We start from the raw sequence: 72,089 nt of genomic DNA, 5'->3' as shown, positions 1-72,089 counted from the left end.
TTTTGAGGAGAAGAACAGAATGTCAATATTCTGCCGCTGCCACTTTAAGTTAATATATATAGGTTATGCTAGTTACATGAAAGGACATATCTGCCCTTGGTGTTTACATCATAACTACTAACAAATAACAAACAATATAAAACTGAAACTAGAAATAACAGAATAGAAAAATAACCACAGCTGTGACTAAATACATTCTACCCCACGGACAGAGTGGGACCACAGCTGTGGGGCTCACATCATTGTTCTCTACAGGACCCACTGACAATGATGCCTACAGCCAGTGAAGAAGTGTGGGATGAATTATGCAAAGTACGTAGTATTTGAGTTGATTCATTTCACATGAGTGTAGTGGTGAATGTTGACTTTGTGTGTATATTTGCAAAATAGTAGATGGGCTAAGAAGTACTGAATGAAAGTTTATCGTCACTGGGATGAATTGCATTATATTTTTTAGGGGACACATGCAACTAGTGAGCACAGGTATAGTAATGATGAAGACTCAGACATTGTGGTTGAGCAATCACAACGTGTGCACTCTTCACCCACATTTAGCAACGAAGAGCATGGACCACCATATACAAGTGAATCTCAAGCTAGTTCGAACATTGTAGATGTTGGCGGCAATGTCACATCTACACAAGGGGGAGACAGGCACAAAAGAGTTGGCAACCCCCCTTCATCCATGGGGAAAGGAAAGAAGATTTGTTTGCCGCCAAGCATTGAAAAAGCCCTTGGTAATTGGGTGGAAGCTAGTAAGCTAAATTATGAGATGCAAAATGAACGTATGGAGGTAGTAACTGACACTGGAAACTTGGAGACATGCATACAGATGCTTAATGACGTGTTCTGAGTTCACGTCTTACCCGCTACTTGCTACGTCAAGGCAACAAAGTTGTTTCAAGAGGACCACTGAAGGCGGTCCTTCATTACAATGGATCCAAATTTGAGGGCTACATGGCTTAATGCCTTGGCTGAGGATGAGAACTGGGAAAAGAGCTTCTTTGATTAGCCTTAGTTGTTCACATGTCTTTGTTTGTTTTTTGAGACATAAAAGTTCGTTAACTTAACATTACTTGAGTTGTCATGCACTCTGTGTTTTTATGGAGTTTTTTATGAACTTTTGTTAAATGGAATGCTTTTTGGTAGCAATATATTGCTTTGATTCATAGCTTGCTTCATGCTTTATAGATTTGTGGATCTTATGATGCAGCAATGCCTCTTCGAAATGGTCATGAAACTAGTTCATCATCGGATGGGGATGAACTGATAGTTAACACAATTGTTATCCCATTGTCATTGGAGACATATGCACTGTGCTTAACTAGGCAGCCTTGTCACACCTCTTCAATGACTGAACACAATTATATGTGACAAGAAATATTAAATTACCTTGAAAACCTAGATAAGTGCTATGAATCATTTAGGATGGAATGCCACTTATTCAAAAACTTTGTTGACCTGCTTAGGGGGAGGGTTCTTCTAAAAAACACAAGACGGATCATAGTTGAGGAGTCTCTTGCAATGTTCCTACTCATCACAAGCCAAAACAATAGAAACCGTGCAATGGCCGAGCGATTTCAACATGGACCATTAACACCCACATAAAGAAGGTTGTTAGAGCAATATGCAAGCTGGGGAAGGAGCTCATTACTCCACCATCCTTCACAGAGACACCAACACACATCAAAAGATCAGAGAGATACTTTCCTATGTTTAAGGTACTTGAATTAGCATATACTTGCTTATACTAAATCTTATTATACCAGTGGAGTAAGGTAATGGTGCTTTTGTATCTAGGATTGTGTGGGGGCTATAAATGGCACCCATATCTCAACATGTGTACCACGTGACAAGCAAATCCCCTTTAGAGGTAGGAAGAAGATCTGCACATCAAATGTCTTGGCCTTGTGTGACTTTGACATGATGTTTAGATTCGTATACACTGGATGGGAGGGTTCAACTCATGATTCTAGGATACTTGAAGAAGCTATTGTTAGGCCAAACATCCACTTCCCAGAACGTCCCCTAGGTGACACTATCTCATCATCATCTTTACTACATTAATTAGTAGACTTCATTGTAATGGTATATTCTCTTCATTATATACATGCAGGGAAATACTACCTCTGGCTTTGCTAGTGCACCCTGCTATCTCACACCATACTCTGGTCAACCCTATTACCTAAGTGAATCCCATGGGCAATGTGGTAGGTTTAGAACCAAGGAAGACCTATTCAACTATACACACTCATCTCTACAGAACATAATAGAGCGATGTTTTGGTGTACTGAAGGGTAAATTCCCAATCTTGAAGAACATGCCATGCTATGATTTGTTATTGCAACGGTTCAAGTTATGGCATGCTTTATTACTTATAACTTCATCAGGAGAGAGGCACATAAGGATGTACATCTTAACATATGGGCCAAGGAACAAATGGTGGACAATGAAGATGATGAAGTAAATGGTGGTGATGGTGGGCATGATGGTGAACATGCTTCTAGTAGCAACTCACAGATCAACTTAGTGCGGGATCAGATTGCCAATGAGCTATGGGGAGAGATATCAGATGACACACTAGCATATTTGTAGTCTAGTGTGAATTGTGTTCAATTTATTTTTATTTTGTACATTTATTATGCACTGGTCTAGTTTGATAACATGACATTAGCTTACACTGCAGGACATGTATACATTGCAATTGTTCATTCCATTTTTATGTTACCATTTAGTTTATTCATGATACTTGTTTTTACAATTGTCATATAAAACTATATGCAAATACTAATGATGAAGGGAGTTTTTTTTGCCAATGTGCTTATGTGGAAAGGGGGAAATGACATCGCATATGGCCAAGACCGAAAATAACTACGGATGATGGTTTTTCCGTTGTCCATTGAGAGGGGATCATAGGGGCTCTTTCATATGGGTAGACCAATACAATGGGGGATACCCAATACCTGGTAGGAATGCCCCAAAACAACACCGTTCTTCGTCAGTTGTGCAACCACAACCAAATAATAGTAACATTACTTTGTTAACTTGTTGTGGTTGCAATATCCTATGTTTTATATTTTGGGCATGGGTATGTTTGGTTGTTCTGGTACTCAAGCTTGTGAAGTAAAATGATAAAAATATGAACCCGTCTAAAACTTAATAGATTTCATAGTAGTGTAGGCTTATATACAAAAACTTTTTAAACTTGTTAACTAGCAGTGCATACTTGTTAGTGTGGAACACATAAGGCTTTTGTGCTTTTATTTTTATTTTTTAATTTTCTTGGATGTATTTGAGAGAGTGTGTGTGTGTGTCAGGTGACTATGCCAAATTGAACTGAACGTAAATGACATGGAGGCCTAACCAAATGCCCATAAAGTGCACAAAATGATTCCACATGTTCATGTTCAACTATCTACTTGCCCAAATGCAGAAACTGGGTTACAAACTACTTTCTACTAGTTTTATTTTTGTCTGCAAAAAATGTGAAAGCTTTGGATTCGGTCTCCAAAACTAAGTGTTAACAAAATGGATGTGAAAAGATTACACTAGAAAACAAGCATATAATTTGAAACTCTAAAAGAAAAATATATGATCTTATCTCTTAGAGTTCCAAAACCATGAACTACCTTGAAGTCTCCATCAACATATTCACACCCTCATCAAACAGAAAAGTTTAGTCAATTAAGATGCCCATGCTATCCATGGAGAGAGGGGGGGGGGAGGAATTGGAGGTACAAACATTGGTACATTGTTTTGGGAAGTCGGGTCCTCGGGGAAAATTGTTATCCTAAATGAAAAGAAAAAATTGATAATTTACATAATATGCACCAATAAATATCGTTTTCAAACTTTGAGGACCTATACCACAAACTTCGACCATTAGATGTGGGTTACATCTAGACCTGTTCATGGGTCGGGTAGCTTAACGGGTTAGCTCGGTCCCCAGATGGTCTTGAACATGAGTTTTAGCCCACGGGCTTGACCTTGGGCCTAAAAGACTGGCTTGATTTTTTTCGGGCCAGGCTTGGGATTTGTCAAAAAGGCCTGGCCCAGCCCGACTTTTATATAGTTTAAACTTTAAACCCTAAATTCTTTCTATCTTCTAACTTATCTTCTCATTCTCAGACTCGCAAAACCGGCAAATCCAGGCACACCATTTTTACTCTGTGAACTCAGGCACCGGCGGCCGATGCCACTAGAACTAGGTCATCTCTCTCTCTCTCTCTCTCTCGGTTGGCACCGTTTTCATCTTCTATCTTCTCATCCTTAGCTTCTCACTCTCAGACTCTTAGAACTGGCAAACCTAGGCGCATCGTTTTCACTCTACAAACTCAAGCACTAGTGGTCGGTGCCACCAGAACTAGGTTCTCTCTCTCTGGCCGACAACATGTTCATCTTCTACCTTCTCACTTTCTCATTTTTCATTCTCACTCTCAAATTCCCAGGAACCGGCGAACTCAGGCACCGAGAAACTCAAGCACCGACACTCAGACTCCTAGGTCGGGCTTTGGGCTTTTTATGAGGGCTGGGCTTAGACCCAAGTTGTAGGCCTGTTGGTCGGGCCGAGCTTAGGCTCGGGCCTGAAAAATTTCTGCTAATGAAAAGCAAAAGCCTGACCCATGAACTGGTCTAGTTATCCACCATTGGATCTAAAAATCGGTCATTAAATACAAGCACATGTAATTTAGACCATTGGATTGACTAACGGATTCTATACATCAAAGTGAAAGTGTCACACTGAAGCATCCATATGGCTATTTCTTGAAATGCGCCACCAAACAACAAAAAAAAAGTTTAAAGTGAGTGTTTATCAGATAAATGTTTATTTGATAATCGCCCTTCCAATAAACGTAAACGCAACCAAACACATACGTTGTATATTATATATTATATATTATATAATCAATTTTAGTTAATTCGAATTTTTTTGGTTAACTGAATTTCTAAATCTGAAAACCGAAACCAAAAATCAAAATTTCTAAAAATTGAATTACCCAAAGACCGAAATCAAAATTTTCGGCTTTAACTGAATAATGCTCACCCCTAATCTTGCACACTGACCCTAACAAGCAAGATACTTGTGGCCCCAACTCTCACTCTGGTATACTTTCTTGATGTAAATTCCAATAAAAAGGATTTTAATTTTTGGTAAGGTAGATAGAACGAATGATCAAACATAAATTGAATGATTAGTTTATGGTATAGAATATAGGATGGCATAATATTTTTTTCTTATAATAATTATTAATTATGATAACAAATAATAGTTATTAAAATTAATAATTTATGTTTTGCTTTGCCCATTAATTTTACTTTTTTTTTTTGTAATAGCCCATTTTTTACTTTCCACTATGATGTTATGACTATGCAAAACATCATAAAATGGTTTGTGTTTTGACACAAAAATGATTTGGGCATACCACATCTTGGAAATTTAATTTGATATGGCAACACCACATTTTGCATCTAATTATGGGCATGGGGAATTGATGAAAACATGAGGAAAACTTTATTATTTGAGGTAGGGGTACAAATGAATGATTGGTAAGCTCAAATTTGATTCATTGATATTTGAAATTGAACATTTTATATTAAAACAATACTGTCCACTATCATATGGCTTCTCTCTTCTTTAGGCCATTTCTATCTCCCCATGATCCATTTGGCACAACCCATATAGAACATGTCCTCTAATGTTCAATGGATTGACTATACAAAGACTTGTCCAATACATGGGTATTAGATATTTCGACCATTGATCTGGTTCGTACCCTTTATGGGTCCACATTGTTGTGCACTAATAACGCATGGAAATTATTTGTTATAAGTCCCCTTCTCTCTCGTTAATTTTGTTAAATTATATTTAAGGCCATGAATTTCTCTCATTAATTAGTTAATTACTTCTGTAATTAATTCATAATTTTAAATTTGAATTTCACTTTTAGTGTCTAATTGGAATTCTTTCTCATTAATTTCGTTATTTTCTTTCTCATTAAATTTGTTAGTATAATAAAATTATAATAAAACTACATATTGGTGCACAACAATGGATTGGCTATGTAAAGACTTGTCCAATACACGGGTATTAGATATTTGGACCATTGATCTAGTTCGTACCCTTTATGGGTCCACATTGTTGTGCACTAATAACGCATGGAAATTATCTGTTATAAGTCCCCTTCTCTCTCATTAATTTTATTAAATTATATTTAAGGCCATGAATTTCTCTCATTAGTTAGTTAATTATTCCTGTAACTAATGCATAATTTTAAATTTGAATTTCACTTTTAGTGCCTAATTGGAATTCTTTTTCATTAATTTCGTTAATTAGTAACCCTCTTTCTCAATAAATTTGTTTTGTTAGTATAATAAAACTACACATTAGCAATAGAAACATTCGAACTAGCCACTAGACTTCAAGAACTAGAGGTACACCGATCACCACTGAGCCACGCCCATTTGTTTGCTATAAGTTTATGCAATTTTGTTTTTAAGTAAATTTTCTCTTTTTCTTAGTATATGCTTACCAATAAATGTTAGAATTAATTATTAAAATTTATGTATTAATAAATATTAAGGTTAATTATATTGATTATTTTAAAACTAATGTATGTCAATATACATTTTAGTTTTTTCTTTTTCACGTTTTAGTTATTCCATCATTTGTCAATAGTTACTAAGTGTTTCTTGATATCTCGACTTTTATATAGACCATTAATTTACTGTTTTTTACTTTTAAATAACTTATTTATCGTTATTAATATATTTTTTAGGATTTATTTGCAATTTTTATCATATTTATCCGTATCTTGATTTTTTGTCCGTATCTATACGTATCCAAAGCGTATCCCGATATGCCTCCTAAAATTATCTTTCTGATACAGCTTACATTTTCGATACTTTAAACCTTACTAATAACACTAAGCATATTTGCATTAATTGAATTAAATAAAAATAAATTTCATTACTTAATTATTTTTTGAAGTTAAATTAAATAAAATTGGCAAATATATTAAAATGTAGCCTAATAATTTAACAATTATATTCTTGATTTTTTTATATATTTGTCTATCTTTGTGGAGAAAACCATGCCAAAGGGTTGTGACCAATCAAACCCCCCATAAATTTTGATAAATCCCACTTGATTGGTTACCACTTATATGATTGATTCAAGTTTTTCTTGTATCATAGTTAGACTATTATCTTAATATATTACATTTATAGTTTAACTTAACTAATCAACTAGCTTAAGTTATATATTATATCTATACTAGATTCTATAATGTAGTTATCCACGCCACCTCTCTAAGCCGAGGCACATGTTTTCCTTGCATCTAATGTCATTTTAGATGAAGATTCTTAAATTTTAGTTAGTATCCTGTTAGGTTGTTGTCCAAACCCACAATGGAGGCTGTCATGTGGTAGTCGAGTGCAGGGTTGTAATTTTTTCCCTTGATCATTGTTTGGTCTCTTACTGCCTTAGGGCTTGTAATTTAGCTATTGACCGTTTGGCCAAGTTTGATGCATCCATCTCATGCACCTACACCTAGTTAGTGACTCCTATTTTATTGAACATATTGTGAACTTCGAACAATGTAATAATTGATTTTGTTGAACAGATTTACCTTCGAGCTTAAAAAAAAGTAGTTATCCACGTCAGACTTCTTATATTGTTTCTCAACTAGGGCTGCAACTTGGATCGGATTGACCTGAACCTGGCCTAAAAAAGTAAAGTTAGGGTGAATTTGAATTGAAATTCGGGTTGAAATGTATCAACCCAACTTAACTTTGGATTGGATTAGAACATAACCCAAATCCAATTTTATATTTGCATTAACTAATCAATATACATATATATATATACATACATACATATATATATATATATATATATATATATATATATATATATATATTGTATATGTATGTATATATATATGTATGTATATATATATGTATATTGATTAGTTAATGCACGCCACCTCTCTAAGCCGAGGCACATGTTTTCCTTGCATCTAATGTCATTTTAGATGAAGATTCTTAAATTTTAGTTAGTATCCTGTTAGGTTGTTGTCCAAACCCACAATGGAGGCTGTCATGTAGTAGTCGAGTGCAGGGTTGTAATTTTTTCCCTTGATCATTGTTTGGTCTCTTACTGCCTTAGGGCTTGTAATTTAGCTATTGACCGTTTGGGGTCCTCTGTAGGGCTCAGTCGTCTTTGTTGCCTTCCTTGTTTGAGATTTTGTTGTGCTACTGACCTTTCAAACTTTGGATTTCTCTTTCTTTATTTGTTTTGGTACTTGTCATGCCATGAAGATATAGGAAATGCAGGGAAGAAGCAACTTCTAGGTTTCCAAGGATTCAACATCTAGTGATAAAGGATTCAACGTAGGATGGCAAAGATCTTTTTGGTCCTAGTAATGGTGATTTGTGAGAAGATTATGTTGCTTTAAAGAGGTGGAAGGATAGGGCTGGCGCTGTAGCCACTAGTCAGTGGAAAGACAGTGAGGACGAACAAGGAGACTCTTCAGTTGGTGATAGAGAGACGAAAGGGGCATGAGTAATTTAGACCATTTTCTTTCCATGCCGCATTACTCTATTTTAGAATGCTTAAAAACTTCTAATTTATTGTTGTATTTGGTTAGTGTTGGATCTTATATTTGCTTACTTGCCAATTTAAAGTGTATTGGATCTTATATTTGTTTTTGCATCAATGATTGAATGCTTGTTTTGCTGTATTTCTTTCAATTAGCTTATAAGATTTTGGAAGACAAATTTGTGATTGTCGTATGAAACAGAATGTGAGTTTGGAGTTGTGTTTTCCTTTGTTTATTCATGTTATTTCTTCAGTTTGCATTTAAGCTTACAACTTGGACTAAATTAGTTCTATAATTGTATTTATTTTCTACCTTCTTGAATTGAATGAATTCCAATGGAGTTCCTTCTAGTAGTCCAAATTAGATATTTTCAGCTCTTCCAAATGACTGGTTTCATTGATTTTTATCTCTATTACATGTGAGGGTTGTATGGGCTCTTAACCTCATGAAGGTGGATTTCTCGGGAAGTTAAATTCAGATTGAGTGGTGAAAGGCTTCCAACAAAGAAAACCACAGCTAAGATGAAGAACCTGAATCCTGAGTCTCAACTCTCAAGTTCTTAAGATAAATGTATATGACCGGGATAAGGTTAAATCTTTCTCATTTGTTTCCTAAACTTCTATGCTGTTTTACTTCTTTATTATAATGATGTTAGAAAAAAATAAAGACAATCACTTCAGTGAGGCAAGGCTGCTTTTGGTTATAGTCCATGGTGCCAACTACGTTGAGGGGAACCATCACAATAACCCTTACGCAATGGTCCTTTGTAGAGGAGAGAAGAAGAAAACGAAGGTGAAATTTGTTGATCAAACTTGGACTTGGTTTTATGAGTCTTCATTCCAATTGAATAGTTAAACATAGCTTAGTATTTGATAATATTTGTTGACTTTAAGATTGTTAACTTAGTTTATCAAATGATTCAACCATTATATAAAAGTAATTTCAACCAATCTAATAAAGTCAGCATTGTTGCAAAGAAACTTTGGAGGAGTTTGACATTTGTTTGTGAAAATTTTAGGTGATTGGTTCTTGGCATTTTAAATGTTATTCAGGTCTACCAAAGCCAATGTTGATTTTTAATTCTATGTCCCTTGCACAGCTTTATATATCCCCATGATCTTTTCTAACTTAGAATAAATGGAATGTGTTTTTTGTCAATGGAAACAAACATAACAGATCTATAAAACCTAATTAAAATAGCTTTCTAATATCTAATAATCCATGCCTACTATTTTTAATTCCCACACCAATGTAATATTTTGATTTAAACTTCAAACCATCATTTCCTTTTCTTTCTGATTAATCACTAGGAGATAAACAGACATTCGAATTACACTTCCATAATATTATCCTTATGCAATGTTTAATTTTTTCATTGTTATGCTTCTATTATGTGGTTGTCCTCTCCCTTTGTAATCTAGCAAGGTGTTGTGAGGGAGAGGAACAACCACATTTTCATAGGCAAAGTGTTGTAGGTGGAGGTTGTGATACACAAAGCAGAGAGGTTACTAGCAAATTGGGCTTCTCTAAAGGAGTTAAGTGGGGTCAATTTATTGATCATGAGCCTAGTTGATTTTTGTCTTTTTTTTTTGTATATACTATGTATAACACACATGGGTGCCTCCCTAATCTTATTGCTATGTTCAGTTTGAGTACAAAGTACATTTGAGAAGTGGTTTCTTAGGTTCATATTTTATGCCTGGGCAAGTTCTCTAGCATCTTTGTGTGCCCCAATTGTTCTTTTATTTATTTTATATTGTCGGATTTAATATATGACTTATTGATTGGCAGTAATGACTTACAGGACATGTTATTTCTTTCTTATGTATTCACATATCCATTATGAAGCCCCAAAGCTACCATTTCTTCTTACTTCCAACGTTAGGACATTATGAAAGGTAAGTAATGGGAGTAGAATACAAAACCTGTTGAATGTAAACTTTTAACCCAAAGTGTGACCAAATATTGTCAAATTCCCACTATTGGTTTCACAACAAGACTAGATGGAGCAATAAATGGCATGGTTGACATTTTCTTTATTTGTAACAAAATTAGACTCAGACACCATTATTATAATCGTCCATGTTTGAGAAAGAGAAATAGCATATGGTGTGAGAGGAGGCTTTGGTCAAGATACAACCAATCATGAAAGGGATGGTTGGAGAAGAAAATCATTCAGCACAAAACATTAAACAACCAGGAAAAACCAAAGCTAACCAAGAGAAGCATGTAAACACAATTGGATAGGCATAATCCAATCTGGCTATGCCTCATGAGCTTGATTGCAATCAAAAAGAAATCTTGATCATTTGTGTTTTTTTCCCTTTAATTTCCTTAAACATTTCTTATCACCTTTTTGTTCTTGTTTGTATGATGAGAAATTCACCTATTCATCTTTACATAAAATTGTAGTTCCTTGTTACATGGTTCTATGCTTCTTAATTCACATAATTCTTCTTAAACAATGAAATCTCATGAGGCTTAAACATCGTGCAATATTCTTTTATGTCATATGCTACTATGAACATCATTGTTTATTTCTTTTTTCCTTTTCCTTAGAAGTTAGAAATTGGATTTCATCATTTTAGATGTTAACTGGTAATATCATGTGATGATTCTTTAATTCTCCATTCTAAATGTACACTTCCATGGAATCAATTACTATGAATGTCATATAATAACAAATTTTTCAGGTGCCGAGGAAGACTGCTCAGGAATGTTTTGATAAAGTCCACTCCGACCTTGTTACCCACCTCAACCCCCATCCCGTTCAAGGATATTTCTCATGGGTTGTTTCTCACACTTCTGGTAAACTTCTGGAACCATTGAACTCAGTGTTAAAAGAAGGAAGAGCAAGGGGAAGAGATACCATGCACAGAAAACTATGAGACATTTAGTAATCACTGTCTGATAGGCTAAGGCCATTTCTCATTCTTCTGGAAGTAAACTTTCGGAACCACTGGACTCAATGTTAAAAGAAGGAAGAGCAAATAGAATAGATACCGTGCACAAAAAAACTGTGAGACATTTAGTAAGCACTATTTGATAAACCAAGGCCATTTCTCATACTACTGGAACCACTGAACTCGGTGTTAAAAGAAGGAAGAGCAAGCAGAAGAGATACCATGCACAGAAAACTGAGACATTTAGTAAGCATTATGTAATAGACCAAAGTTGTGATGCATATTTGTTCTTGGTTCTTGAGACCCCCACGAGTTTAGGAAACAAGTACATTTGGATAAAGGAAGTAAAGAAGTTGGGCCAACCCAAGACTAACCAAAATCTAACCCGATCTTAACACAACCCGAAGTGTTAGGGTTGGGGGTGCCAATAACTTGGTGTGGGTTAGGATTGACCTCAATCCAATCTAACCTGTTGTTGACACAAATTTAATGTATTTGATTAACACAAAATACGAAGACAAATTATAAAATAAAATTTGTCATAAAGAAAATATGAAGGATGAAACTCTCTTTGGTTCTGCTTGATGACGTGAGCAACCTCTGATTAATGGTCGAATTCGATAAAGATGTCCGTTGACATGTTTCTCGTATTTTCTAAAGTGTTGTACATTTCCTTGACTTTGTTGCTTTTGAAGAATTGATGTATATTTCTTTACTTCGGACTCTACACTTGATCGACTGTGAATAATGCTTATCTAAGGAATTTTTTACTACAGCTTGATCTTTTTGGGAGAGCTTGAATCCATGTGTGAAGTTTCTTCCCTTCTTTCTTCTTTCTTGAACTTTAAGTAAAGTTGGAATTAGCAAGAGTTTGTGAATGCTTTTAATTTTCAATTGTTGGCATGAGATTGTGAGAACTCTCAAATGTGTAAGTATGATTGTCAAGAGAGAGAGAGAGAGAGAGAGAGAAAGCTTTCTTCCTAAGCAAGGTTATTTTATAGTCTAGGATTAGGGATGTTGTGTTATATTATATAGGATTAACTCTGATACATGTTATATTATATAGGAGTTAGTAGTCTTGCCAATGGAACCATCCTATTAAAATAAGACATGAGCCTAATTGCTCTTGGTACATTTGAATCCTTGGGCCATAGGCCATGTTTACATAGACTTGGGCCCTAGGCTCATGGAGGCCCATATTAATTTGGGAGGGCTAACATGTAAATTAAACCCACTTATTTGACTTAGAAATTCACACGTTTACACCTTTACTTACTTGCACCCCTATTCCCAACCATTTTAGAATTTTATAGTTTTTATTTCAATTTTAAAAATAAGAAGTTAAATATTGGGCTCTCTAAACTCATCCACAACTAATCAAACTCACACACAATCAATGCAGTTAAGAGACTGAATGCAATATAGACATTTTTTTTAGCACTAGCTTGTGCATTACATGGGTCCCTTCTAATATATTTTAGAATGCAATTGTCCTTGTCACCCTACTCTCTCTTGCATCCTTATCCTCTTAAAATTTTGTACCTTTTTATTTAAAAAAAATAAAAAAATAAGAAACTAGCTAATGACAACCATTTCAATTTCCCTTTTATTTTGAAACATGTAAGTGGTGTTCAGAATTGTGGCTCAACCGTGATATTTTGCAGGTTGAAACACGCCATGTTTTCTCTGGTGGACCAAACCACAATATATTGTGGAACATCCCACACCACATGGTAAAATATCGTCCACAACTATTTCTTGTGGATAGGTCCATGCTACCATGGACATTTATTTCTAGAATGATTCCATGCTTCACACTACTCTCAAATAATGTGTTTTACCCTAAAACCATACATGTGTTTTATCCTAATTATTAATATTATTTTATTAATTATTGAGTTTCTACATTGATCCCATACAACATGTGTTTTAATTATTATTATTATTATTATTATTATTATTATTATTATTATTATTATTATTATTATTATTAATGGTTTCAACATGTGTTTTAATCATGGTTTCAAAATCGGACCAAATAGGATGGTCGGACCAAAAAACCTAGGAACCAGTTAGTTTCACCCTAAAAGGCTAAAACAACTTTTTGGCAAAAAATCGTTGATTTGGTCAACGACCTGCTGACTTGAGTGGTTGAATCGTTGATATAGACAACAATTTTGGTCAACGACCTACTAAGTTAGAGCAGGTTGCCCATTTGAACTAGATAGTTGGACTGTTCAACCCGAGAACCAGTCCTAGAACGACTCCCTATCCAATTCGGTTTTAAAAACTCATCTACAATACAAAACACCCCCGTAATCACTCCCTATAAAATATAAAACATGATTATCTTTAACAAAAGCTTGTTCTTCACATGGGCTCTTCTAGTTTGTAGAAAAGATGGTTGGTTTGTTTTGTTGATTGCGGAGCAGTTGTAATAATGGTTGAAGTTGTTAACTAAAACAAGTACTTGTTGTAATAGTGGGTAAAATGATTAAGGCCATGTTTGATGATTAAGACGTTAAAAGAAGTATTTATTGTACAAGTACTTAGAAGTACTTATTTTAACAACCACTTAAAACTGTTTGGTGGTCCATTTGTCAAATCACTTATTATGTTTTTAAGCATTTATTGGGGTGGGGATGTTTGGTAAGCTACTTTCCTTATAAGTGCACATATTGATTCAAATGACAATTTTAGCCCTCACTTCACTCATACACATATACAATGTTTTTCACATATTATACTATACATTTCAATGAAAAACACCACATCATGACAATTAAGAGCCCACGTGGACCCACAGTGAAGTGCCATGTGGACCCAAATAACAACAACAACAACAACAACAACAATAACAATAAGAACAAATAATAACAAATAAATAATAATAATAATAATAATAATAATATTGATAAATAATAATAATAATAATTTAACAAATATTGAATAGGATAAATAGGATAATATTATTAAAAAAACACAAAACAGATCACCAAGACCAATGAGAATTTAAAGGAAAAAATACATGTTAATAATAAATCAAAAAAATGAAAATTTGATTATTTAAGAAAATATAAAAAAACCTGCAATATCCTGTTTAAAAAAATAAAATGGGATAATGAAACAAATTAAAATTTGGATTATTTAAAAAAAATCACAAAAAATATCACCAATACCAATGAGAATTTAAAGAAAAATAAAATAAAACATCACAAATATTTTGGCTTTAATGAAAAATTAATCAGAAGTTAAAAAAATAAAACCATCACAAATATTCAAACATCAAAATGCAATCAAATATTCATCCAACTTCAGCATTTTTTTTGCATGATTTTTAACAAAAAAAAGGATTTCTCATATATGAAACCAAAATAAGACAAATGATCATACAAAAAAAAAAATACCAAACATGGAGGGGAGGAGTTGGCAAACTAACCTCCTTGTCGTTAGTGGTTGGACGGTAAGATTGTCGCTGTTAAACTCTTTCAAATTGCAGATCTGCGAACACATCAAATAGGGGAGTTTCAAGTAAAAAAAAACCCAAGAAAATGGCTTAGCATGAAGAAAAACTTTACAAAATGTAAGAAAATGACAAAACGACAAGTCCTTCGACCATTTTTCCTATGTTTGAATGAGAGGAGAGGGAGGTAAAACCTTCATGCGGGGGTATTTTAGGTATTAAAAAAGTACCAAGGATTGGTTTGTCCCATTCTATTGGAAGAAGTACTAAAAAAGAAAAGCCAACATGTCACTTTTTTAAGAAGTGCTTCTTTTAACAAAAAAATAATTCTTTCCCACTTTTTTTACCAAATACATAAAATCACTTAATAATCACTTAATGTGTGATCCCAACTCTTAATAGAAGTACTTGTTAAAAGTACTTTTTAGAAGTGAAATCAAACAGGGGCTAAATAATAAAATATTGAAGAATGCATTAATCTACATAGTTTTAGCTTCGTCCATTAAGGAGTCGACAACCATTCAATAAACATCCCCTACAACCAAACAATTTGTGGTTCAATACTTCAAATATGAAGACTTGGCAATCAGGCCAGTTTGAGTTGGGTTTAATTTGGGTTAAGGTGATGATTTCAGGTTGGGTCGATAAAGGTTAGACCATAACCCTAATTTGCTCCTCACATTCCTCAAACTGTCCTCACACAACTTAAAAATGCCACGTATCTTTTGGCTCGTGCCTAAAGAACACATGTGCGATGGACAATTCATCCCGTTCTCTTCAAAACCCCAAATTCAACTTTTACGTTATATTCTCCCTTCTCGCCCGAACATAATTCGTCTCTCTTCCAGAAACAAAACCCTATGCCCCATTGACTGCCTTCTTCTCCCTGCCTTTCCGAAGTTTTGGGAGAAGAGAAAGGCGAAGAAACCTAAGAAGCGAGCAGAAGGTGGAGAAGTTGCGGCAACTAAAGAAGCCTCATCACGAAACCTCTGAAAAGCCCATTCGGACGAGCTCCGGTTCATCTTAAAATCCTCCCCTTGTTGCACCATCAGTGAATTAGTAGGCGGTGGCGGCAGCACTACGGTGGTGGTGGCCAAAATTGGTTGGAAGTATCATCCACTAAGAACACCCTATCCATCTTTCTCTCTCAATTTACTCTTTCATTTTCCTCTGTTGCTTTGATCGCTCACTCATTCAATCTTCTGCGAATTCTACCTATGATTCTCTGTGGCCTTGTTTTTTGTTCTCACTTGTGGCAGTATCAGAACTAGAGAAAAGGAGGAGACGATTTTTTCTCTAAGCTCATCTCCTTAGGCCTGCTATGAGATATTTATTATTTCTTATAAAATTAGAACGGGGCATGTCTTTGGTTTTGAATAAAACCAATTTATCGGGGTGGATATGTTTTACTTCCCTCGGTTTCAACAGGAAAAAGGGCAATCGTTTTTTTTTCTTTTGAATTTCTTCAAGACCCAGAAAACAGAGTGAAAGTTTCTACCAGAAAAAAAGAAAAAAGAGTGAGAACAAAGGTGAAGCTATTGCTTTTCTCTCTATGACTATGAGCTGATGGTTGTGAAAAGGATGTTGATCCATCACTTCTTATTGCCGCCAGAGAGAGAGGAAGGCAGTCGATGAGGAGGTTTTGGCTTTGGAAGAGAACGTTCAGGCGGGAAGTTGAATTTGAGTGTTTTGAGTAGACCTGGCAAAAGGTTGACCCAACCCGCGAACCCGATCCGACTCAACTCGCGAACCCGACCTAACCCAATCCGAAAAAAACAGGGCTAGGGTCTCATATTTAGCTTCCTGAATGTGAGAATGACCCAATCCAACCCGGAAAAAACTGAGTTGGGTTGGGTTGGGTTATGGACCAATCCGCTGACCCAATTGTCAAGTCTAATTTGGATTATTTATGCATTACTAAAAGTATTCACTCTTTAATTTTTTCTATTTAGTCTTTATTGTTTATTCTTTAAATTGTTAAATATTCAAGTTTATTTTATTTTATATTTAGAATTTTAAGATTAATTCTTTAAAATTTGGCATTTTCATGTAATTTTTTTTTAATTTTAATTATTTTTTAGGATAATCTGAATTGACCCATAGGTCAATATTAACCCAAATATTTAGAGTTAGGGTCTAGCATTTGACAACCCAACCCAAAGTTCAACCCAAAGTGTCTTGACCCAACCCGAGCACGACCCACCCAACCCAACTCGGTTGGGATGTGATGTGGGACGCTTTTGGGGCCCGTTCTGTGGGGCAGATGTGAATTCGAATTTTGGATCATCGGGTTTAGACTTTAGGGCACTTCACTGCACATTAAAATCGGCCAGCCCAATTGCCCAAGGTTTATAATCCCAGCTCGCCCAGGGCCCAGCCCAAACGACCAAACCCAGCCCACATGCATCTAGCCTCACCAGTAAATGAATGATCGATCTTAACGGTGGAATAAGAATTTGTACAACCCAGCACGAAGATCATTAAATCACATCAATAGATACGGTGAGGTCGGTGTGAGGCGCGGTCCGTGTCCATTCTGAAAGGCCACGTCTGCATTAACGAGGAAAGGTTTTCCTTACGATCGTATGGCTAAAAATCAGACTAACTGATATAGTTAAATGATTAGCGTCACTTCATCTAATTCAAGGTGAGGTCACAACAATACAATCAGGGGCCATGATTGCGTGATTCATGGTTTTAGCCCAACGGGCGTAGCAGATTATTTTCGCCTTTCCTCTTTCCTTCAGAGTATAGACTAACCAACTCATGGGGTCTAGATTCGAGAATAACATGTTTATGGTTGGAAAGAAGGCAACAGAGAGAGAGAAAAGAAGAAAAACTGAAGAGAGAGAGAGAGAGAGAGAGAGAGAGAGAGAGATGAACAAAATGGCTGCTGCTCTTTGCGTCGGATCCGACCGAGCTATCGTTTACAGTAAACCGGTGAGGATGGTCTGGGCTGGAGCATTGGTGTATCGTCGGACAGCGCAGCTGGGGATGACTAACAACAACCGTTGCTGGGGTGTGGTCCTGCCATCCCGGTGCACATTAACCAGGCCCTCCAGTATCGTCCTAGCCTCTTCCAGAGCCGACGACTCCGCTCCTTTCGAGATGTCTGTGGAGAATGCTCTGAAGCTGCTTGGTGTTTCCGAAGGGGCCTCCTTTGACGACATCCTTCGCGCTAAGAATTCTATCCTCGCTTCCTGTAAGGACGACCAGAAGACTGTGGCCCAGGTTCTTGTCCTACGCTCCTCTGTCAATTTTTTGCGTGAATCAGAATCATAAAAGTTGCTGGGATGATCTTTAGTTTTGTTCAATTCGGTTTTGTTTTATTTATTTATTTTTTCCGTCTTGCTTTTACTGAAATTTATAACCTGGGTTTGGTTATAAGGAGACTTGATGATCTGCTTGAGCTCTACATTCCGTAGAAAAATTAGAATTCCATGCCTGGCTGGTGAATTTTCAATCCGGATTGCTTATTCAAAGCTCAATTAATGTGTTTGGCTTTTGGATTAGGTGGGGAAAAGAATCATGTCCGATTCAGGGAGAATTTGAGGGAGAGGTTACTTAAAAACCCGGGAATCTGTTCGGGGTTTGAGCCTAGTCATCTTTTTTAGTAAGAAGCTAAATCGTCATTGTTCAATCTATAATTGCAGAAGCTCTTTAGTTCGCTATCAATCTACAGAATATAATTTGACATTTTCTAGCTTATTACCATATCAAATCACAGTTACATTACGGCCAGCAACCACCACTGAATATAAAAAATAAGAGAAAATTAATATATTTAAAGAGAGAAAAGAAGTAGAACAAATGTTTAGGAAAGAGATCATGACATTATCACTTATTGTTTTACTTTGTAGAACCGTCTTTCATTTTTCATGTTACTTTCCCATGGTTACTTGTGCATTCTTAAGGCTTTTAATCTTCTATGGAATACTTCTTCAGTTCTCCTTTTGCTATCTTCTCTTTTAGCAGTTAAGTTTTCCTATAGGACATGCAACCTGATGGATCATTTAAAGCAAAAGAATTTATGTTTATTCAAGAAATAATATGTTGGTATTATTCAGAAAAAATGTTTCATGGGCTTTTTTAGAGTGAACTCAACTCAGACGTTAAGACTGTGGTACCATATGCCAATAAAGTGAGCTTCTAGTGGTTTTCAGATATGGAGGGAATGCTCAATGGAACTACTAGCATGTGGGTGTGTGGAGGGGGAGGGAGACGGAGATGAAGGGACAGTTCTCCTTATTGGTCATTACTTAGTTCAGGTTTCAAAACCTTAGGGCTCAAGTTTTTCAAATAATCTTCAGTGCAGTACAGTGAACTTTGTACATTAATGGTAAATGTGCAAGTTTGAAGTAAGCAAACTAGCAATATTTCATAATCAAGATGCATTCTATTATGGTTATCCAACAAATGGAATATCAAGAGCAAAATAAGTCAGTGATGATTAACAGCATGGTGATAACAAACTAAAACATAACATTTGTCTTAAAGTCTGATTAGCGTACAAGGTTAAACTGACATTGTAACAATACCAGTTAATAATATTTTGTTGTATCTCCAAATAAACGACTAGACAAATAATCTGTCAAAATTCATACAAACATGAAAAGGGTAAATTCCCTCCCTGAGGTTTCGAACAATAACAGATACCCAGCCCATGCTTCTAAGATTACAATCACCCCTCTAGTCAGAACTCAAACGAAGAAACTCTGAATGACAATTGTGCAATGACATTAATACTCCTAATGTTTTGCATATATACTGAATCCTTAGTCCAAATACCAACTATACACAATTTTTATATTACCAGTACTGCCCCCATTCTTTCATGTTTAATTAATATATGATTGCCAAAAAATCAGAAAAAAAAATATTTCACCTTCAGTCTATTTGATTTCAATGTCACTTTTCTTGACCTAACAAAGTTAGGTTTGTAGATGGGTGCTACTGCTGGACTGGGGATAGGATTAGCTGAACACAATAGCTGTTCAACAGGCTGTGGAGCCAATGATAACACTCCAGACCAGTCATAAAATATATGGGACCCACAACCATTCAACCTCTCAGCGTGGGCCCCATGTACTTTTCTCACATGCTGTGTAGCAGGCAGGATTACGGTTTATAATAGTTTAAGTAGAGACAAAAAGATTACTATTGAAGTTAAATTTCTACTGAGAGAGAACTTGAAAGAACTAAAAACAGTTGAAACAGGTAGGGGGTCTAAACAAGAGGGGCAAAGTGTTGTGGAAGCTAGTGCTATTTGATTTATGTTGGATCCTTTGGAAAGAACACAATAGCAAAATATTTGAGAATTCGGAACAACCAAAAGTAGTAGTCATAGGCAGGATCAAGAGGGCTATTATCTTTTGGGTGCAATGCTACAAGAGCATAGAAAGCTTCAAATGACAGAATTTGTGTAATTATTGGAAGGGCATTGTTTTTTATGGTAATTTTGAGATATGACAAGGGATACAATGCATGGGGTAGAAGGTGTCTTGCTCATTCTCTTTCTTCTCATGTACAAGATAAAGCATACTAGTATGTGTTTTTGCTGAGAGAATCTCTTACCATTTATTTATAAAAAGAAGCAGTTGCAACAGAGGCCGGGGGAGATCCCCTATCTAGTGGTACAATCACTCTAATTTCTATATGTATTATGGTTGGTTCAATTGGCTAGGAGTCATCAAGTGCTGAAATTTGCAAAAAAATTAATTACTTGAAGATATCAAAGTATAAGTCCAATGTAAAACAAGAGAGAGAAAGGAAAAAAGTGTACATCCTCTCTATAGGGTGAGGGTTGGAGGGAAGGGGATGGGGAAAGAGCTCCACAAGATCAATTGATCTCAATTCCATTCGTCACTACTCAAAAGTCAAAACAATGCTAAACAACATAAATAAAGGTTCCTCTGGGGTTGAGAAGTCCTGTTATGCATGTGTATATAATTTACTAAACCCAATGACTCAAACAACTTCAGGCACTAAAATAAAGACCAGACAAACTATGTTATCTATGCAGGCATGGACCTTGTTAAACATATTAACTGTGCACCATCAATTTGGAGATAGAGAATTGGCAACATCAATGGTGCAGTTCCCCTTTTATTTCCTGTTGATCTACCCTTCTTAATCTTACTGCCTGCTTCTTTATCCTTTTGTATTCTCAGACCTTCTTTCTTTCCCCCTTTTCTTCATCACTTTACTCAACTACTTACAATGAATCTCGATAATTACCTTCAATAAACCATCTGATTAGCAAGAAATGCTTAGATATTTCATATTACAGATTTCCATGCTAAGTAGTACTTCAGTGGTTCTTCATTTAGCTAGCCATTCAATTTTCTTACCCATTATATGTAAGTTGAGAACGTGGAAGTTTTAGATGACCTTATTTTAGGGACTACCATACTACAGTAGTACTTTAAATAAATTTCAAAGTCATGAATGGTCTTGTCAGTTCAGTTAATGGACCTAGGAGACCTATTTGACCAAAAAAAAAAAGTCTAACCAATTCTATACCAACTCCCAAGCCCAGCCTTTGGCAATTCAATCTGGGGCACTGGTAGTGCTTCCTTCCTATACAACTGATCAATTAAAAGTGAATATGTTTGGAAGTTACTTGTCTCATTGTTCAAAGGGCACTGTATAATCATAACTTAACCCTAAGATTCATTTCCCCCAAACAATTCTCAAAAACATAATCTCAAATGGTAATTAGTGATCAACCTTGCATCAGTAGTCCTGTCAGAATAGCCATGACAGAATTGTGTACCTTTATGCTAGAATATATCTTTTCATGCATCATAAATCAGAACCCTACAAAAGGTTATGTCATAGATGGATCCCATTGAATCGTTGACTCTCCCCCAATCATGTTATCCATGTGACATTTTCTGGTTACATGGTCATCTAATGACTTAATTAACCCCTCCAATCATCTTGTTTACAGTCATCACGATCCTATTTCATTAGATTTACAGGTATTTTAGAAACTGATTGGACGTTGTTCTTAGTACAAATAGTGATTAGGCTTTGGTGTCCAATGATTGTTCTGCTCATCAACTGCAAGTTTCTTCATCATGCCATTAATACCTTGTCCATAATGTCCAAGAGTTGATCATTTCATTCATGGAAGTTGTGTTATTGTTTGTGTTTCAGGTAGAGGCTGCATATGATATGTTACTTATGCAGAGCTTAACACAGCGTCGGGCAGGAAAGGTTGCAAATCGTAGCATACGCTATGCTGATGTCAAACCTGTAAAGGGACCAGCAATGGAATCAATGCCTCAGTGGCTACAAACTACAGTTAAGAACGTGCCAATTTCAGTTGAAACACCACCTACAGGCAGCTTAGGTGTACAAGCAGGGGTATATGGAGCATTTATGGTATTAACATTTGTGAACGGAGCCTCAACATCATCAAGTCCATACTCTGGACCTGATGTGCCAGGGTTCATCTTAGCTACAAGCATTGGAGCTTCATTATACTTCTTGACAAAGAAAAACATCAACCTAGGTATGGAGCCATTTTAGCATTTTTTTAGCACTCTTATGCATGGATTTTGTTAGGATCCAAAGGAACTGATACCTCCATGGGTTGTCGATCTGTGCATGTGTAAGTGACTAGATCACCAGAATGACATACTTTTAAAATGAACTAAAAGGAAATAGTTATGATCTTGTGTTCTTACATCAGTTTGTGTTAGTATAGATATAAACATTATTTGCTTTGAAAGCTTTCACTTGGATTGATTGACAGATGTTTCAGATCTTAATGACTTGGATGTGTCAGAATTGAAGTTACAAGTCTTCGTATCTTATATTACTAGTGGTACAATTGTAACATTCAGGGCTTCATGATCACTTCTGGTAGGAGCAGACCATGCTAGTACATCATTAATTTTTGTCAGTAGGACTACAATAAGTCAAGCTCATTACTGCTTGGGGTCATAACGAACCTAAGCAAATTAGCAAAATGGAAGCAGCTCAAACCAACTTCGGTCTGCCCTTTGAAAGAGGTAAGTGAGAAGGGAAAAGGTGGTAATGGGGGTGGAGCCCCTCTTCTTCTAGCCGCGGGGTGGGGGAGGGAGAGATGAGAGATGCTGAGATATCGAGAGAGACCAATCTCAGATGGATTTAGAGAGCAATGATTTACCATTGCTACTAGGGTCCTGGGTTCATGGTCTCTAGTATAATGCAATTGAAGTATAGGATTCATATGGCTTGTCCCAAATACATTGGGTAAGGATTAGTCTAGTTGAATCAATTTATGTGATCTCCCTCTCTCTCTCCCACACATGCATGCACATGTGTGTGTGTAAGCCTCATTTCATGCATAAATTCTATTTCTGTTTGCAATCTTATAAATATAGGATGCATTTCAATCTGTCTTGCATCATTATCACACAACCATGCAGGACCAGCTGAGATGAATGCCTCTGAGGATTGTTAACCATGTTTTTTGCAGGAAAGGCAGCTGTGATGACTATTGGAGGCCTTGTCATTGGTGCAGCAGTGGGATCTGTAGTTGAGAACTGGTTGCAGGTAGACATTGTTCCTTTTTTTGGCATACATTCTCCTGCAGTGGTAGTAGGTGAATTCATACTCTTGTCCCAATTTTTGGTCTCCCTATACCTACGGTAGTTCTAATTATTGTTTTAACCGCTGAATAGTGTATAAATTGGTTCAGTCCTATAAATGTTGTTCGTCCTTGGAATGTATTATCATTGCAGAATACAGAAAAAAATGTAAGAAAGCTTCCATGTTTCATAGATTTTGCTCTAAATATGCCAATGGATATCTGTAACTTATATGCCATTTTTATTCATTTTAGCAATCTCAAGCACTGAAACTAGGAACAGAAACTCAGAGACAATGCCACCTGATCTTAATCCAGACAATTTATTGGAAAGGAGAAATTCTTGGGAGAATTATATATTTTTATCTATTGTGCCTATTTTTATTATCAATTAGATATGAGGAAATTTGTACTATCTAACAATCTTTGTATTAAAATGGTAAGGATAAGGACCTCCTTTGGCACCACTCTTGTAGACAATAACAGTATGATTGGTCTGTTCATTTGCATTGAAGTCGAACCTCTGAATGCTTCTGAAATTGTAATAATTATTTTTAGAAGTGTATTGGAGTTGGTGAACTTTCTTGGTTCTGAAGTCTGAATGTAAAGAATTTTACTTTGAAATCTAAATGCTGAGTTCTAAAAAATGACAACATTTTAACCTTAGATATGAGAAGTTTGTTTAATTATTTAACAAACTAATTAATAACTATAAAATGAATATCAAATAATTTATAAATAATAGAAATGATAAAAATGATAAATAATTAAATATTTTAAAGAATTGAGCAATTATTAATTAGTTAATAAATATTTAAAATAAATAATTACATAATTATTAATTAGTTAGTTAATAATTAACAATTATGTACTTCATAATTAATTCGTTAATTTTTAGTTAATTAAAATAATGAAGTATTAAATAATTTAATGAATAATAAATAAATATTACTAGATAATAAAATAATAAAAAGACAATTAATAAAATAATAATAGTTTATACGTTACTATGGCTGTAAATAGATCGGATTCAGCAAAATCCGTAACCTGATCAAATTTAAAGACCTTGGGTTTGAATCTGAATCTTAATTGACCCAAACTGGATTCGGATTTAATCTGACCCTGCTTTAATTTTTAAAATACAAAAAAAGTTAATTACTTTTCAACTTTTATATATAATAAGTTAATGTAAACATAACATACTAAATTTATTATATATATATATATATATATAAATATGTATATTATACTATAATAGGATTCAGATTTTAATCAGAACAGATGGAGTCAAACCGAATCCGATCAGATTACGTTAACACAATCTGAATATGAGAAAATTAATCGGATCAGATTCTGGATAGGGCCGCGGAATTTCAGGTATATATTTCAAATTATAGCGTCCGTAGAAGGAAGTGATGAAGGAAGATTTTGCCCGACCTCACAGTTATGCAATACGTGGCAAAGGCAACAGCTCGGCACAAAAGCACGCCTAAGATGCGAGCACCAAGGGGAGAAACCAGTGGTCCGAACTCCCTACTAGGAGCCCGAACTCCCCCTTCAGCCCCAAGCCAGACAGTAACCCGAACTGGCCTGCCTTATAGCAGTTCGGGACACACCTCGCCAAACTGGCCTACCTTATAGCAGTTCGGGACACACAAACCATACCATGCCTGACACCAAGGAAGTCCGTACCCAAGGGTGGCGCACCTGACTGACTTGGGATCTGACGCTTGACGACCGCACTCCAAACGGCCACCTGCCACCGCCTCCTGACACCACCATCTCCAGTTATAGAGATGGTTCCAACAAAAAGCAGTGACGGTTCTGTCCCAACAGAAAGGACAACACCCGAACTGACAAAAGCAAGGGTAATCATACCCGACCTGACAAAGGCTTCGGAGCGAGTGCGCGAAGTGGTTATAAAAGGCCCCCTACCCCCAACAACAAGGTATGTGAACTTTGCGCCATCTGGTCTATACTTTGCCTTTGAGAGAATACTAACTTGAGCTTCGGAGTTATCTCACCAGGTTCCCCCCGGAGTTCCCTCATCTTTCTCGTTTTAGGCTCCCCGTCGCTCCAGTCAGAGGCGAAATTGTTGACAACTAAGACAGGCCGGATTGCGCTCCATCAATTGGCGCCGTTTGTGGGAACGCTTCTAAAAGCCTCCCTCTAAATCTCTCTTACCTACCATTCTTTCAAAAACTCCAACACCCATGGCCTCCTCCAACAGTGTCGGACGTGGAACAGAAACGACCACCACCGGAGAGCAACTCCATGTTCCCGCGGTGTGCATTGGGCAGTTCACCATCCCTCTTTCAGTGGATGGGATCCCCAGTTTGAATGTGCCACAAGCAGTGGCGCCCCTGAACCCTCCTTTGTTGAACATCCCTCTTCCACTCCATATTGAAACGAACTTCGCTGAACCAACTGCTGTCTCACTGGCAACCCGCCAGAACCAACTGGACGATCTAATGCAATGCATGGGGCAATGCAAGCCCAAATGCAACAATTCCAGCAGCACCAACTCCAGCAACACCAGGTACTGCACCACCTCTCCCAGCACCATTACCAGCAGCAGTTCCCTCAGCTACACCTAAACTAGTCACCGCTCCCCCCCGGCACCCTATTTCGAAGCCGGTTAAGGCCTCCCCTCAAGGCGGACGACCTCACTGAGGAGAAGCTTCCCAACCCCAGAACCCCCTAATAGCTAGGCCTCATCCCCAGGCCGAAAGCAAAGAAAAATCGCCCCTGCCTTGCAGCTCGCAGGTGGGTCAGGAACCTCACCCACAAAGTCACCTTGGCGCTCCAGGCCCGAGTTCCCACTCACGGAGAACCGGTTCAGCACCCTAGCAGCAAGCCAGCAGTCTGGGCCCATCGAGCTTGGCAATATGGAGGCCAGCAGCGCCAACACTAGGCCCGCTCAAAGAAGGCACCGGCGAAGTTGCCGAACTGCTACCCGTGTCCTATCCGAGCTCAGAGGCAAGGAAGAGACGAGCTCGAACGAGGTAAAAACCGTCCCAATTATCTCAGTTCCTTACCCCCTTTCATTAGAACTTCTGGTAGTCCCCCTGCCCAGAGACTTCAAACTTCCATCTTTGGACAAGTATGATGGGTCATTTGACCCCAACGACCACGTCGATGCATTCCAGTCATAAATGCACATCGCTAGGGCCAGCGAGTCATGCATGTGCGTGGCCTTCACCACCACCTTCAGGGGGTGGTCCACACCTGGTACCGGAACCTAGCTTTCGGGTCAATAAGAAGCTGGACCCAGTTCGTGCAGATCTTCACCGCCCACTTTGTTATCAGCAAGAGGTGCCCCAGAACCGAGGAAAGTATCTTCGGGGTAATCCAAAGAGAAGGAGAACCCATATGGAGCTACATCAAGCGATTCAATGAAGCATGCTTGTAGACCCCTCGGCTAGACCTCGCGGTACAGCTCGCAGCGGCGAAAAGAGGGGTAACGCACAAAGAATCCAAATGGCACATGGTGGCCAACCAGCCAGCAACCGTAGCCGACTTCCTTAAGCTTGCGGACAAGTTCATGAGAACAGAGGAAGAGATCAACCAGAGAACTGAAGGCGGGGTTGAAAAAAGAAAAAGAGAAGGCGAGCCCTCCAACCCAAGCGACTGAATAAGTCATACCCAAGAGGCGAAGCCAAGCCAGCCGTCCCGAGCTCCCTTAGCAGTTCAGACGAATTACACGCCGTTGAACATAAGGCGGACCGAGATCTTGATGACGATCAAGGACACCCCCTACATAAAGTGGCCACCTCGCCTAAAAAGCAACCCAAACGAAAGGAACAAAAAACTATACTACAGTTTTCATAAAAATCACGATCATAGTACCGGGCAATGTAATAATCTCCGGGACGAGATAGAGGGACTCATCCGTCGTGGGTACTTGAGACATTTTGTATATGACAGTAGTAATAAAGCATGTCGGCAAGGGGAACACGGGAAGGATGCCCCCGAGTCGAGTAGCAGACTGGTCGAAGCCTTGCAATGACCTCCCCCAAAAGAGAAGCCAGTTCGGGGAACCATCCACGTTATAGTAGGCGGTTCGGTTGTAGCAGGTTGCACTTCGGCAGCAGCACAGACATCAGTTCACGAGGCGGTCTGAGAGGAGCAGAACCCTCCAAAGAGGCTAAAGACAAAAGAACCGATCTTTTTCACAGAAGACGACGCGCTTGTCACTATCCTCATGACGACGCGCTTGTCATAAAACTAAGGATCAACGACTTCGAAGTTCGGCACGTAATTGTGGACTCGGGCAGTTCGACAGACATCCTCTTCAAATCGGCGTTCGACCAATTACAGTTGCAGAAGAGCGAGTTGAAGCCCGCGCACACTCCTCTAGTGGGCTTCAGCGAAGAGGAAGTCAGGCCCCTGGGGAAGATAACAGTACCTGTGGAAGTCGGCACATGGCTGTGTGCGGTAAGACTCGACCACGATTTCCTGGTGGTCGCAACCCCCTCCCCATACAACGCCATAATAGGGCGGCCAATTACGCATATTCTACGTGCAGTGGTCTCCACCTATCATCTGGCAATGAAGTTCCCCACGGACTTCGGTGTGGGGGTAGCGCGGGATGAACAACTTGAGTCCCGCAAATGCTATGTTGCCGCCCTAAAGGGAAAAACCAAGGCAACCGACGACCTCGAACTGGAGCGGCCTACAGAGCAGGGCGAGGAACGAGCTTCGCCCACTGAGGAAACAGTCGCAGTCCCGACCTCGGCTACAGATTCGGCGTGAACGCTACAGATCGATGCTTCCGTTAAGGAGCCTCTACGAACCGAACTAGTGAGTTTCTTACTTCAAAATTTAGATATTTTTGCATGGTCCACGGCGGATATACCCGGTATTGACCCTGGCCTTATAACTCACAAACTTAACACTAACCCTGTAGTTAGACCCATTAGACAGAAGAAACGCAACTTAGCCCTGGAGCGTTGGAGGGCGGTCGATGAAGAAGTCAAAAAGCTCTTCGCAGCGGACTTCATAAGGGAAGTTCATTACCCGAGCTGGGTAGCCAACCCAATGCTGGTGAAAAAAGCTAACGGCAAGTGGCGCATGTGCATCGACTACATCGACCTGAACCGAGCTTGCCCAAAAGACTGCTTCCCCCTGCCCTGAATTGATCGCCTAGTGGACGTGACCTCGGGACATGAGCTGCTAAGCTTCCAGGACACATACTCAGGCTATAACCAAATCAAGATGGACCAGTCCGACGAAGAAAAAACTAGCTTCATTACCGAGTTCGGCCTGTACTGTTACAAGGTCATGCCCTTCGGACTAAAGAATGCTGGGGCGACCTTCTAAAGACTTGTAAATAAGCTTTTTCGGCCCTTAATCAGCACAAAAATAGAATGTTATGTAGACGACATGGTTGTCAAAACACAGTTCTTGCAGGAATTAATAAAAGACCTGGATTCTGTCTTCCAAATTCTGCGTCATTATAGAATGAGACTAAACCCAAACAAATGTGTCTTCGGTGTCACCTCGGGTAAGTTTCTAGGGTACATTGTCAACCGGCGCGGTATTGAGGCCAACCCGGACAAAGTAAAGGCAATCATTGATATGAGACCACCCGAAAAGTAAAAGAAGTTCAAAGGCTAAATGACCGCATAGCCGCTCTGAGCCGCTTCATGTCCAAATCGGCAGACCGCTACCTGCCTTTCTTCAAGGCAATCAAAGGTAAAGGGTTCAAATGGACCCGAGATTGCCAGCTCGCGTTCGACGAGCTAAAAACCTACATCGCCATTGTGCCAACCTTAGCCAGACCTGAGGAGGGCGAGGTCTTAGAACTGTACCTCTCGACGAGCGACGAGGTGGTCAGTTCGGTACTAATAAAGGAAGTAGATCTGGTCCAGCGGCCCGTCTATTACGTTAGTAAAATTCTACAGGGAGCAGAGACGAGATACCCGTAGATAGAAAAAATAGCGTACGCACTGGTGATTTCAGCTCGTAAACTCTGCCTGTACTTCCAAGCTCACACCGTCGTCGTCTTAACCGACAAACCCATAAGACAAGTCTTGCTGAAGCCCGAGGTCTCGGTCGGCTGACGAAGTAGGCCATTGAACTCAGTGAGTACGATCTCCAGTACAAACCACGGACCGTAATTAAGGCTCAAGCCTTAGCAGATTTTATTGCCGAGTGCATTTTTAGCCTCGAAGCCCCTCAACAGGTTGAGCCCGAGGTCCCCAGTTCAGGCGAACCCGGAGCTCCCAAGCCAATAGAGTCTGAACCCCGTGAAGTAGTAGCCAGTGTGGCATCTCTCCTGGTCAGGCCAAGCACGAATTGGGATGAAGAGCCCTGGATCCTTAACGTGGATGGTTCTTCGAACCAGCAGGGCAGCGGGGCGGGAATAGTCTTGTGCGGCCCGGGTGACACAAAATTGGAATATGCACTACGCTTTGAGTTCGCGGCATCTAACAACGAGGCAGAAAACGAAGCACTGATAGCCGGGCTGAACCTAGTGCAAAAGGTAAGAGCAAAACACATAGTCATCTGCAGTGATTCCTAACTCGTGGTCAACTAGGTTACGAGCGAGTACGAAGCACGCAAGCTCTCCATGATCGCATACTTAGCGAAAGCAAAAGAGGCCCTGCTCAACTTCCAGTCACACTTCATCAGGCAAATCCCGAGGTCAGAGAACACTTAGGCCGACGCTCTGTCCTGGTTAGCCAGCACAAGTCACAACGACATGAGAACCGTGTATATAGAGGACTTACCTCGGCCTAGTATTCTCAGTGGGGCAGAGGAGGTCGCTCCAGTCCTCGAAGTAGAGCCGAGCTGGATCGACCCACTCGCGAGCTTCTTGCTAGATGGAACCCTCCCTGCAGACTGCAATGCAGCCAAGAGGGTGCAGCGCCAGACAGCCAAATATGTCATAATTGACGAACAGTTGTACCGACGGTCTTACACGTTCCCCTACTTGCGTTGCCTGCGACCTGTCGAAGCCGAGCTTGTACTCCGCGACACTCATGAAGGTCTGTGCGGTGGACACCTGGGGGGTAGAGCACTCGCCCAAAAAGCACTTCGACAAGGATACTACTGGCCAACGATTAAGGCAGAAGACATCGAGCTCGTCAGAAAATGCGACAAGTGTCAGAAGCACGCCAATATCCACCATCAGCCTGCTTCCGACCTCAAATACCTCGCTAGCCCATGGCCCTTTGCACAATGGGGCATTGACCTCCTGGGGCCATCACACACATCCGGACAGCGGCCTACCAGCAGTAGGTAGCTCGGTACTACAACGCCAGAGTAAAGCAGCGAAGCTTCCGGGTCGGCGACTGATCCTTCGTAAGATTATGGTGTCCGAACCCGGCGTGGGCAAAGTTGGACCAAATTGGGAAGGGCCCTATAAAGTAAAGAGAGCACTCGGGGGGGCATACAAGCTCGAAACCTTAGAAGGCAAACAAATACCTCGAGCATGGAACATTGTTAACTTAAGGCGATACTACTTATAAACCGCCAAGCGAAGTGGACGAAATCGCTACAAGAGCCTTAGGGCCAAGATGTAGAACCAACAAGAAGAACCTCGAGTACAATAACCCGGGCAAGAAACAGATTGGCATATTATTAGTTCGACAAAAAATCGGTTCGGAAAAAAGAACACTTTAACCGAAAAGATTGTCTACTCCATTGCAAAAAAAAAGAAAAAAATTTACAAGCTCGGAGCTACTTCTTCCCCATCATAAGGCACTTCAACAACACCCGAAGGCCCTACCTCGCCCTCAGAATCCGGCTTGCCATCGACAGCATTGGCCATCTCCTGAGTTATACGCAAAGTGGATATGGCACTAACGTCGAGGTCGGGATACGTGTTCTGGATCATCCACCGGCTCAGCTTGAATCCCCTTCTGTAAGAATTTACCATCAGGTCGTCAAAACGCGGATAGGCAATGTAGTCTTCAACGACCTTCTTCTTGGCGTCTTCAATACCTTGGGAAAAGATCTGCGTTTTCTCCCTGATGTCCTTCTGATGATATTCAACCTGATGCTGCAGGTCCAACCTCAAGTCTGCCATGTGCTTGATGACTACCCCCATGGCATCGGCATCCTGCTGAGACATTGCCTGCTTGGCCATAGCAACGCGAGCAGCCTCTTTGGCAGCATAAGCGGCCGCCTCAGCAGCTCGGGTATTCGCCTTGGCGGCACGGAAAGCCTCTTCGGCAGCATGAGCGGCCGCCTCAGCAGCTCACGCTTGTCGCGAGCTCCTCTCGACCTGGGCCGTTAAGGCGTGAATAGAAGAGTTCACCTACCAAAAGAAACAAATGAGTGACAACAGCAAGAAAGATAGAAAATGAAGAAGGCAGATGAAATCTGACTTACCACCATAGCATGAGTTACGGCACGACAGGCAACCTGATTCAAGGGAAGATCGGTCCACGCCGCGATCTCCTCGGGGAAAGTAGCCTCCCTACTTTTCTGAAGAGTGTAGTTCGGCGACAACACTTTCCTGAACTCCCCTTGAGCTCCCGAGCCTGAGGGCCCAGCCTGCGCATGAGCGGACCTAGAGAGAGCAGGAGCACTGGAGTAGGTGGGAGCACCCGTGTGAGTGGTCTCAGCATAAGGCGCCCTGGCCGCTTCATGCATCGGAGGAGCCACCTCGGGCTCCCTGTGCAGATCCTCCGGCGTGTAGCCTGGAACTTGAGGCTCCTCATCTGGGGGCAGCTTGGTACGAGTTCGCTTGGCGACCCGCTTCCTCCTCTTCATGCCTTGGAACAGGCGCCCCCCACGAGTCCTCTCTACGTCATAACACCTGCAGAAAAGAGTTCGACATCAGAAAAAATGAAGGAACAAAGCAAACAAGAAACCTCTGAGCTAGAAACCTACCCGAACTCAGGCCTACCGCAATAAGCTTGGCCTCTGTTAAGTACTGATGGCACTTTAAACCTTGCCGTGCCCATTGCCGGAGGCCCTTCATCATCTATTTATCAAGAATGACACTAGAATCAGTAGGGACCTCACCCCACCCGGTCTGAAAAGGCCACCCATGTGCACTTCGCACCCCGAAGTAGTCCCGCTTCCACGCCGGGACCTTGTTAGGAAGTTCGTGCAGAAGCTTAAAGCCCGGGCGAGGAGACAGGTAATACGCCCGTCTTCCCCCAGGAAGAGAACCCGATTGTTTCTTGAGCATTAAGATAGAGGAGAATATCTCCAAGTCTAAAGGGAAGTTCTGTTCGCAAAAAAGGGAGACTGTTCCCACCAGGTTCCGAATAGAGTTCGGATGAAGCTGGCCAATGGTAACGCCGAAGTGGTTTATGACCTCGACGAGAAGTGGGTGGAAAGGCAGTTGCAGCCCCGCAGCGAGATGCTCTCGAAAAATCACGATCTCATCAGGACCGTGTTCCCCAGGAAGACTACCCGAAGGAATGAAATAGGTGTACCCCCTAGGCAGATTGTAAGAAATAAGTAGAGATTGGAGCCCTCGGGCATCATGGTCGAAGGACCAAACCTGTCTAGCATTCGACCTCAACGAGAGGTAGATGCCAAACTGCCTGAAGCAGCTCGGCCTACGGGTTCGAAGTCATCCTCAAGTTCCACCTCAGGATCACTAAAGCAGTCGGGGAATACGGCTCGGTTCGTAGAACCTACATCAGTCATACTTGAAGAATCGTCTGAGCTATCAAAGCTAGACATCGAGGAGAAGAGGTGGATTCAGGAAGGAACTCACTGGAAGAAAAGTATTGAAGAATGCAGAGACTCGAACAAGCCAAAAACCTTGAAGGTGAAGTAACAAGCCTAGATGCGAACTGAAAGGCCTGGATGCAAGCTGAAAAGTTGGACGCGAGCTTAAGAAGCAAACTGCAGAAGTGACAAATCAACTGGGGTCCCCTACTATTTATAGCTACAGTAACCAAGAACCAACAGTGCAGATCAAAGCCAAATCCGATGGCCCGCATTCGCGCCGACTGCACGTCCCCTGAGATCGAGACGTCATTGGCGCAGGTCTTTCCGAAAAGAGCGAAACGTCAGCGCATGTCTTTTTGAAACCGACGACGCACCGACGCACGTCTTTCAGAAACTGACAACACGCCGCACACGTCTCTCTACAACTGACAACTGCCAGCGCACGTCTCCTCAAAACGGTAGTGGCGCGCTTTTTTCAAAATTAAAAGACCCGCTGTCACGTCACAGCGGTGCGATTTTTTGAAATTTAAAATAAACGCACGCTGCCACGTCCGTCAACATTTATAAGCAGTAAGCATGTCTCCCGCCTTTTCGGATGCTCCAGAAAATCGGATAACCCTGGCAAAGCACCTCGTGCAGTCAAGATTCGAAGAACGGGACAAATCCACCTACCACCTCGCAAAACTCCCCGCGCCAGGGCAAGACCCTTGGCGCGAGGAGTGGGGGGCAATTGATGAAGGAAGATTTGGCCCAACCTCACAGTTATACAACACGTGACAAAGGCAACAGCTCGGCACAAAAGGACGCCTAAGACACGAGCACCAAGGGGAGAAACCAGCGGTCCGAACTCCCTACTAGGAGCCTGAACTCCCCCTTCAGCCCCAAGCCAGACAGTAACCCAAATTAGCATGCCTTATAGCAGTTCGGGACACACCTCGCCGAACTGGCCTGTCTTATAGCAATACAGGACATTTCTCCGAACTCAAGACTTCTCTTCGCTCACCACTCCACCGCATCGCCCTCGGACACCAAAACCAAACAAACCGTACCATGCCTGACCCCGAGGAAGTCCGTACCCAAGTGTCACGGAGCTAGTCGACGGGGCCCGTGCGACGCTTGATTGGGGTCGAGAAAGCCTACAAAAGCAAGCAATAACACACAAAAGGAAACAGGAGTGCACACAAATTAGACAAAAGCCACTTGTATTGCATTAATCAGTGGTAAGCACAAGCACACAGTATAGTGTCGAGGGGATCTCGTGCTTAACCTTTACACGCTTATGAGCTCACTCGACTACCTACCTCCCCTCAAAGAGTATGTTAAGCTTTTGGGGGAGTGACAGAATAATACATCAAAATACTGTACATGCATACTATTATTTACATAATTGCCATTGGCATACCCCCCTTACAAAAAGAGTACAAGGACCCGACCCAAAACACTTGGATGGCGTGCTGATGGCGCTGATGGTGGCTGAACCGTCATAGTCTCCCCCACTCAATTCAATCTTCGTCCTCGAAGATTCTTCCTCAGGTACTCGTCCAGCTTCTCCGCGAACGGAAGGAGGTCTTCTGCTAGGTCCCAGGTGTCTTCTTCTGCCGGTCCCTTCCACTTCACCAGGTACTCCCATTCTGATGTTTGGGAGGATTGGGATAACCTATGGTCGAGGATGGAGTCGAGGGATTGGTTCTTGGGTGGTTGGTAGGATGGGTGTGGGCGTTGACTTTGGTTTCGGAAGGTATCTTGGCTGTCGGCATGGTAGGGTTTAAGTTGGCTAAATGAAAGACAGGGTGTACTTTTAGCTAGGGGGGTAATTTGAGCCTACAGGCTGAAGTTCCTACTTTGGCTATTATTTTGCAGGGTCCCTCATATTATCTCACCAGCCCGGGGTGTATTCTTTGAAAGAACCTAAGGCAATGGGTATGGAGTTTTACTAAGGCCAGGTCACTTATTTGGAAGTTCTCGAGTCGTCTACCCAAATCGGCCCATTTCTTCATTCTTTTGGAGGCTTTCTCTAGGGAGGCTCGAGTGGTGTCAAGGCATTCTTTCCATTCCCTGGTGAAAGTGAAGGCTCAAGGGCTTCTTCCTTGATGGTCATTGGCGATGCTGTGCGGACATCTTGGTAGTTGGCCGGTGATGACTTCAAAAGGACTTTGATTGGTGGAGGAGCTCTTTTGTGAGTTGACGGAGAATTGTGCAATGTCCAACAATCGAACTCAATTCTTCTGTGTAGCTGATACAAAATGGCGGAGGTACTTTTCAAGGAGGGAGTTCATTCTCTCTGTCTGCCTATCTGACTTTGGGTGGCTGCTGCTGGAGAAGTTCAAGTTCGAACCAAGAATCTTGAATAGTTCTGTCCAGAAAGCACTAGTGAATCGGGGATCTCGATCACTAACAATGTTCTGTGGGACTCCCCAATATTTCACCACGTGCTTGAAGAAAAGGTAGGCCGTGTCTTCAGCTGAAAGGTGCCTTGGTGCTGGGGTGAAAGTGGCATACTTGGAAAATCTATCAACGACAACAATGATGGATGCATAGTCTCCCACTTTAGGAAGACCGCTGATGAAGTCCATGGAAACACTCTCCCAAGGTTGTGAGGGAGTTGGAAGAGGTTGCAGGAGTCCAAGAGGCTTGGCACGCTCAGGCTTGTCTTGTTGGCAAATCAGGCATGTTCTTGTGTATTCTCGAACGTCTTGCTCCATATGAGGCCAATAGTAGGCATGTTGTAGAAGTGCCAAGGTACGCTGCCACCCAGGGTGTCTTGCTCATAAGCTGTCAGACATTTACGTAGAAGAGTCTTCCTCAAGTCTTCAACTCTTGGTACAAATATCCACCTTCCCTTTGTCAAAAGAAGGCCTTCTTCAACCCAAAACCGCCTAGTCAAAAGGCTTTGAGCGATGGGGTCCTTTTGGAGTCCTTCCTTGATGCTCTTAATGATGTCCAGTCTGATCTGGATTTGTGAGGGACCTTCACCTGTGGATAGTGCTGCAAGCTTGACCTTCCTGCTAAGTGCATCAACAACCCTGTTCATCGGCCCTGGCTTGTACTCTAGAGCCATATCAAACTCTGCTAAGAAATCTTGCCATTGAGCTTGCTTAGGGCTCAGCTTTTTCTGTGACTGAAAATAACTAGTAGCTATGTTGTCAATCTTAACCACGAACTTGGAGCCAAGAAGGTAATGTCGCCATGTGCGGAGGCAGTGGATGATGGCTGTCATCTCCTTCTCTTGCACTGTGTACCTCCTCTCTATATCATTCAATTTGCGGCTTTCAAAGGCGATGGGATGTCCTTCTTGCATCAAGACCCCACCAATGGAAAAATCAGAAGCATCTGTGTGTAGCTCATACGGCTTGCTTGGATCAGGCAAGTCGAGGACAGGTTCTGCTGAGACAGCTCTCTTCAAGTCATCAAAAGTTGTTTGACAACGTTCACTCCAGGTCCACGTACTAGTCTTCTTCAGTAAGTTGGTGAGGGCAGTGGCTCGTGCTGAGAATCCAGAGATGAATCTTCGATAGTAGTTCACGAGGCCAAGGAAGGAGCGAAGTTCGGTAACCTTGGTGGGCGGTGCCCAATCTTGAATGGCCTTGACTTTGGCTGGATCCATGCTGATTGTGCCTACTCGGATTATATGTCCGAGGAAGGCCACCTCTTCTGTGGCAAAAGAACATTTCTCCTTCTTAACAAATAGATTGTTGTTCCGCAAGACCTGGAAAACAGTACGGAGGTGGTCAACATGTTCCTCCAAGTTTCTACTGTAAATTACAATGTCATCAATATACACAACCACAAATTGGTCTAGGTAGGAATGAAATATTCTGTTCATCAATGTACAAAAGGTGGTTGGAGCATTGGTGAGCCCAAAGGGCATGACTCGAAATTCGAAGGACCCATATCGTGTAACACAAGCTGTTTTGTGTTCATCTCCTTCAGCTATGCGCACTTGATAGTACCCCGACCTCAGGTCTAGCTTAGTGAAGTACTTGGCCCTGCTGAGCTGGTCAAAGAGGTCGGCCACCAAAGGTATGGGATATTTGTTCTTGATGGTGAGCTTGTTGAGAGCTCGGTAGTCAATACAGAGCCGAAGAGATCCATCATGCTTCTTTTGAAACAGGACTGGTGCTCCAAAAGGGGCCTTAGAAGGTCGAATCAATCCAGCATCCAACAACTCGTTCAACTGCTTTCGTAGCTCGGCCAGCTCAGGAGGAGACATTCTGTATAGCGGGCGTACCGGTGGTTTGGTTCCAGGCTCCAACTCAATCTTGTGATCAACTTCTCTCCTTGGGGGAAGCTTCTTCGGCAATGTGGGAGGCATGACATCCTAAAATTCTTCTAGTGCCATAGCAATCGCTGGCGGGATATGCCCGGTTGGTGGGTCAGGCAGGTTGGAGTCCACCAATGTGGCTAGGTAAGTGGCATGTCCTTTCCGCACTCCATCCTTGAGTTGCAATGCTGAGAGCATCTTAGGGGTGGACGTGGTCTCTGGCACAACTGGAACCATGCAAGGAGTCTGATCTTCGAATATGCACACTTTGTTGAGGAAAGGCATGGGCACCGCCTTTACTTGAGTTAAGAAGTCCATGCCGAGAACAACCTGAAAATCATCCATGGGCACGACTGAGAGGTCTATCGTCCCTTCCCAGTCACCAAGTTGCAAGACCACCGCATGAGCTACACCTTGTATGGGTTTGGCATTAGAGTTCACAGCCTTCAACCATCCGACTTCCTTGGTAGGTGCAAGTTCTATTCGGGATGCCTCCTCCATAGAGATAAAGTTGTGGGTAGCACCTGTATCCACCATGGCTCTTGTGGGCTTGCCATTCAAGTGAATGTCTACATACATCAGTCCCTTCGGCTTGAACTTCGATGCTCCTTGCGGGCTCATCTTCTTCTTCATTGCATTGAGTCTTCGTAGAGCCCCCATTCTTGTCTCCCCTGGTTCCTTCTCCTCCTCGCTATGCTCATCTTCACTAAGTTTTGCAAACAAGGCATTGAGCTTCCCCCGACTAGGATAATCCTTAGTCCAATGTTTTCCCTCACAGATGAAGCATGGTGCCGGAGGTGTTCTCTTCACAAATTGGCCACCCTTGTATCCAGGGTCTCCTTCGGGTTTCCTGTAGAACTTCATAGTGTTGGGTTTATTTGGCCCAGAGTCTCCCTTGGGCGCGTAGTAAGGTTTCCTATCACCTCCAACCTTCCCTACGCCTTGATATGAGTTAGGTTTGGTGCCGTCTTTGCTTGGTCGTCTGTTGTCTACCAGTTGTTCAGCAATGGCCATGGCTGTGGCGAGGTCCTTCACACCTCGTCTCTGGAGTTCAAGCTCGGCCCATTGTTGTAGGCCGTCCATGAAGTTGAAGAGCAGGTCTTTATCTGACATGTCCGTGATCTCGAGCGATAGTGCGGAAACTCCTTCACGTACTCATGCAATGAGCCCGTGTGTTTTAGGTTTTTGAGCTTCCAACGGGCTTGGTACTCCATGTTCTCTGGATAGAACTGGCGCTTTATCTCGCTCTTGAACACGGACCAGGTATTAATGGAGCATAATCCTCGCTCCGCATCGGCACATCTCCTGCGCCACCATAACATAGCAACATCAGTAAGATACATAACAACAGTACGCACCTTGGCCGCCTCCTCAACAAGTTCGGCGGCGGTGAAATATTGTTCCTTTTGCCACAGGAAGTTGTCAAGCTCCCGGGCATCGCGGGTCCCTGCATATGAGGTAGGCTCGCGGACTTTGATCTTTGGAGGGGCTAGAGTAGCAGGTGTGCTGGCTGTATTGGCCATCAGCCTCTTCAGAAGGGTCACTTCGTCCTTCAAGTCTTCGAGCTGGATCTGTAGGCACTTCACCAGGTCTTCTAGGGGGTTGTCAGGCTTGCTGGAGCTATCACCGAACTGGTCCTCCAATCTTTCCACGACCGAGGCCACGGTCTCAAGGTTGAGTTGAAGCTCGTCCACGCGGTCACGAGTTTCTCCAACCACTGCTTCACAGCGCATGATGCGCTTGTCCATGGTCGCAAGCTTGTCAACTGACTTGTCACGCTTGCTATGCTTTGAGCTGACGCCTTTGTCTTTGGGAGAGCTATCTCTAGGCTCGTCCTCATAATAAACCCGTGAGATCCCTTCTTGGATCTCCTCTTGCGTGTCACGATTCTTCATTAGGCTGGTGTTGTTGCCGGGCACGACAGGGACTCGTTGGGCTTGACAACCGATAGTGTCAACCTGGCTCTGATACCAACTGTCACGGGGCTAGTCGACGGGGCCCCGTGCGGCGCTCGATTGGGGTCGAGAAAGCCTACAAAAGCAAGCAACAACACACAAAAGGAAACAGGAGTGCACACAAATTAGACAAAAGCCACTTGTATTGCATTAATCAGTGGTAAGCACAAGCACACAGTATAGTGTCGAGGGGATCTCGTGCTTAACCTTTACACGCTTATGAGCTCACTCGACTACCTACCTCCCCTCAAAGAGTACGTTAAGCTTTTGGGGGAGTGACAGAATAATACATCAAAATACTGTACATGCATACTACTATTTATATAATTGCCATTGGCATACCCCCTTACAAAAAGAGTACAAGGACCCGACCCAAAACACTTGGATGGCGTGTTGATGGTGCTGATGGTGGCTGAACCGTCACACAAGGGCGGCGCACCTGACTGACTTGGGATCTGACGCTTGATGGTTGCACTCCAAACGGCTACCTGCCACTGCCTCCTGACACCGCCATCTCCAGTTACAGAGACGGTTCCGACAAAAAGCAGTGACGGTTCTGTCCCAGCAGAAAGGACAACACCCGAACTGACAGAAGCAAGGGTAATCATACCCGACCTGACAAGGGCTTCGGAGCGAATCCGCGAAGTGGTTATAAAAGGCCCCCTACCCCCAACAAGGTATGTGAACTTTGCGCCATCTGGTCTATACTTTGCCTTTGAGAGAATACTAACTTGAGCTTCAGAGTTATCTCACCGGGTTCCCCCCGGAGTTCCCTCATCTTTCCCGTTTCAGGTTCCCCGTCACTCCAGTCATAGGCGAAATCGTTGACAGCTAAGACCGGCCGGATTGCGCTCCATCAGGAAGCTTTAACAAAAATTACAATAATTGGTAAAGAAAGGATGATGATATGTTTGGGTAACCCTTGAGAATCTTTATTCCCCTCGAGGAACAGCTAGTGCTGTTGGTCTCAAGAATGAACTTGGAGCATTGCGAAAAAATGATCTCTCCATGAGTGATTATCTGCAAAAACTCAAAGTATTTAGTGACAAGCTAGCTGCAATCGGTGAGCCCCTAACAAATTCGCAATTAATTCATCATGCCCTCAATGGCCTTGGTCAAGACCATGATTCTTTCTCTACAACAATTATTACTCGAACAGATGAGTTATCATTTGCTAGCTTACAAGGTATGCTTCTCACTCATGAAAATCGTTTGCTTCATTCAGTAATTGTATCTACACAGGCTATCTCCCCTTCTACGAATCTTGCCTCTAAAGAAAAGGATTCCAAAAAATATAATAAAATTGATTTATCACAAATGGGTAATGGATCCTCTAAATTTGTGGAGGACGAAATCATTCTGCCAAGTAATGTCAGAAACTCCTTGCACATATTGACAGTTTGAAGAACCCTAAACAACCACAACCTCTGGTGTTTATGGCTGCATTAGGACGTGACAAGCAGAATACAAATGTTTGGTTTCTTGATTCTGGTGTGACACATCACCTCACTTCGGATCTGAATAAATTGCAAATACACTGACTATGATGGTTCTGATTGTGTCTCTAATGGTGATGGTTCAGGTTTGTCGATTGCTCATTCTGGGTCTTCTAATGTTTCTACTTTATCTTCCAGATAATTGATTATGAATAATATTCTCTATGTTTCCCATATCTCCTTCAATCTCTTATATGTGGTCCGGTTTTCTGCTGATAATAATGTCTATTTTGAATTTCATTCTCATGAATTCTTTGTGAAGGATCGACACACCAAGATGATACTTTTTCAAGGGCTGAATAAGGATGGTTTGTATCAACTTCGTCTTCCACTCAAGATATCAACTTCTTCTCCTTCTGCATTTGTAGGTACTCGTGCCAGTCCTTTGATTTGGCACCATCGACTGGATTACCCTATTCTTAGAATGACTCGAAAAATTATTTCTTCTCAGCATTTATCAGTAGTTCCTAGTATTGATTTAAATTTTTGTTTAGCTTGCTCAATAGCTCAGAGTCATGTACTCCCATTTTCCCAGAATCATGCCATTAGTAATTCTCCCTTAGAATTAATTCATTGTGATTAATAGGGGCCCTCTCCAGTGACAATTGCTTCTGGATATCGTTACTACATTCTTTTTGTTGATGATTTTAGTCGCTATAATTGGATATTTCCTCTTACTTGCAAATCTGAAGCGTTTAATGCATTCTTGAAATTTAAAGCCAATGTTGAATTACTTTTTGATACTAAAAATTAAATATTTTCAAAGTGATGGTGGCTCTGAATTCAAGACCTTTGAAACCTATTTCAATCATGTGGGTATCTCTCATCAAATATCATGTTTGCATACACAGGCACAAAATGGGCGTGCTGAGCACAAACATCGCCATATTATTGAAACAGGCCTTGCCCTTATGACTCATGTTAGGGTTCCTCCTAAATATGGTTTGAGTCCTTCTCCACTACAGCCTATCTCATTAATCGGTTTCCTACTTTGGTGCTTGAATCATATTCTCCATTTGAGAAATTATTTGGTACCCCTTTGGACTACCTCGAACTCCGTGCCTTTGGGTGTGAGTGTTTTTTACATGTTCGACCATATAATAAGCACAAGTTACAACATCGCTTTCTTTCATGTGTATTTCTTGGGTATTCTAATTCTCACAAGAGGTATGTTTGCTTGCATCGCTCTATGGGATGGATTTTTATTTCTTGCAATATTATTTGTAATGAGGATTCTTTTTCGTTTCTTATTGCCACTGATACTGCACCACCCCAATCATCGACTCCACTTCTTCCAGTTGGGGCCCCTCCCCTTGTTGCTGCTTCTGACAACACTTTTCTAGGTGAAGTTTCATTTTCTCCCTCTTCACCTCAGTATGATGCGTCACCATCTTCCAATGTTGAATGACTCTGCCTTGCCGCCCTCCTCCTCTTTGCATCCCATGACCACTTGGGCTCGACATGGTATCTTCAAGCCAAACCTAAGGTATGCCCTACTTGCTAATTCCCTTTCCGCATCTGAACCAACTTGTTATTCTCAGGCTCATAAGGATCCTTGTTGGGTTCTTGCTATGGCTGGTGAGTATAGGGCTTTACTTCACAATAAAACATGGACTCTCGTCCCGACCCCACCTAATAAAAATATTATTGGTAACAAATGGTTTTAAAATCAAATGTAAGCCTAATGGTCTGATTGAACGCTTCAAAGCCCATCTTATTGCCAAGGGCTACTCTCAGGAAGTTGGTCTTGATTATAATGAGACATTCAGCCTTGTGGTTAAACTAGCTACAATTCGCACAGTATTATCACTTGTAGTTTCCTTTAATTGGGATGTTCACCAATTGGATATTAGCAATGCCTTCTTACATGGTAACATTTCAGAAGAGATATATATGAAGCAACCATTTGGGTTTGTTGATCCCAGATTCCCAACACATGTTTGTCGTCTCCATCGATCATCTCAAAAGAGATATACATGAATCACCTCGTGCATGGTTTACAAGGCTACATGATTCCCTTTTATCCCTAAGGTTTCTCGAATCCCAAGCAAATGCCTCTCTATTTATCTTTCGTTCTAGATTTGATATCATTTTAGTTCTTGTTTATGCGAACGATATCGTCATCACAAGATCTTCTTCATTTGCCACTAGCACTCTAATTCGGCATCTTGCTTCTCAGTTTTCTCTTCGAGATTTGGGCTCTACACATTATTTTCTTGGTATTGAACTTCAAAGATCGTCCAATTGTTTTCATCTATCTCAGAACAAGTATATTGATGACCTTCTGTATCGAGCACAACTACATGATGTCGTACCTCTCTCCACTCCTATGTTTGCCTCCACTCGGCTCACAAAATCGGAAGGTGAACCTCTCACTGATTCTACTTTCTTCAGCAATATTGTTGGTGCTCTCTAGTACATGACTATTACTCATCTAGAAATTGCCTTTGTTGTGAATAAGGTATGTCAGTTCATGCAAATTCCCACTACTGTCTACTGGGCTGCTGCATAAAGGATTTTTCGATACCTAAAAGGAACAATAACTTATGGTATGCTTCTTCAATCATGCCATACATTTTCTCTTGTTGCTTACTTTGATGTGATTGGGGAAGTTGCCTCATGGATCGTCGCTCTCAGAGTGGTTATTGTGTATTCATTGGTTCTAATTTAATTTCTTGGAGTTCCAAAAAGCAACCCATGGTGGCTCGATCAAGCACTGAGTTGGAATATCACAGTTTAGCTTCCGCGGCTGCTAAGGTTTTGTTGCTTCCTATGCTACTCCAAGAATTAGATATCTCCCTCTTTGCAACTCCTTTGATATGGTGCGACAACATGGGGGCTAAATTTCTTGTTAATAATCTTGCACTTCATTCTCGGTCTAAACACATCGAGTTGGATATTCACTTCATACGAGAAAAAGTTGCGGCTAAGCTTCTTGATGTACGATACATCCCCTCGGTTGATTAATTAGTAGACGTTCTCACCAAACCCCTTGGTTTTGCACAATTTGAGGTTCTTCGTCACAAGCTCACTGTTTCTCTCTTGGCTGTGCTTGAGGGGGGTGTAAGTGATAGCTATTACGTGCATGGCGCATGCACGTATCCAACCAGGACTCCTACTTCATCTTGTACTTTAAGTTCTTCTCTTACTGTATATATCCTACTTGTAGATAACCCTTATCCTAGTAATAGTTATCCCTGTAGATTACCTTTGTAAAGGATAACATCTAAACCTATCCTAAACCAGATAGAACTTACCATTGTATATCTCTTGTACTCAATTCGACCATTATTCATATATCTCTCTCTCTTTGTTATTCTCTTAGTTCCCAATGCTTGGAGAGAGTGTTTTCAGTCCGACGGGTATAACCCAATTGATTGGGCCTGAATTCCTCTATGAAGCCCTGCTATAAAACAAAGAGATTGAATTGGAAATAACATTCCAATCAACTCCATGCATGGATCCATGAGCTGTTCTCTAGTGAAAATATAATGGATGAAGGACCATGTTTTAATTTTAAAAACAGACTTGAGGCTGAATTGTTTTTACCTCTAGATTTCAATTGCTCAGGTTGGATAGGTCAGAACATGACACGTCATCATATATATATATATATTCAATTTATATATATATATATATATATATATATTCAATTTTTATTTTCATAAATGAATAAAAGCTAAAAATTAGAATATGATGCCAAAAGGTTTTTTTTTTTTTTGACAAAATTAGCTGGGCAAAGTGCATTCCACCTCGGAACGCATGTATCTTCAAAACTTATCTGAACTCAATATAAGGATCACTTTGATAGAACAACTGAGTATAAAGTTAGGGACTTCGAAGTTTGCATGTACATGCAATGCATAGCCCGTGAACTAATGCAGGTCAAATGGGTCAATACTTAACAGCCTAGGTCAAACAAGTTTTGACCAAATTGACAATTTTTTTTTTTTTTCCGCCAAAGTCCAGGTTTAAAAAAAGGAAAGGACATAGAAATAGAGCCATGGTTCGGCCATCAGACCCGATGGCTGGAAATAGAGCCATTATCGAAAGGCTTGTGCCTCCTGGCTCGCGTGCGGCAGGCAAAAATGTTTAAAACTGCACACGAGTGTCTTCGCTTTTTGCCCATGAGATGTGCTCTTGGTCTTGGCTGTGGGTTGTCGGAAAAGCCAGGATTCTCTTTAGACTAACGCTGCATTTGTCATTCTTTATTTTAAGGATTAATCTCCTTTTTATAGTTAAAAACTCAGTATTTAGATAAATATTTTAATAAATATTCAATGTGATGAGTTGCAGTTAGACGACACCTCGGTGTCAAATTTTAACTCTTGTATTAAAAACCAAATTAATATTTAGGCTCCATTTGATTCGTTGGAATAGGGAATTTAGAATCGGAATCGAAATGGGCCTTTCCGATTCTAACTATTTGGTTAGGTAGAATAGGCCATTCCCTCCCCCTCTTCTTGCGAATGAAATCCCAGTCCAACTTATTTCAAATCCCCTTTTAATTTTTGTCTGAACCAAACATACTATGAAACATAAACCATTCGATTTTCAATTCTGAAAGATTTTAATTTCGATTCCACTGAGACTCAAACAGACCTTTAGGCTGTGTCTGGTTTGAAGGGAAAGGTAGGGAAACCTTTACCAAAACTTGTATAGGTTTCCCTACCTTTCCCTACCTTTCCCTTCAAACCAAACATAACCTTAGTACTTGCGCAAATTGGAAATTGCTCATTTGAATCCCTCCACAAAACTTCACTGCATTTGGCCAAGAGGAATCGCAGCATTGAGAAGTCAAACATCTCGTAGAAAACAAAATTGTCAGAAAGAACTAAGAAGAAAGCTTATTTGGCAATGAATAATCAAAAGAGGCAACTTCCTAGAGCCTATCATAAATAAAGTTCTCAGCGAGCTGCTTTGACGAGAGTTACATATACAATTTCACATTGACATCCTCGAGACCCTTAAAATTCGAGCCCTCAAACTCGAAACCATCTCCTGGAATTCCATGTCATCCACCATCGTTTTCAACTTGGGAACCTTCTAGGTAGGATGTATTCTCACACCCATCTCCCACTTCTGCCCTTGCACCCTGCGTCACAAGCTCATCATACATCCTTAGAGATGCTTTGGAGAATTCTGCAAGTGATTCAAAAATCGATGAAAATCCAGTCTGAAACCCATTTAATGTAATCCGCTGTGTTTCCAGCATACAATTATGGTGTTTTGCCTTCTCTCCATCCAGCCTCTTCCTGAATGTGTTCAACAGGTTCCTCCTCTCTGTCAAGTATTCAACCTGATGCTGGTCATCTGAGTCGGTTTGTTGTTCTGAAAGCTTGAACCGAAGAATTCTGTTTTCTTCCTTCTGGAATGAAACGACCCTCCTGTCAAGTTCTTTAGAAAGGCTGTCGACCTTCCTCTTTTGCTGCTGCTCCTCCCCTTGCTGAACCCACAGAGCTCTAATATCTTTTCTGAAGCTCTTCATGGCATCTGTGACTGCCCTATCAGGCAATTTCTCAAGGGAGGTTAACCAGTTATGACAGATGACAAGCAATGGGGGGCCACTAATACGATATGGCGGTATAGAAGACCTGCCCCTGGAATAGAACTCCACTTCAGGGATGATGAGCTTGGACAGCCACCCATCTAGAGCTTCAACATAGGCTCTCTGTGCGGTTATGTACCCAGTAAAGCACTCGTGCCAATTCTGAAGCTCAATTTCAAGCTGAAGTGTAGCAAGGCGATGAGAATCATTGCAGAACTTTCCATAAGTGGGGCAAGTAAAAGATTCAACTTCAAACATTATCCGGTTCTGTGTTTCATGAACTGCTGACATAATCTTCCAGGTTTTCATTAAGCTGCAGAAGGAAAAGAGGAGGGAATGGGACCCACAATTACACATAAGATCTAGGAACAATACAAGTTTGAGACTTTATTGCCTTACCCTTGTAAAAATTCAACAAGTTGTGGCTGCAACTCTTCATCTCTTAGTTTCTGAATTCTGTTTGAGACCGACTCAGCACTCTTAATGGCAACTAAAATCCTGGTGTACAAGTCTTTTACTGTAGCTCTGGTTTTGTCGACAGAATGTAGGTCATCTCCCCTAGCATCTTGGCGTCTCAGTTGTGCACATTTTTGCTGATAAAGTTTCTGCGTGCTTTCACCAGCCTAAAAAGGCAAGAAAAGAGACTAGTTAAGAGAGGGAGTAACAGTTTAGTACTCATTTGACGATAAAGAATTGCTGTTGTAAAGGGAAAGAAAGTTACTGAGTTACAGTCATTGACAATTATATGCAATATTGCCAATATACATAGGAAGGTTCCAAAGAGCAAACCATGTTTTCTGATCACAGATTATCTTTCATGCAGCATAGTTGCTGAATGGCCAAAATCAGGTCAATCATGACATGGACTTCCAGGTGGCACAACTGAACCATAGATCCAAGTATGCCCCATATATCAAAGTTCCACAGAATATCAAAACTCCAAAGCCATTTTTTTTATGGACACTGTCTTGGAGAATTAAATTAGAGTTCATATAAAATATGAAAGACTTGCGAGTTGTTACATTATTCTATTTGCTTTTTTCTTCAGTTGTACAAGTTCACTGGTAGAAAGTAGAAACATCAATGCAAACAGTGAAAACTATACTGCAATACCATGAAATATTCTGCTCATTGACAAAACTCAAAATGTTTTCCTGCATCTGAGACTCTTAAAAGGATAAGAAACCCAAAGAGAACCTAAGTTGAAGAAGTGAGGAAGAGAATTTTCAACATTGAATGTGACCACAACTAGAGGAGAGAGAACAGGATTGATGCTGCTGAGCCTGCTTAAATTGGGTAAGAGAGTTACTTATAGTTGTATGTATACATAAAAGTATAAATAATAGCATATAACAGGAGAATTGATGCTGTGCTATAATGGAAGATTTCAGATGACAAATCACCATCATAGGCTGTGGAAGAAGAGTTCAAAACTTCATGTGGGTACAGGGATACTTGAAAACTTTTTACCTTCACTTCCTCATACAGTTTCTTCTCCCAAGCGTATAGCCTTCCTAGCGTCAGCGAGTGGCTCCCTGATTCCATTCCTCCATAGTCTTCAAAGAGGTCGTTGTTGAACTCTGTCCATGTGGAAGAACCTTTGGAACTGGATGCAAGGAAACTCTTGCAGGACGAAGATTGAGAAGAAGTGGACCTGTGCCATGTAATAGCTTGGATGATTTTTGTGGAGTTCTCTGCGTTCGAGAAGCATAAATAAATGAGCCACAGTTCTATTTCATCTTTTAAGCAGAATTTAATAAAAATGTGAAATCGTGAATCAAGACAACTGATGGCAGAATAAGCCACAGCAATATTAATTGAATAAGACTATGCTTCCCTGAATTCAGGGAGGAATACCCAGATTAGAACTCAGACAAATAATTGATAGAGAGGATGGTGCACTAGGAACTAAATGGAAAACCTATAACCTCCATTTTTTTCCTAATCACTGGATGAAGATCAAGCTCTCAGTTAATAGATTTCGTTACAAAAGTGCAGTACAGTAAATTAAAAAAGAAAAAGAAAAAGATCTTTGCAATTTTGCAGCAGAAAATTCAGTAACAGTAATCGATTCACGGTATATGTCTAAGGATAGGTAAATGAATAGAAAACATGGGGAAAAACACTTTCTTATGTGTAAAAGAAAAACACCTTTAATTTCCTCAAAACCAGATTGCAGATGAACTCTATTAGTCTCCAGCATCCTGGAAACATCCTTGCCAGAGTCATAAGCCCTGATAAAATAGTCCTCCACATCCTTCAATGCTTCCAATAGTTCCCTACCCGTTTTAGGAGTGTCGATCACAGTCAAACCCTTCTGCTCCTCCCGGTTTACATTTGCACCGGCTGCTATATTAACCATCTCAACTCCGCTTTCCTCTCCAAGCTTCTCATCTTCTGCTACCATCTTTGCAGTACTTTTCCCTATTTCTCTTTCATCGTCTTCTTCCAGTTCTGGTATCCCTTCCTCCTCCCTCACCACCTTCAAATCTTCATCGGAGCTCCGACTGAATCCGCCAAGCACCTCTGCTCTCACTCCGTCGAAAGGGTTAAAAAAATCCCATCCAAAATCCCCTTTCGGGGACGGCATTGGAGGGGGCACATCCGTATAGAAGTATTGGCAGACGTCTTGTTCATCCTCTTGTTCTTCTCTTCCCACTCCCTCCTCCCTTCCCGTCTCCGAAGAGTCTGAAGAACTCGAAGAATCCGCCCATTGACAGGCGACAGGTTCCGGCGTTGATTCAGATGGTGGGTGCTGGAGGAACATGGGATTGGAGATTACGTTATGTGTGGAGGTGAGGGGAGAAGCAGGACAGGCAGGAGGGAAAGTTATGAGGAACGGCGAAGGCGGAGAGGAATGGCGAGCAACAAACAGCCTAATCGCGGCAGCAACGGCGCAGAGAGAGTGAAGGTATCTGCAATGCGCTTCAGCAAGGGCGAAACGACGCTCCACCGCTGATTTCATGAGGCGTTTCCTCTCCCTGCAGAGGTTGACGACTTCCTGTTCTCCCTCTAGCTTAGACGTTGCGCAACCCATTTCTTCTATAGTCAAGCTAAAAGCGAGTTTCAGGCTTTCAGATGAAATAGCAGTGGTGGGTGATAGCTTTAGGAGAAAACACAAAAGATGGCGGTTTTAGAGAAATCCATCTCATTGCCAACAAGACACAAGTGGGTTTGTGCTTTCATAGTAGTTGTATTTGTCTTGAACGAGGTTTCAGACAAAGAAAGAAAGTTGCTTCTTGGAGAAATTTCAGACCAAGAAATCTCATTTTCCGGTAAAAAATTAAAAAAGAAAAGCTTCTGGTTCAAAAAGTGAAATGGAGGTAGTCTCGTAGTGAGTAGTGACGGTGCCAGTTTCGGCAATAGTTGCAGGGAGAGAGAGTAAGAGGGTGGTAAGAGAGAAATAGTTTAGAACTTTAGACCTGAGAAAGCGGGCTTGGAGACGAAAATAGGTTAGTATGAGAGGATACAGAATGGTTGTTCTGTAATCTGTTGTTGGTGTTCTTTCAGCTTCGGAGGCAGCGCAATTAATTTCTTGTCATTCTAGAATCCGGTTAGCTTAGAGAGAGAGAGAGAGAGTGAGAACTGAGAAGAGAAGGAAACAAATATTATTTTTGTGTTCTCTGGTTCTTCTACTTTCTCACGCAGAAAGAAAAGGTAGTGTAGGACCTGTTGATGTTGGATGTATAAGAAAGGGTTTGTAGGAACAGGGAGTATACTCGATGTCGATGGGAGGAGAAAAGTGGTAAAAAGGTAGTGAATTAAGGCCATGTTTAAGTAAAACACGATCGTTTAAGATCATTTTCTGTAGTGTTTGGTGTAGAGGTGTTCATCAAAAACCGAAAACTCAAAATCGAATCGAACCGATAAAAAAATCCGGTCAGTTTGGTTAATCAATATGAAGAACCGGTGATTAATTGAATTGATAGGTTTATATATTTATATATATTTTATATTTGATACTGGGAATTACAGTGGCATCAAGGACGATACTGGATTGGAATGCTTAAACTAATAAAATAGTTGAGTCTAATAAGAATGATATTGATAATCCCTTTTTACATCATTAATCCTGTTGTGTTTGGAATCGGTGTAAAATGTTGTGGTATAAAAGTTTATTATCAATATAGAGATTTGATATTGATTAACAATATAAAACTCCACTCTATTTAAACATATACAAAATTGGAGCGGAATTTGACATTGATCTTATTATACATTCTTTCCAAACGCGGACAAAATCGAACTTAGCCTTATAAACAAAGAGAGGGGTATATGGGAAAGATCATCTCATGGAAAATAAGATACGGAAAAGTACACTGCACCACTATAGAATTTTGAATTCCACTACAACCCTATATAATTCAAAATAATAAATACATCTTAAAACATCAATACTCCCTGTGTATTAGCATCAATTTCAAGTGGCACCTACTCCAAATGTACTATTGAGTTAAGAATTCTTAAGGTGTGTTGAATAATCATTCTCCTAAATATTATATGTTGTATAAATAGTATTTTTCTCTATTTGCTTCTTAGGCCACATTTTACTTTATTTATTTTGTCTTATGTCCTACAAAAGTTATTTGTGTTTTAAGTTTAAATATGAAGAGTATCCATGAATGGCCTTTGCAAAGAGAGTCAGTGATCCTGAGACGATTATTCCGTGGAAATACTTTAATAAATCTATTACAGTTATCTACAATATTTATATTATATAATTATATATTTATTGATAATATATATTATAAATAAAAAAAAAATCAAAAAGTTGAATTAGGAACAATTAGCTTATTGGTTTCAGTTTGGTTTCCAAAGACCAATTCGGTTTATAATAAAGCCCAACTGAACCGCGAGGGTCTAGCTTACAATTAGGGCAACCATTCTTATTCTTAAATCATAATAGGGGTATTTTAGAGAGAGAGAGAGAGGAGTGGATGGCAAAGGGAGCAGTGGAAGGATGAGAGAAAAGAGGAGTCAGAGGCGGGAATTTGCAGTGTGTACACAATACAAGTACAAATAGATTAATAGCTATACAGGATAAGCTTTATAGAGAGATAAAGATGGCTTTGGTTATCTATTCGACTGTGATTTATTTGATTGACTTGGAATCAGACTCTTACTATCCTTATCTGTTGGGATCAAACTCTTCCTATCCTTATCAGCCCCCTGCAAGCAAATGGGGGGAGGATCACCATCAACTTGTTCCTCAATAAAGAAAATCAGGAAGAGCTAAGTGGTTTTGTAAAAATGTCTACTGATTGATCTGCACTAGAAATAAAACGAACAACTAAGGCCTTCTGAGCAACTTGCTTCCGAACAAAGTGGTAATCAATCTCTATATGCTTAGTGCAAGCATGGAAAATAGGATTTGCATTTAAGTATGTCGCACCAAGGTTATCAACCAGAGGATAGGAGGAGAAATAGGAAGGATAACAAGTTCACAAAGGAGAGATTGGAGCCAAAGTAATTCTGAAGTAGCATAGGCTATGCTTCGATATTCAAATTCAGCACTAGACCGAGAAACAATAGCTTGCTTTTTAGAGGACCATGAGATCAGATTGGGGCCTAGGTAGATACAAAAATCACCCTAAGACCTTCTATCATCCAAACAACCTACCCAATCAGCATCTGAGAATGCATGAAGACGAAGAGAAGCAAAAGGAGCAACAAGCAAACAAAACCCATAATTAATAGTGTGCTTCAAATCTCTGAGTATGCGCTTGACTGCACTCCAATGCTCAATAGTAGGGGCATGCATGTACTGGCATACCTTGTTGATAGAAAAGGTTATGCTAGGATGGGTAATGGTTAAGTACTACAAAGCACCCACGATGCTCCTATATAAAGAGGGATCTGGAAGAGCTTCTCAGGTGTGTCGTTGAAGTTTACAAGTGGATGCCATGGGAGTTCCATAAGGTTTTGCGCCATCCATGTGAGCTTTCTGAAGAAGATTCACTATATACTGTTTCTGAGACAAAATAATGCTATTGGAACTGCGAACCACTTCAACACTAAGAAAAAAATGTAAATGACCCAAGTCCTTAACAGCAAAGGAGGTGCTCATGGTAGCAATAAGATTTGATGCAGCATTAGAATCTGAACCAGTGATAATAATGTCATCGACATAGATGAGTATAAAAATAACACACAAATGAGATGTAAGTATAAATAAAGAAGTATCTGCTATTGATGCCTAAAAACCAGCCCAAAGTAAGAATGTACTAAGCTTATGAAATCAAGCCCAAGGAGCTTGTTTTAACCCATAAAAAGACCTATGTAAATGACGAACATGAGTAGGAAACTTTTGATCTACAAAGCCTGGAGGTTGCTTCATGTAAACATTTTCTTCAAGATCTCCATGAAGAAATGCATTTTGAATATCAAGCTACCTTATAGTCCAACTCTTGGACAAAGCAATGGTAAGAACAATGCGTATAGTTGTTGGTTTTATAACTGGACTAAATGCTTTAGTAAAGTCAATCCTAGGTCGTTGATTGTAACATTGGGCCACAAGTCGTGCCTTATAACGACTGATAGGGCCATCTGGGTTTCTCTTGGTTTTGAAAACCCACTTACATCCAATGAAATTCATATCATCAGTGCGAGGAACAAGAGTCCAAGTTCCATTTCATTGAAGGGCATCAATTTCTGCTAACATAGCATTCCACCATTGAGCACTTTTGTTGGCTTAACTGAAACAAGTTGGCTCATCATCATCGACTTCTAGTGGGTGATGAGGGGCAAAATAAACTTTGGGTTTATAAATACCAACCTTCCCACGAGTAATCATAGGGTGTGCATTGGTGACAAATGGTGGAATAAAGGTAGCACTTTCAATAGCAACCTCAGGGGAATGAGTGGCTTCAGAATGAAAACTAGCATAACTTGATGGTGTGGCAGTAACTAAATCACAACTTGATGGTGTGACAGAAGGAACATTATCACTTGAAATTGGAGAAGTAACTGAATTATGAACATTATCACTTGATACATTATCACATAGTGAAGCTTCAACAAGAAGAGTTAGAAGTGGCTAAAGTTGCACAATGGGATTTGAAGGGAAATGTATCTTCATCAAACTGAATATGTCGTGAAATAAAAACTCTCCCTATAGAAAGATGGAAACATCTATACCCACTGTAGCCTTTAAGATAACCCATAAATACACAAGCAACAGAATGGGCTTCAAGTTTATTCCTGTTGTAGGGTCGAAGAAGAGGATAACAGGTGCAACCAAACACTTTCAACATGCTATAATCAGGTTTAGTATGATATAATACCTCCCAAGGAGATTTCATAGCAAGCACTTCTGTAGGAAGTTGATTAGCAATGAAAATAGATGTCTGAAATGCTTTCCACCAATAATTCTTAGGGACACCAGATTTCTCTAGTAAAGTTATCCCCATTTCAACTATTTGCCTATGGCGTCTTTCAACACGCTCATTTTGTTCTTGTGTGTGAGGACAAGAGAAATGATGCAAAATGCCACATTGGTTAAGAAAGGATTTAAATTTGACAAATTCTCCTCCTCCATTTGTTTGAATGGATTTAATCTTGGTATTAAAAAAATTTTCAACTTGCAATTTAAATTTGACAAATGTGTCAATAGCATATGATTGCTCAACAAGTGAAAAAATCCATTGATATCTGGAATGAGCACCAACAAAAAGAATATAGTAATTAAATCCATGAACTGAAGTTACAAGTGATGCTCCCCAAACATCACAAAACAGTAAGTCAAAAAGAGCATTGTATAAGGACTCATTAGCTGAAAAATGTAACTTATGGCTTTTGCCAAGAGGACATGCATGACAAAAATCCATTCTTTTATTTATAGATACCGGTAACGAGTTGGATTTGAGAACATGCCTCACAATGCGATGTGCGTAGTGACCCAACTACTCATGCCATTTATTCATCGAAATTCTGACAACTAGGAAGGCTGAGAGAGAAGAACTTGGATTAGATACTTTACTTGCTCTTGTCTGTAACTCATAGAGACCATCTCTACTACATCCCTCCAGTATGACTTTCCTTGTCTGCTGATCCTTCACAAAGAATTTGTCTAAGTGAAATTCAAAATAACAACTATTATGTTTAGCAAATTTAGATACTGACAACAATTTTTTGCAAATCTGAGGTACATGAATAATATCTTTCAGAACAAAGGAATGTGATGCTGAAGAAATAATAGCAAATCTAGTGTGTTTAATTGACAAACATTCTCCATTTCCAATAGTGATTTGTTTTGGTCTAGAGTATTCAGATTGCAAGTGCAAGTTGGCAAGATCAACTGCCATATCATGACAGGCACTTGAATCTGAGTACCAACTGTTATTAATCACTGGCCCTGTAGAAGCAATATATGCAGCAGGAGAGCTCTTTTCTGGACGAAAATCTTTGTCAAACCTGGCTCTAAACTTGTAGGCTATATAGTTTAGCTTGTGACATATTTGGCATTTGACTCCTTGAAAGGGATTTGGTTTCTTACCATTTCCATCAGAAGCCTTTTGTTCATTTCTATAGTCATCAGTCCTAATAGACTGATAACATTTCTGAACAGCCATATTAGCTTATGGTTGAAAAGATTCAAATAGAGTCCGAGTGTGTTCCAACCGAAGTTCATGGTTGGTGAGTAGGGCTTGAATATCATCAAAAGTGTGCTCACTAGCACGCAACAGCAATGGAGTGACTAAAGACTCATAATTTGGGCCAAGGCCACCTAGGACAAATTGTATTAATTCAGAGTTTGAAACAGACTCTCCAACAACGACTAAATTATCAGATATTAGCCTAGTTTTTTGTAGATAATCTACCATGGACAAATTTGTTTTCTTCAAATGAGTCAACTCAAAATTGAGTTGCATAATATGTGCCTGTGATCTTGAAGCAAACAAGCGAGCAAGAGCATCCCATACGTTCTTTGAAGTAGTATACCCTATTACCTTGGCTAAAACTCCTTCAATAGGAGAGGAGAGGATCCAATTCAAAAGGAGGTGATCATGTTGTTCCCACAACATGAAATCAAGATTGTTAATACTTTGGCCATTCTCAATAATAACCTTCATGGGTGGTGTAATAGTTCCATCTATATAACTCATAACTTTAAAGCCTTTGAGCACAACAACAAATCGAGATCGCCACAACAGATAGTTAGTGCAATCTAACTTAACAGAAACCAAATGACTTACTATAGATGGGAGATTCAAATTTACAATAGTGTTGGTTGACCGGGTTGTAGTGGGGAATGTTGAAGTCGAGCTTGACATGATGAATCCTAGCTTTAATACCATAAAACAAAATCTAGATTTCTATGAATGAACTCACAATAATGATCAGTGACTTGAGAGTATCTATCTATCTATCTATCTATCTATTTATATATATGTATGTTGTAGTGTGTACAGATTACAAGTACATATAGATTAATAGTTGTACAGGATAAGTTTTACAGAGAGATAAAGATAGCTTTGGTTTTGTATCCGACTGTGATTTACTTGATTGACTTGGAATCAAACTCTTACTATCCTTATCCGCTGGGATCAGACTCTTCCTATCCTTATCATTCGAAACTGTGGTCATCTCATGGAAGGCCCATTTCAGTCTATGCCACAGGATTGCTATGGAGTTTGGTTGGCTGTAGATAGGACTGGTCTACATTATATCGTGAATTGTCCCTGTCCATAGCCCAAAATCTTGGTCACACATATAGCTCGTGGATGTGGCTGATCCACAACATTTCTATACTTTATTTTGATACAATACATCTCTTCTAAATATACTTTTCTTTCTTTTTAATTTTTAAATTTTAAAATAATAATTTTTTAATTTATCAATGCTTTTTTCAATATATTTATCATATAAAATACAAAAATTAGACAATTATGACTGATTGTATAAATCATTCATGTGATATAGTGTAGATTAATCCCTACCACCAATTTCTCATCTAAACACACCCTTGATGTTGTATTTGTTTTTAAGTTGTGAGAACCATGTAACATGTATGCTTGTTAATTAATGATAATAACCATGATTTTCAAAACCGGATTAGGCCGAACGGTCGGACCGGAAAAACCGGGAACCGATCACTTAACCGGTTTCGTTTTTCCTCAAAACCTTTTTTTTTTTCAAAACCATTGATTTTGATCAACAAACTGCTGAACGAACTGATTAACTATTCGAACCGTTTGAACCGTTTTAATCATTTTTCAATTTTTTTATTTTTTTGTCAGAATGGGCCGACCGGTTCGATTTTAAAAACCATGATAATAACGATAACCGGGACACAATAGGTTTGTTTATAAAATGTAAAGCATGAAGTGTGAACTATGGGGAAGATCAAACATGGATTTAATAATTAATACCATATTAATGGCATTTGTTATTGACAAAGGACACAACCATCCTTCTAAGGACAATCATATCCTCAACACGATGTGCCCAAATAAAGTAAACTGCAAAATCTAAAAGACCAAAGGAAAACCCTAGCTTTTACCCTAGGCTCCTGTAAACATCAAATCAGATATTTGGCTGGTACCTTGTAAAGAATCTCTGTGAAGGACAGCAACAAAAGCAAGGATCCGATGGATTGACGGTGTTGGTTCCGGAGAGGTGAGGTTCTTCTCCGTGGATAAACTGCAAAACTTTTTCTTTTCTTTTTGATACCTGCAAAGCTGCATGCATACATTTTGGGTAATGGAGTATGATGATATCTGCTGTGACGAGAGAAATTAGTACTGTAATTGCCAAATACCGGGTTTGCCTTTTATCATCCTCAGTAGCTTGGAAGCACGGTATTCGATGCATGTTTTTCAGACGTTGACTCTTTCCAAACAGGTGGTACGCATTTAGAGGAATCCGGACGCAGGCAGAACGCAGAACCACCGTCGTGTGCAGAGAAACTTCTAAGCTAACGCGCCCAGAACCTCCGACTCACCGTGAGCGACTTCGTCGATAATTCCGTCCGACCATCCGAGGTAGGTTGGTCATTGATGGGGCTGAAATGAATGTTATCCGTTTATCCTAATTCGATTTGAATTCGGATTAGTTAACGCTTTAGCTGATCAGCGGCCTGTGTTTCATGCTTTCATTTAGGTTATGTTTGGTTCAGTTAATCATTGGTTTGGTTTGTCGGTTTTTTCGGTTTTTATTTTTTATAATATATATTATAAAAATATATAATAAAAATTATAAATATATATAAAATATTATATTTTAAATAATAAATAATATATCATACATTATAAATAAAAATATATGCATATCGGTGGTTTGATTAACTACTGGTTTTTTATATTGATTCATTGAAACCAAATCAGTATCATCGGTTTTTTAAAAACACTGAACCGAAATTGAACTGATCAGTTCGATTAACGATTTTTTTATTTGATTTCAGTCGATTTTTATGGTGAATTCGGTTTTTTTTTTTTTTTTTTGCTCACCCATAGTAGATGCAATGCAAAAACATGCTTTTATATCACTCCCAACTTGAAGATATTGGAAACTTTTCTTTCTTTTTTTTGGTGTTGATTACTCGCCTTTGCCCTATAGAGGCCTAATTCAGTTTTCATGGCATGGTACCACACTTTATTTATTTTTTATTTTTTTATTTTATCAAGCAACATCAAACTCTTCTCGGATGTGGATTTGGAACCGTTAGTAGTAGGGTTCAAAATCGCAAATCGTTTAGGGCTTACCCAATTACGTGCCAACCGAGCTATATAGACGGTTTCACATTAAATGTCAAACTGACCAAACCGGCTTGATTCAATTCAAGTTGGTCGGTTTTTCAAAATCACTGGTCGATTTCGGTTTGTATGAGAAAATAAACTGACAATTCAGTTCAATTTTGCTTTTTATACATGAAAATCAAAACCAAACCGAACCGAACCAATCCTATATGTTTAAGTAATTATTAATTAGTCCCTACCCTATATGTTAAATGTTGATATATTTTATGTGTTTTGTTGGAACTTTGAAAAAAAAATGGTTATCTTTGATAAAAACTAAAAAGCAAAACCAATACAAATATAATACAATGGTACAATATTTAATTCAGTTTTGTATAAATTTAAATATATATTGACAAAAAAATCAGTTTTGCATAAAAAATTAATTGATTTAAATATATATTTTGATTTTGCATAAAACTAAAAGAAAATAAACTTAAATATAAATAGATATTTAGAAATAAATATTTTAATTTAAAATATATAAAAACGACTAAACCGACTCAAACCGGTCCTTCATGTTTGCATTGGTTGGTTCTAATTTAGTCAATAAATAAATCGACTGAATTGAATCGATTGAAGAAAATGACTCAAATCGACCCAACCCGACCCATAAACACCCCCAAAACCGAACCACCACTCGATTGGTATTGAAAACTTTTATCAAGTGCCAAAATTGGGAGAATGTGTAGTTCGGAAGGCATGAAACAATGTGTGGGTCCATGTTTATTTTATTTAGTTTTGATAGAAAGTAGCCTGTATATACCTGACGACTGTATTAGACTCTATTAGAACCAAAGAATATGTTCGAGTATAGATATGGTTAAAAGTGTTGTGCAACAAATAAACATCTTTCAATATGGTCAGTCTGCTAAACATTTCTTGTTTTCTGGTGGACTAGAAATGTGGAGAGGAATCAAGTCATTAGACATTAGAATGCCAGATTTGAAAAGCTTCATAGATCTGGAGTAGGATCAAACCATTCAATGTCAAGTCTCAATTCTGGGTAGAAGGGAATTCTAATTAAACAAATTTTAAGTATTTCTTTCGTCAAAGTCCATTTCATCTATGTAAACATAGTTTATGAACAACTATTGAAATTGATTGGACAAAAGTGTAAAAGAAAGCTAATTCATCATCCAGTGGCTAAATTTATCAGCCCTGATTTTTGGGTTACTTTCCATTGAAATCTTAAAGCTAATTCTAGTTTCTCCTACCTAGTGACATAAAATTATAGCACAAATCGATTTAACTTGTTTTAGACGGTTTTTTAAGGTTATGTTTTGTTTTGTGGGCGTTTATTAGAAAAACGTGTCCACATCATTACCACATAGGCATTGAAGCTTATTGTACATGAAGCCATTGTTTGGTTTCAATGTTTATGAGATAAATACTAAAAAATAGAAATACTTAGATTTGTGTGCACGAGGGGAAAATGAGAATTTGAAGTTTCCTCAATGCTCCTACATTTGTTGAAATGAAATGCTTATGTGACCTACTTTAATCTAAGGTGAAAAGCAATTATGGGGTGTTAATTGCCTGAAACGCCCAATCAAACAAGAAAATTAATAAAATATTTAAAATTTTTTAAATAAACGTTTAAAAAAATAAGCACTCCATCTATAAACACTTTCAGAACCAAATACATACTAAGCCTACCCCAAATGTCAATCCTCAATGCTTCTCTGCTTATATTTCTTTGTATTCTTAAATAATATCTACATTCTGCAACAATGGTCACTTCTTAGGGCACGACCAAAAGAAATCTGATAAAAAAGGAAATAATTCTTAAAAACATCTATACTCCGCAACAATGGTCACTGATGGTGCGCAATCCGGCTGGTCCTAGCTGTCGACGGCCTTGCCTCTGAATAGAGCTACAGGGAACCTGAAATGGAGAAGATGAAGGAACTTCGGGGGGGAACCCGATGAGATTGCTCCGAAGCTCAAGTTAGTATTCTCTCAAAGGCAAGATAAAACCAGATGGCGCAAAGTTCACATACTTTGTTGTTGGGGGTAGGGTCCTTTTATAACCACTTTGCGCACTCACTCCAAGGCTTCAGTCAGGTCGGGTATGATTGCTTCTGTGTCTCTGCCAGTTCGGGTGTCATCCCTTATGCCGAGACAGAACCGCCACTGCTCTTTGTCGGAGCCGTCTCTGTAACTGGAGATGGTGGTGGCAGGTGGCCGTTTGATGTGCGACTGTCAAGCGTCAGATCCCCAGTCAGTCAGGTGTGCCACCCCTGGATACGAACTTCCTCGGTGTCAGGCATGGTACGGTTGTTTAGTTTGGCATCTTGGAGGTGAAGTGCTGGAGTGGTGGGCGAGGTGAAATCTTGAGTTCGGATAGAGGTGTATCCCGAACTGCCATGGGGCAGGCCAGTTCGGATTATTGCCCTTTGTGCTTGGCTCGGGGCCCAAGAGAGAGTTCAGGCTCCTTGTAGGGATTTTGGGCTCCTTGTAGGGAGTTCGGACCGCTGGTTCCTTTGGTGCTCGTGCCTTGGGCGCACTGTTGTGCCGATCTGTTGCATTTGCCACGTGTTGTGTAATTACGAGGTCGGGCCAAATCTTCCTTCATCAATTGCCCCCCACTCTTCGTGCTAAGGGTGTTGCCCTGGCGCAGGGAGTTCGCGAGGTGGCAGGTGGATTTGTCCCGTACTACGAATTTCGATAGCGCGAAGTGCGTTGACAGGGTTCTCTGGGTTTCTCAAGCGCCCAAAAGGTGGGAGACGCGCCGACCTGCCTACAAATGCTAACAGACGTGGCGGCGCGCACTTATTTCAAATTTCAAAAAAGCGCGCCACTGGGAGACGTGACATCGAGTCTTTTCAAATTTGAAAAAACGTGTCGCTGCCGTTCGAGGAGACATGCACTGGCGTTCTATTAGTTTTAGAAAGACGTGCTATGTCGTCTTGTCAGTTTCAAAAAGACATGCTCAGGCGTTTTGTCAGTTTCAGAAAGACGTGCACCAATCATGTCTTGGTCTCAGGGGACGTGCGATCAGCGCGAATGCGAGCCGTCAGATTGGCTTTGATCTGCACTATTGGTTCTCGGTTACTATGGGTATAAGTAGTGGGGGACCCCAGTGGCTTTGTCACTTCTGCATTTTGCTTCTTGAGCTCGCGTCCAGGCTTTTAGTTCGCCTTCAAGGTTTTTTGCTTGTTCCAGTTTCCAAAGTCTGTTCAAACCTTTTTTCGGGTGAGTACTTTCCTGGAATCCACCTTTTCTCCTTGATGTCTAGCTTGGATAGCTTAGACGGTTCTTCAAGTGGGTCTGATGCAGGTTCTACGAACCGAGTTGCATCCCCCGATGGCCTTAGCGAACCAGAGGTAGAACTTGAGGAAGAGCTTGAGCCCGTAGGCCGAGCCGCTTTGGGCAGTTTGGCGTCTACCTCTCGTCGAGGTCAGATGTTAGACAGGTTTGGTCCTTCAACCATGACGCTTGAGGGGCTCCAATCCCTTTTTACCTATTACAACTTGCCTGGGGAATAACCTATTTCATTCCTTTGGGTAGCTTTCCTTGGGAACATGGTCCTGAAGAGATCATGATATTCCGGGAGCAGCTCGCTGCGGGGCTGCGACTGCCTTTCCACCCCCTTCTTGTCGAGGTCATGAACCACTTCGGCATTACCGTCGGCCAGCTTCACTCGAACTCCTTCGTAACTTGGTGGGGACAATCTCCCTTTTTTTGCGAACAAGGCTTTCTTTTAGACTTGGAGATATTCTCCTCTATTTTAATGCTTAAGAAACGAGCAGGTCCCCTTCCCGGGCGTAGGCAGGCGTATTACCTATCTCCTCGCCAGGGTTTTAAGCTCTTGCACGAACTTTCCAACAAGGTCCCGGCGTAGAAGCAGGACTACTTCGGGGTGCGAAGTGTACTAGGGTGGCCGTTTCAGACCGAGTGGGGGATGGCTGCCCCTGACTCCGGTGTCACGCTTGATAAAGAGATGGTGAAGGGCCTCCAGCAATGGGCACGGCTAGGGCTAAAATGCCATCAGTATCTGACGGAGGCCAAGCTCATTGCGGCCGGCCTGAGTTCAAGTAGGTTCCTTGCGAGAGGTTTCTTGTTTTGCTTTGTTCTTTCATTTTTTCTGATGTCGAACTCTTTTTTGCAGGTGTGATGGATTCAGAAAGGACTTGCGGTGGGCACCTGTTCCAAGGCATGAAGAGGAGGAAGCGAGTCGCCAAGCGAACTTGTGCCGAGCTGCCCCCAGGATGCGGAGCCTCAGGTACAAGATTACCCGTCAGAGGATCCACCCAGGGAGCCCAAGGTGGCTCCTCCAATGCAAGAAGCGACAGGGGCCCCTTATGTCGAGACTACTCACACGGGAGCTCCCGCCTACTCTAGTGCTCCCGCTTACTCTGGGTCCGCTTATACGCGACCTGGGCCTTCAGGCTCGGGAGCCCAAGGGGAATTCAGGAGCGTGCTGTTGCCGAACTACGCTTGTCAAAAGAGTAGGGAGGCCACCTTCCCCGAGGAGATCGCAGCGTGGACGAATCTTCCTTTGAACCAGGTCGCCTATCGTGCTGCTACTCATGCTATGGTGGTGAGTCAGATTTCTTGTCGGGCTTCTTTGTTTTTATCCTTTTTGTCGGGCTTTATGTGCCGCTGAGGCGACTACCCGTGCTGCTGAGGCTGGATCTGCAGCATCAGGTTGAATACCTTCAAGAGGACATTAGGGAGAGGACACAGATCTTTTCCCAAGGCATCGAAGATCCTAAGAAGAAAGTCGTTGATGAGTACATCACCTCGTCATGCTTTGATAACCTGATGGTGGACTCGTACAGAAGGGGATTTAAACTGAGCCGGTGGATGATCCGGAACACGTACCCCGAGCTTGATATCAGTGCCATATCCACTTTGCGCATAACTCAGGAGATGGCCAATGCTGCTGATGGTGAGCCAGATTCCGAGGGCGAGGCAGGACCTTTGGGTATCGTTGAAGTGCCTTATGATAATGAAGAAGTAGCTCCGGGCCTATGAAAATGCAATTTTTTTTTCAAATGTACACTTCCTTATCTTGTAAAGGAATGACTTTTCTTTGGGTTTAAGTGTTGGTTGTTCTTTCTCCCGAACTGACCGTATTTGCCGAACTGACCATATGCCCGATCTGTTTCTTGCCCGGGTTACTGCACTCGCACGACCTGTTTCGATGTTTAATACTTAAGTCTCCGCTTCGTCTGAGTCTTTGGCTGACTTTTCTTCGCTTGTCTATGTCGGGGTTCCTTCGTTAGCTCGGCATCCTGGCCCTTAGGCTCTGGTAGCGATTTCGTCCACTTCGCTTGGCAGTCTATAGGTAGTATCGCCTTAAGTTGACGATGTTCCATGCTCGGGATACTTGTTTGTCTTCTAAGGTTTTGAGCTCGTATGCCCCCTCGAGCACTCTCTTTACTCTGTAGGGCCCTTCCCAATTTGGTCCAAATTTTCCCACGCCAGGTTCAGGCACCATAATCTTACGGAGAACTAGGTCATCAATTCGGAAGCTCTGCTTCTTTACTCTTGCATTGTAATATCGAGCTACTTTCTGCTAGTAGGTTGCTGTCCAAATGTGCCTGAGGTCTCTTACCTCATCCAGTAGGTCGAGGTTGGTATGTAACTCGTCTTCGTTTGTCTGATCATCATATGCTTCTAGTCGTAGTGTAGGTATTTCGATTTCCGCTGGGATTACCGCTTCAGTGCCGTAGGTGAGGTTAAAGGGGGTCTCTCCCGTGGTGGTTTTTTCTGTAATTCGGTGAGCCCATAGAACACTTGGTAACTCGTCCGCCCACAAGCCTTTAGCTTGGTCTAGTCGTGCTTTTAGTCTGCGGATGATGGCTCTGTTCATTACTTCTTTCTGACTGTTTTCCTGTGGGTGTGCGACCGATGTGAAGTTCTGACGAATTCCCATATTTTGGCACCATTCTTGGAACTTGATATCCTCGAACTGTTTGCCGTTGTCGGAGATCGGTACCCAGGGTAGCCCGAAGTGACATACTATGCTCTTCCAAAAGAAGTTCTGTATGTTTCGGGCCGTAACTGTTGCCAGAGGTTCAGCTTCTATCCATTTTGTGAAGTAATCTACTACCACCACTAGGAACTTTCTCCCACCTGTTGCTAGCGGGTGGGCTGGTGAGGTATTTGAGGTCGGAAGCAGGCTGATGGTTGATATTGGCGTGCTTCTAACACTTGTCGCATTTTCTGACGAGCTTGATGGCTTCTGCCTTCATCGTTGGCCAGTAGTATCCTTGTTGAAGTGCCTTTTGGGCGAGGGCTCTGCCCCCCATGTGTCTGCCGCACAGTCCTTCATGAGTGTTGCGGAGTACGAGCTCGGCTTTGGCAGGTCACAAGAAACACAAGTAGGGGAGCGTGTAGGACCGTCGGTACAACCGTTCGTTTATTATGACGTATTTGGCTGTCTGGCGCTGCACCCTCTTAGCTGCATTGCGGTCCGCAAGGAGGGTTTCATCTAGCAAGAAGCTCGCGAGTGGGTCAATCTAGCTCGGCTCTGCTTCAAGGACGGGAGCAACCTCCTCTGCCCCACCGAGAATGCTAGGCCAAGGTAAGTTCTCTATGTACACGATTCTCTTGGTGTTGTGACTCGTGCTGGCTAACCGGGACAGAACGTCGGCCTCAGTGTTCTCTGAGCTTGGGATTTGCCTGATGAAGTGTGACTGGAAGTTGAGCAGAGCCTCATTTACCTTTGCCAAGTATGCGATCATGGAGAGCTCGCGTGCTTCGAATTCGCCCGTAACCTGGTTGACCATGAGCTGGGAATCACTACAGATAACTATGTGCTTTGCTCTTACCTTTTGCGCTAGGTTCAGCCCGGCTATCAGTGCTCCGTACTCTGCCTCGTTGTTGGATACCGCGAACTCAAAGCATAGACGTATTCCAATTTTGTGCCACCCGGGTCACATAGGACTATTCCAGCCTCACTGCCCTGCTGGTTCGAGGAGCCATCTACGTGAAGGATCCAGGGCGCCTCATCCCAGTTCACACTTGGCCTAACCAGGAGAGATGCCACACTGGCTGCTACTTCACGGGGTTCAGACTCTATTGGCGTGGGAGCTCCAAGTTCAACCGAACTGGGGATCTCGGGCTCAACCGACCCAGGGGCTTCGAGGCTGAATGTGCACTCAGCAATAAAATCTGCTAAGGCTTGGGCCTTAATGGTAGTTCGTGGCTTGTACTGGAGGTCGTACTCGCTGAGCTGGATGGCCCACTTCATCAGCCGACCGGAAACCTCGGGCTTGAGTAAGACTTGCCTTAGAGGTTTGTCAGTCAAGATGATGACGATGTGAGCCTGGAAATATGAGCGGAGTTTCTGAGTTGCAATTACCAGTGTGTATGCTAGCTTTTCTATCTGCGGGTATCTCGTCTCTGCTCCCTGTAGAACTTTACTAACATAATAAACGGGCCGCTGGACCTGATCTACTTCTTTTATTACTACCAAACTGACCACCTCGTCACTCGCCGAGAGGTACAGTTCTAAGATCTCGCCCTCCTCGGGCCTGGCTAAGGTTGGCACAGTGGCGAGGTAACTCTTTAGTTCGTCGAACATGAGCTGGCAGTCTTGGGTCCATTCGAACCCTTTGCCTTTGATTGCCTTAAAGAAAGGGAGACAACGGTCTGCCGATTTGGACATGAAGCGGCTCAGAGCGGATATGCGGCTGTTTAGCCTTTGAACCTCTTTTACTTTTGAGGGTGGTCTCATATCTAGGATGGCCTTTATCTTATCTGGATTGGCCTCAATACCGCGCCGGTTGACAATGTATCCTAGGAACTTACCCAAGGTGACACCGAAGACACATTTGTTGGGGCTCAGTTTCATTCTAAATTGACGCAGAATTTGGAAGACAGAATCTAAGTCTTGTATTAATTCCTGTGAGAACTGCGTCTTGACGACCATGTCGTCTACATAACATTCTATTTTGGCGCCAATTAAGGGTGAAAAAGCTTATTTACAAGTCTTTGGAAGGTCGCTCCAGCATTTTTCAGTCCGAAGGGCATGACCTTGTAGCAGTACATGTCGAATCGGTTATGAAACTGGTTTTTTCCACATCGGACTGGTCCATCCTGATTTGGTTGTAGCCTGAGTAGGCGTCCAAGAAGCTTAGCAACTCATGTTCCGAGGTCGTGTCCACTAGGCGGTCAATTCTGGGGAGGGAGGAAGCAGTCTTTTGGGCAAGCTTAGTTCAGGTCGGTGTAGTCGATGCACATGCACCATTTGCCGTTTGCCTTTTTCACCAGTACTGGGTTGGCTACCCAGCTCGGGTGATGAACTTCCCTTACGAAGTCCACTGCGAGGAGCTTTTCGACCTCCTCATCGACCGCCCTCCAGTGCTCCAGGGCTAAGTTGCCTTTCTTCTGTCTAATGGGTCTGACTACAGGGTCAGTGTTAAGTTTGTGAGTTATAAGGCCAGGGTCAATACCGAGCATATCGACCGTGGACCATGCAAAAATATCTAAATTTTGAAGTAGAAAACTCACCAGTTCGGTTCGTAGAGGCTCCCTGACGGAAGCACCGATCTATAGCGTTCGAGTCGGATTTGTAGCCGAGGTCAGGATCGCAACTGTTTCCTCTGTGGGCGAAGCTCATTCCTCGCCCTGCTCCATAGGCCGCTCCAGTTCGAGGTTGTCGGCTGCCTTGGTTTTTCCCTTCAGGGCGGCAACATAACACTTGCGGGACTCAAACTGGTCACCCCGCGCTACCCCCACACCGAAGTCTATGGGGAACTTCATTGCCAGATAGTAGGTGGAGACCACCGCCCGCAGAATGTGCGTAATTGGCCGCCCTATTATGGCATTGTATGGGAATGGGGTCACGACCACCAGGAAATCATGGTTGAGTCTGACCGTGCAAGGCCATCTGCCGACTTCCACAGGTACTATTATCTTCCCGAGGGGCCTGACTTCCTTTCCAATAAAGCCCACCAGAGGAGTGTTTGCGGGCTTCAACTCGCTTCTCTGCAACTGTAGCTAGTCAAATGCTGATTTGAAGAGAATGTCCGCCGAACTACCTGAATCCACAAGTACGCATCTGACTTCGAAGTCGCTAATCCTTAGTTTTATGACAAGCGCGTCATCGTGGGGGTAGTGGACACCTCGCGCGTCGTCTTCCGTGAAAAAGATCGACTCTTCTGTCTTCGGCCTCTTTCGAGGGTTTTGTTCTTCTCGGGCTGCCTCGCGAACTGACGTCCGGGATGCTGCCAAAGTACACCCTGCTACCACCGAACCTCCCACTATCACATGGATGGTTCCCCGAACTGGCCTTTCTTCCGGAGGCTGTCGCTGTAACACTTCGGCCGGTTTACTACTGGATTCGGGGGCAACCTTTCCGTGCTCCCCATGCCGACCGGCCTTATTATTATTATCATTATGCTGTACAAAATTTCTCAAGTATCCACAATGGATGAGTCCCTCTATCTCGTCCCGGAGATTATTACATTGTTCGGTACAATGACCGTGATCTCTATGAAAACTATAGTACATATTTTTATTTCTCTCGTTTGGATTACTCTTTAGGCGATGTGGCCACTTTACATATGCAGTGTCCTTGATCGTCATTAAGATCTCGGTCCGCCTTGTGTTTAACAGCGTGTAATCCGTCCGAATTGCCAAGGGAGTTCAGGACGGCTGGCTTGGCTTTGCCTCCCGAGCCTAGTTTCTTCTGTCGCCTGGGTTGGAGGGCTCACATTCTCTTTTTCTTTTCTCGACCCTGCCTTCAGTTCTTTGGTTGATTTCTTCCTCTATTCTCATGAACTTGTCCACGAGCTTGAGGAATTCGGCCACGGTCGCGGGCTAGCTGGCTACCTTGTGCCATTTGAACTCTTTGTGCGTTACTCCTCTCTTGGCCGCCGTGAGCTGTACTGCGGGGTTTAATATGCAAGCATGCTTCATTGAACCACTTGATGTAGCCTCGGATGGATTCTCCTTCCCTCTAGACTACTCCTAAGATGCTTTCCTCGGTTCTGGGGCACTGTTTGCTGGTAACGAAGTGTGCGGTGAAGACCTGCACGAATTGGGTCCAACTTCTTATTGACCCGGGGGCTAGGTTCCTGTACCAGGTGCGGACCACCCCCATGAAGGTGGTGGTGAAGGCCACGCACATGCATGATTCACTGGCCCTAGCGAGGTGCATTTGGGACTAGAAAGCATCGACATGGTCGTTGGGGTCAAAGGACCCATCATACTTGTCCAAAGGTGGGAGCTTGAAGTCTCTGGGCATGGGGATTGTCAGGAGTTCTGATGCGAGGGGGGAAGGAACTGAGAGAATTGGGACAGCTTTTACCTCGTCCGAGCTCGTCTCTTCCTTATCTCTGAGCTCGGGCAAGACACAGGTGGCAGTTCGGTGACTTCGGCGCCTTCGTTGAGCGGCCCTGGTACTGGCGCTACTGGCCTCTGTGTTGCCAAGCTCAATGGGCCTGAAATGTTGGTAGTCTGCTGCTAGGGCGCTGAACCGGTTCTCTATGAGTGGGAACTCAGGCTTGGAGCACCGAGGTGCTGACTTTGCGGGCGAGGTTCTCGACCCGCCTGCGAGCTGCGAGGCGGGGGTGATTTTCCTTTCCTTTCGGCCTAGGGGTGAGGCCTGGCTATTAGGGGGTTCTAGAGTTGGGAGGCTTCTCCTCGGTGAGGGCGTCCACCCTAAGGGGAGGCCTTAACCGGCTTTGGAGCAGGGTGTTGAGGTGGCAACAGTGACTGGTTCAGGGGTAGCTGAGGGAACTGTTGTTGATAATGGTGTTGAGAGAGGTGGTGTAGTACTTGGTGCTACTGGAATTGTTGCATTTGGACTTGCATTGCCCGCATGCATTGCATTAGGTTGTCCAGCTGGTTCTGGTGGGTCGCCAGTGGGACAGCAATTGGTTCAACAAAGGTTGTTTCAATAGGGAGTGGAAGAGGGATGTTCAGGGCAGGAAGGTTTAGGGGTGCCACTGTTTGTGGCGCATTCAAGCTGGGGATCCCATCCACTGGAAGGGGGATGGTGAACTGTCCGATGCACACCATGGGGACTTGGAGTTGTTCCCCAGTGGTATTCGTTTCTATGCCACGTCCAACATTGCTGGAAGAAGCCATGGGTGTTGGAGTTTTTTGGAAGAAGATGAGGTTATGAGAGTTTTAGAGGGAGGCTTTTAGAAGCGTTCCCACAGACGGCGCCAATTGATGGTGCGCAATCTGGCCGGTCCTAGCTGTCAACGACCTTGCCTCTAACTGGAGCCACGGGGAGCCTAAAATGGAGAAGATGAGGGAACTTCGGGGGGAACTCGGTGAGATTGCTCCGAAGCTCAAGTTAGTATTCTCTCAAAGGTAAGATAAAACCAGATGGCGCAAAGTTCACATACCTTGTTGTTGGGGGTAGGTGGCCTTTTATAACCACTTCACGCACTCACTCCAAGGCTTCTGTCAGGTCGGGTATGATTACTTCTATGCCTCTGCCAGTTCGGGTGTCATCCCTTCTACCGGGACAGAACCGCCACTGCTCTTTGTCAGAGCCGTCTCTATAACTGGAGATGGCAGTGGCAGGTGGTCGTTTGAAGTGCAGCTGTCAAGCGTCAGATCCCCAGTCAGTCAGGTGCGCCGCCCCTGGATACGAACTTCCTCGGTGTTAGGCTTGGTACGATTGTTCAGTTCGGTGTCCTGGAGGCGAAGTGCTGGAGTGGTGGGCGAGGTGAAGTCTTGAGTTTGGATAGAGGTGTGTCCCGAACTTTCATGGGGCAGGCCAGTTCGGGTTATTACCCTTTGTGCTTGGCTCGGGGCCCAAGGGAGAGTTCGGGCTCCTTGTAGGGAGTTTGGGCTCCTTGTAGGGAATTCGAACCGTTGATTCCTTTGGTGCTCACGCCTTAGGCGCACTGTTGTGCCGAGCTATTGCCTTTGCCACGTGTTACGTAATTACAAGGTTAGACGAAATCTTCCTTCATCAGTCACTTCTTAAGTAATGCCCAATCAAGTTTTAATTTATGATCAATTTGCCAAAATTTCTTGTCTTTTAGACCTCAAATACAATCTAAAATTAAGACACCAAATTGTATTGTGGACTAGAAATGTGGAGCAAGATCAAACCATTAGAGTGTGAGATTTGAAAAGCTTCAAAAATAGTGTGGTTGGAATGCATTATATAATAAAATGGTGTCTTGTTGGAATGTATGTCTAAGTGTATTCCATTCAGGTTGCTTTGTCCAAGCTGAATCTATAAATAGAGGATAAAAAAAAATGATCAGAGAATTATGTTAAAGTGGTGAACTAACAATTAATGTCAATGGACTGTTATAGTGAGGTAAACAGTGCCCCTATTAATTGTCCAATGAATTTTTACTTCAAAGTAAATAGAATGTGAACTAGGTTGCCTTTTTTTCTATCTTGAGAAGAAGAAGATGCCCTTCCTTTGACTCAAACAAACCATTGAAAATTGTACGTTTTCTAGCAATTCAGACGACTTTCAACAACCTACCCTGTAATTCTCCAAATATTCTGAAAATAGTTAAAAATAAGAAAACTAAGAATCCATTTGGTTTGCAGTCGGAATAACCCATTTCGTTCTCAAAGGAGGGGTCGGCAGGGAATGGCCATTCCCTCAAATGAGAGAACGTTATTCCAGCAATAATGGGAATGATATTCCAATTTTGCCCAACCAAATAATTGAAATCGGAATAACCCATTTCAATTCTGATTCCAAATCCCTATTCCTACGAACCAAACAGGGCCTAAATGAAAATAACATGGATTTAAAATGTACATACTTTCAGTATTCTCCTTATAACTAGAATTATAGTCATCTGTCTCTCTGCAGAAAATGAGAAAACTACACTCGTTTATGTTAAGAGGTTTACAAGAACTGAGTTTTGGATTTTCATTACTATGAGAAAATTACCTTTCTCTGTCTCTCTGTCTTATGCATAACTATAAAGTAATGATGTTTCTCAGCTATGTGCAAGTAAAATAATATCATTAGGGTATTAACTGTGATACGAAACTGAACGAAATTTCATCCGTGGATCATTTTCCAAGGAACACGAATATTGTTAAGTTCCAAAGAATGTTGTTTCGTTGTTCACTAACCAAATATGCTTTTCACATGTTAGGGATTTGACCAATAATATTTTTTATTCATAAGATATTCTCTCAATGGTTTTCAACAATAAAACATTAGGAATGATCGGCAGAAAAGGAAAAACCATTTTTTTAACCATGAAGGTGTAGACCTGTTCATGGCCAGGCTGGGTCAGGTTTGGGCCAGGCTTTGCCTATGTATCAATAGAATACATTTAGGCCTGAGCCCGAGCCTGGATCTTGTATAAAGCCTGAAGCCCGAGCCTATTCAAAAATTTGAAAATATAATTTTTTCTTTTTTATTTAATAAAAAAATATTTTTTTATATTAAAAGTTCAAAACTCAAAAATAATAAAAGATCTCACTATTACTTTAAAAAGGAGAAGAGAAACACAAAAAATATTGTATATATAATTTTTATTAAATAAAATTTGTATTTATTATATAACATATATTAATAAGTCGGGCTTGGGCTCGTGCTGGGATTTTTTGAGAAAGATCGAGCCTGGCCCAAAAAAAGTTGAGCCTAATGTTTTAGGGCCGAGCCCAAACCCGTGGGCCTAAAATAATGTCCAAGCCTGATTTAGACAATATGATGATAAAAAACATCAAAAGAGTAATAAGTCTCCAACCCCAACCAACAATATGATGATAAAAAACACAGAAATAAACAATGAAACGTGGCAATGAGGACTAAAATTACATTGAAGAAAGAGAGATGTTTAAATTGACTTAAATGTACCCTTGGTTTTTCAAAAAGGCTTAAGCCCCGTTTGATTCACAGGAATAGGGGTCTAAAATCAGAATTGGAAAGGATTATTCCGATTTCAACTATTTGGTTGGGCAAAATTGGAATATCATTCCCATTCTTGCTGGAATAAC

At 41.4% G+C, this 72,089-nt stretch overlaps 2 protein-coding genes and 1 long non-coding RNA gene across 10 annotated transcripts; 1 reads left to right on the top strand and 2 right to left on the bottom strand.

Annotated features, from left to right (window-relative positions):
* Window positions 1-15,806: 15,806 nt before the first annotated feature.
* LOC148849345 (protein CHAPERONE-LIKE PROTEIN OF POR1, chloroplastic-like) lies at window positions 15,807-57,321 on the top strand. Of its 8 annotated transcripts, XM_088950414.1 has the most exons (6): window positions 15,807-18,197; window positions 22,128-22,485; window positions 23,437-23,513; window positions 43,081-43,264; window positions 43,363-43,450; window positions 43,593-44,196. In XM_088950414.1, the coding sequence occupies exons 1-6, from the start codon at window positions 17,733-17,735 to the stop codon at window positions 43,639-43,641; spliced, it is 1,221 nt and encodes a 406-aa protein (XP_088806540.1). In that variant the 5' UTR covers window positions 15,807-17,732; the 3' UTR covers window positions 43,642-44,196. The 8 variants fall into 8 exon arrangements, 7 of the variants coding, with proteins under 7 accessions (XP_088806540.1, XP_088806541.1, XP_088806543.1 ...); XM_088950415.1 differs by lacking the exons at window positions 43,081-43,264; window positions 43,363-43,450; window positions 43,593-44,196 and adding exons at window positions 23,642-23,716; window positions 23,803-24,126; XR_016100894.1 differs by lacking the exons at window positions 43,081-43,264; window positions 43,363-43,450; window positions 43,593-44,196 and adding an exon at window positions 23,803-23,924 and having other exon boundaries at window positions 23,437-23,716.
* LOC148849346 (protein ALTERED PHOSPHATE STARVATION RESPONSE 1-like) lies at window positions 45,710-50,269 on the bottom strand. Its single transcript, XM_088950411.1, has 4 exons — window positions 48,601-50,269; window positions 47,920-48,143; window positions 46,849-47,072; window positions 45,710-46,762 (listed from the first exon to the last, which is right to left on the bottom strand). The coding sequence occupies exons 1-4, from the start codon at window positions 49,484-49,486 to the stop codon at window positions 45,916-45,918; spliced, it is 2,181 nt and encodes a 726-aa protein (XP_088806537.1). The 5' UTR covers window positions 49,487-50,269; the 3' UTR covers window positions 45,710-45,915.
* Window positions 54,093-58,422, bottom strand: LOC148849344 (uncharacterized). The gene is made up of 3 exons (XR_016100895.1): window positions 57,209-58,422; window positions 56,993-57,128; window positions 54,093-54,500 (listed from the first exon to the last, which is right to left on the bottom strand). It is a non-coding gene; the product is annotated as an uncharacterized LOC148849344 (long non-coding RNA).
* Window positions 58,423-72,089: the final 13,667 nt, after the last annotated feature.

Source organism: Nelumbo lutea, chromosome 6, assembly GCF_056320005.1.
Source record: "Nelumbo lutea isolate HS-2025 chromosome 6, American lotus-T2T, whole genome shotgun sequence".
Lineage (NCBI taxonomy): Eukaryota > Viridiplantae > Streptophyta > Magnoliopsida > Proteales > Nelumbonaceae > Nelumbo > Nelumbo lutea.
This window is presented reverse-complemented; position numbering and strand designations above follow the sequence as displayed.

Excerpts from the sequence above, each read along its gene's own strand:
- LOC148849346 (XM_088950411.1), bottom strand. The coding sequence starts at position 49,486 with ATGGGTTGCGCAACGTCTAAGCTAGAGGGAGAACAGGAAGTCGTCAAC. Across the intron at positions 48,144-48,600 it reads TGGTTTTGAGGAAATTAAAG|AGAACTCCACAAAAATCATC; the intron begins GTGTTTTTCTTT and ends TCTCGAACGCAG. Across the intron at positions 46,763-46,848 it reads CTTGTTGAATTTTTACAAGG|CTTAATGAAAACCTGGAAGA; the intron begins GTAAGGCAATAA and ends TTCCTTCTGCAG.
- LOC148849345 (XM_088950412.1), top strand. The coding sequence starts at position 17,733 with ATGGGGTCTAGATTCGAGAATAACATGTTTATGGTTGGAAAGAAGGCA. Across the intron at positions 22,486-23,436 it reads AAAGAAAAACATCAACCTAG|GAAAGGCAGCTGTGATGACT; the intron begins GTATGGAGCCAT and ends TGTTTTTTGCAG. Across the intron at positions 23,514-41,752 it reads TAGTTGAGAACTGGTTGCAG|GCACAAAATGGGCGTGCTGA; the intron begins GTAGACATTGTT and ends TTGCATACACAG.